This window comes from Neurospora tetraspora (genome assembly GCF_033439725.1).
Source record: "Neurospora tetraspora strain CBS 560.94 chromosome Unknown B0H65scaffold_8, whole genome shotgun sequence".
NCBI classification, from domain to species: Eukaryota; Fungi; Ascomycota; class Sordariomycetes; order Sordariales; family Sordariaceae; genus Neurospora; species Neurospora tetraspora.
The window spans coordinates 2769583-2828573 of record NW_026944390.1 but is presented as its reverse complement, the minus strand read 5'-3'; the positions used below and the strand labels follow the sequence as shown (position 1 = coordinate 2828573).

The 58991-nt window shown below is 47.0% G+C and overlaps 16 protein-coding genes across 16 annotated transcripts; 6 read left to right on the top strand and 10 right to left on the bottom strand.

Annotated features, from left to right (window-relative positions):
• Nucleotides 1-1253: 1253 nt before the first annotated feature.
• Nucleotides 1254-6494, bottom strand: B0H65DRAFT_326297 (sulfite reductase beta subunit). Its single transcript, XM_062823475.1, has 3 exons — nt 6237-6494; nt 1480-6008; nt 1254-1411 (listed from the first exon to the last, which is right to left on the bottom strand). Exons 1-3 carry the CDS (start codon nt 6271-6273, stop codon nt 1382-1384), a joined length of 4596 nt encoding a protein of 1531 aa, XP_062678008.1. The 5' UTR covers nt 6274-6494; the 3' UTR covers nt 1254-1381.
• A 1357-nt stretch (nt 6495-7851) lies between these two features.
• Nucleotides 7852-8974, bottom strand: B0H65DRAFT_326294 (Inositolphosphorylceramide synthase subunit Kei1-domain-containing protein). Its single transcript, XM_062823474.1, has 2 exons — nt 8919-8974; nt 7852-8846 (listed from the first exon to the last, which is right to left on the bottom strand). Exons 1-2 carry the CDS (start codon nt 8958-8960, stop codon nt 8061-8063), a joined length of 828 nt encoding a protein of 275 aa, XP_062678007.1. The 5' UTR covers nt 8961-8974; the 3' UTR covers nt 7852-8060.
• Nucleotides 8975-12364: 3390 nt separating this feature from the next.
• Nucleotides 12365-13223, bottom strand: B0H65DRAFT_326289 (uncharacterized protein). Its single transcript, XM_062823473.1, has 2 exons — nt 13053-13223; nt 12365-12804 (listed from the first exon to the last, which is right to left on the bottom strand). The coding sequence occupies exon 2, from the start codon at nt 12765-12767 to the stop codon at nt 12423-12425; it is 345 nt and encodes a 114-aa protein (XP_062678006.1). The 5' UTR covers nt 12768-12804; nt 13053-13223; the 3' UTR covers nt 12365-12422.
• Nucleotides 13224-15005: 1782 nt separating this feature from the next.
• On the top strand, nt 15006-15758 carry B0H65DRAFT_512362 (ribosomal protein L24e-domain-containing protein; the record flags this gene model as incomplete). Its single annotated transcript, XM_062828565.1, has 2 exons — nt 15006-15081; nt 15160-15758. The coding sequence occupies 2 exons, from the start codon at nt 15006-15008 to the stop codon at nt 15756-15758; spliced, it is 675 nt and encodes a 224-aa protein (XP_062678005.1).
• A 756-nt stretch (nt 15759-16514) lies between these two features.
• B0H65DRAFT_479382 (ras family-domain-containing protein) lies at nt 16515-18595 on the bottom strand. Its single transcript, XM_062827528.1, has 5 exons — nt 18053-18595; nt 17921-17946; nt 17765-17853; nt 17532-17661; nt 16515-17343 (listed from the first exon to the last, which is right to left on the bottom strand). Exons 1-5 carry the CDS (start codon nt 18097-18099, stop codon nt 16988-16990), a joined length of 648 nt encoding a protein of 215 aa, XP_062678004.1. The 5' UTR covers nt 18100-18595; the 3' UTR covers nt 16515-16987.
• A 442-nt stretch (nt 18596-19037) lies between these two features.
• On the top strand, nt 19038-20784 carry B0H65DRAFT_592460 (ribosome biogenesis protein Nop53/GLTSCR2). The gene is made up of 2 exons (XM_062831126.1): nt 19038-19236; nt 19299-20784. The coding sequence occupies exons 1-2, from the start codon at nt 19085-19087 to the stop codon at nt 20503-20505; spliced, it is 1359 nt and encodes a 452-aa protein (XP_062678003.1). The 5' UTR covers nt 19038-19084; the 3' UTR covers nt 20506-20784.
• A 276-nt stretch (nt 20785-21060) lies between these two features.
• Nucleotides 21061-23634, bottom strand: B0H65DRAFT_553008 (adaptin N terminal region-domain-containing protein; the record flags this gene model as incomplete). The annotated part of the gene is made up of 4 exons (XM_062829934.1): nt 21061-22606; nt 22656-23020; nt 23074-23334; nt 23590-23634. 4 exons carry the CDS (start codon nt 23632-23634, stop codon nt 21061-21063), a joined length of 2217 nt encoding a protein of 738 aa, XP_062678002.1.
• A 675-nt stretch (nt 23635-24309) lies between these two features.
• Nucleotides 24310-25386, top strand: B0H65DRAFT_326188 (uncharacterized protein). The gene is made up of 2 exons (XM_062823472.1): nt 24310-24710; nt 24772-25386. Exons 1-2 carry the CDS (start codon nt 24570-24572, stop codon nt 25126-25128), a joined length of 498 nt encoding a protein of 165 aa, XP_062678001.1. The 5' UTR covers nt 24310-24569; the 3' UTR covers nt 25129-25386.
• Nucleotides 25387-27088: 1702 nt separating this feature from the next.
• Nucleotides 27089-28817, top strand: B0H65DRAFT_479372 (marvel domain-containing protein). Its single transcript, XM_062827527.1, has 3 exons — nt 27089-27483; nt 27808-28029; nt 28274-28817. The coding sequence occupies exons 1-3, from the start codon at nt 27445-27447 to the stop codon at nt 28580-28582; spliced, it is 570 nt and encodes a 189-aa protein (XP_062678000.1). The 5' UTR covers nt 27089-27444; the 3' UTR covers nt 28583-28817.
• A 667-nt stretch (nt 28818-29484) lies between these two features.
• B0H65DRAFT_326181 (uncharacterized protein) lies at nt 29485-30710 on the bottom strand. Its single transcript, XM_062823471.1, has 3 exons — nt 30655-30710; nt 29601-30537; nt 29485-29549 (listed from the first exon to the last, which is right to left on the bottom strand). Exon 2 carries the CDS (start codon nt 30490-30492, stop codon nt 29662-29664), a length of 831 nt encoding a protein of 276 aa, XP_062677999.1. The 5' UTR covers nt 30493-30537; nt 30655-30710; the 3' UTR covers nt 29485-29549; nt 29601-29661.
• Nucleotides 30711-31624: 914 nt separating this feature from the next.
• Nucleotides 31625-32674, bottom strand: B0H65DRAFT_326121 (uncharacterized protein). Its single transcript, XM_062823470.1, has 2 exons — nt 32496-32674; nt 31625-32422 (listed from the first exon to the last, which is right to left on the bottom strand). Exon 2 carries the CDS (start codon nt 32387-32389, stop codon nt 31790-31792), a length of 600 nt encoding a protein of 199 aa, XP_062677998.1. The 5' UTR covers nt 32390-32422; nt 32496-32674; the 3' UTR covers nt 31625-31789.
• Nucleotides 32675-34084: 1410 nt separating this feature from the next.
• Nucleotides 34085-35647, top strand: B0H65DRAFT_326057 (ubiquitin-related domain-containing protein). The gene is made up of 2 exons (XM_062823469.1): nt 34085-34924; nt 35242-35647. The coding sequence occupies exons 1-2, from the start codon at nt 34330-34332 to the stop codon at nt 35400-35402; spliced, it is 756 nt and encodes a 251-aa protein (XP_062677997.1). The 5' UTR covers nt 34085-34329; the 3' UTR covers nt 35403-35647.
• A 768-nt stretch (nt 35648-36415) lies between these two features.
• Nucleotides 36416-37671, bottom strand: B0H65DRAFT_479359 (proteasome maturation factor UMP1-domain-containing protein). The gene is made up of 2 exons (XM_062827526.1): nt 37389-37671; nt 36416-37233 (listed from the first exon to the last, which is right to left on the bottom strand). The coding sequence occupies exons 1-2, from the start codon at nt 37389-37391 to the stop codon at nt 36736-36738; spliced, it is 501 nt and encodes a 166-aa protein (XP_062677996.1). The 5' UTR covers nt 37392-37671; the 3' UTR covers nt 36416-36735.
• Nucleotides 37672-37873: 202 nt separating this feature from the next.
• B0H65DRAFT_533520 (P-loop containing nucleoside triphosphate hydrolase protein) lies at nt 37874-40071 on the top strand (the record flags this gene model as incomplete). Its single annotated transcript, XM_062828982.1, has 1 exon — nt 37874-40071. Exon 1 carries the CDS (start codon nt 38017-38019, stop codon nt 40069-40071), a length of 2055 nt encoding a protein of 684 aa, XP_062677995.1. The 5' UTR covers nt 37874-38016.
• Nucleotides 40072-40409: 338 nt separating this feature from the next.
• On the bottom strand, nt 40410-43259 carry B0H65DRAFT_479354 (FAD/NAD(P)-binding domain-containing protein). The gene is made up of 3 exons (XM_062827525.1): nt 41496-43259; nt 40828-41438; nt 40410-40752 (listed from the first exon to the last, which is right to left on the bottom strand). Exons 1-3 carry the CDS (start codon nt 42896-42898, stop codon nt 40736-40738), a joined length of 2031 nt encoding a protein of 676 aa, XP_062677994.1. The 5' UTR covers nt 42899-43259; the 3' UTR covers nt 40410-40735.
• Nucleotides 43260-43616: 357 nt separating this feature from the next.
• Nucleotides 43617-45405, bottom strand: B0H65DRAFT_434136 (uridine kinase family-domain-containing protein; the record flags this gene model as incomplete). Its single annotated transcript, XM_062825114.1, has 7 exons — nt 43617-44332; nt 44395-44464; nt 44530-44615; nt 44669-44711; nt 44766-44910; nt 44982-45031; nt 45094-45405. 7 exons carry the CDS (start codon nt 45403-45405, stop codon nt 43617-43619), a joined length of 1422 nt encoding a protein of 473 aa, XP_062677993.1.
• Between the last annotated feature and the right edge of the window lie 13586 nt (nt 45406-58991).

Genomic DNA, 58991 nt, shown 5'->3' with positions numbered 1-58991 from the left:
CTGGTACCTGACTGACAGACAGCAATGCGGTGAAGTGACAGTGAAGTGTCGTTTGGATAGAAAGTCGAATGTCGACAGGAGACTACTGCGCGTCAGTTAGCACTAGATCGATCGCGGCTGTCGGGTCACCACCCTCAGGGCCTCCTCCACTGAGAAATGGAGAAGTGGAAACGGAGGTTCATGTTACCTCTATCGTGGGGCTACTGACCTGCTAACGGGGACACGCGGTGAAGTCAAGGGGGATCAATTCGTTTGTTCGTAAGGAGATGGACCCTTTTTTTTCTTCTTTTAGTTGAAATGCGGTGAAATCGTCTGTCGTACTCCTGTAGTTCCCCGTCGTTCACTGAAAAGACGGCGCGGAGGGAGCACCACAATTCGGTGGCTGGGCTCACTCGTGAAGTGGAAGCTGGAGAAGCGGCGCCAATGGAGGCTTTCGCTTGCCCAGAGCAGAAGGAGGTCGGGTTGCGCAGGCGGATGCTTGTCAATGGCTACTGGTAGGCTGGATAAATGCGACCGCAATTGGCTACCAATGAATTCTGCCAGTGGGGAAGCAGCAGAAGAAGACGGCAGATGCTTGTTGATGCGCAGGGGTAGCAGTTGAAGAGGGGTGTTCAGCTTGTCGTGCTTGTTGTTGTTTTTCGGCATGTGTTTTGAGGATTGAAGATTGAAGATTTGGAGGCTGGTTGACCGTGAACTGAAGATACCATCTGCTTCTTCACTCTCTGTTCAGATAGCCTGTCGATTTCAGGTTCTCGATCCTGTCCCGTACTCCCGTCCTCAACCAGTCGGTCACTGGGCAACCAACCACAACACAACCCTGAACAGGGCGACTGGGCACTGCCCCTCTCTTCCGTGCATCCTATTGGCTATAAGAATGGCTTGCAGGCTTGCTGTTCAGGAACTTCAGGAACGCTTGCTTGGCGTCCAACGTTGTTCGGTGTTTTACAGTTCCTGTTCCTGAAAAAGAGTCCCCGCCGTTCCTGAACAGTTCATCACTTCCTGTGCTTCTGGCGTGTGCTTCATACTGCCGTACTGTTCTCGAAATGCACGCACGTGTACAACGCACCAAGCACGAGCACAAGCAAGCAACTGCCATGTGCCATCGCAACTCTTCGGTCCCTGGCATAACCCCCAAGTAACGCGAGTGACGTCAAAGTAAACATGCAATCCCATCTCACCTCACCTCGAGTAACCGTCAAGTCAAAAAACTTCAAAAAACAATGCATCGAGATATCAAAGAGGTATATACAGAGAGACGTGTAAAAGCAATAAACAAAAACTGCACCAAGTTATTTTCGACGCCAAGGAGAATGCGCTTTGACCGTTGAACCTTCCTCCCCTTGCTCCCTGACCGCCTTACCCACAACCCATTTGAGACAGTTTACTCCTCATCACCCTCTTCCTCAGCAACCTGTAGCAGAAAGCCGGTCAGTAAAATGTTCACAAATTGCATCATCAGGACTCAAAGGATTCACTTACCCCCTCATGGAAGTTAGTTCCATCAGTAGTCGCCTTAATGATGCCCGCCCGGATAGTCCAGTCACCGAACCTCTCGCCCTCCTCTCTCTCCTTGGCGTACCTCCTAAGGAGACCCTTCATGATAGTCAAGATCTCCTCCTCCTTGATGCTAGCCCTGTACAGCTTGTTGAGGCGCTGACCGTGGTAACCACCGCCGAGGTACATGTTGTAAGCACCATAGGCCTTGCCGACGAAAGCGACTTCGGCCAACCAGGGACGAGCGCAACCGTTGGGGCAACCAGTCATGCGCATGACAATGCTGTCCTGCTTGAGGCCAACCTCCTCAAGGACACCCTCGAGCTTGGTGATGAGAACAGGGAGGTAACGCTCCGACTCAGCCATGGCGAGACCGCAAGTGGGGAAGGCAACGCAAGCAGACGAGGAGAGGCGCAGAGCAGAGTAGTGCAAGTTGTCGAGCTTGTACTGGGCAAGGAGCTTCTCAAGCTCGGGCTTGTCCTCATCGGTGACGTTGGAGAGGATGAGATGCTGGTTGGGGGTGAGACGGAACTCGCCCTTGTGGACCTGGGCGATCGCGCGAAGACCAGTCTTCATCTGGAACTCGGCAGTATCCTCGATACGGCCGTTCTCGATGAACATGGTGAAGTGGTTGAGACCGGTCTCGTCCTTGGTCCAGCCGAAGGTGTCGACGTTGGAGTCGAAGTGGAAGGGGCGAGCCTCCTCGAACTTCTGGCCCCAGTACTCCTCGACCTTGGCCTTGAACACCTCGACGCCCATGTCGTCAATGGTGTACTTCAAACGGGCGTGCTTGCGGTTCTTGCGGTCACCGTTGTCGCGCTGGACAAGCATGACCTTCTCGCAGGCAATGTGCACGTCGGCGGCGGTGACGAAGCCGAGCATGCGACCAACCTGGGGATAGGTCTTCTTGTTGTTGTGGGTGGCACCCATACCACCACCGGCGGTCATGTTGAAACCAGCGAGGCTGCCGTCCTCATTCTTGATGGCGATCAGACCGATATCGTGGGCGTAGACATCGACATCGTTGTGGGGAGGGATGGCAATGGAGACCTTGAACTTGCGGGGAAGGTAGGTAGGGCCGTAGAGGGGCTCAAAGTCCTGGACAGCGTTACCGCCAACCTGGGTCTTGGAACCATCATCATCGGTCAACCAGATCTCGTGGTAGGCAGTGGTGTTGGGGATCAAGTGGTCGCTGATGCGCTTGGAGCACTCCCAGACCGCGCGGTGGTACTTGGAGTGAGCGGGGAGAGGGCTGCACATGACGTTACGGTTAACATCACCGCAAGCGGCAATGGTGGTCATGAGAGCGCGGTTGATGGCCTTCATGGCAGGCCTGAGCTTGCTCTTGACGACACCGTGGAACTGGAAGGTCTGACGGGTGGTGAGCTTCATGGTTTCGTTGCCGAGCTCGTTGGCAATGTCGTCCATCTGGACCCACTGCTTGGCAGTAGAGACACCACCGGGCAGTCTGCAACGGATCATGAAGGAGTAGGCGGGCTCGAGACCCTGCGCCTTGCGCTCGTCACGAATATCACGATCATCCTGCATGTAAGTACCGTGGAACTTGGTGAGCTGTCCGTCGTCGGGAGAGATGGCGAGAGTGGAAGTGTCGTTCAAGCCCTGAACGATAGTACCACGGAGGTAGTTGGACTCAAGCTTGATGTCCTCGTTGGTCCTCGGGGCAGGCTCTTCGGGAAGGCCATCGACGTTGGCCACGCCGAGAGCCTCCCAGAGCTTGGGCTCCCACTCGGAGTAACCAGTCTGGAAACCATCGGCGTCCTGGTCATCACCAAGACCAAGGGGAGCCAAAGGCTTAGCGCCAAAGTTGGCAAGAACGCGATCCAAGTCCTTGGCGGGCTTGTTGTAGTAGATCTTGTCCTCCTTGCGGGGCCAGTAGTGGCTGTCACCGAGACCGAAGACGGAGTAGCGGACGTTGGCGAGGTCAAGAGAGGTGTTGTCCTTGACGGCGTGCCAGAAGGAAAGACCGTTCTGGGGGAACTCACCCTGACCGGCGGTGGAGGTGATGAAGACGATGTTCTCCTCAGAGGCAAGGTCCTCGACGGGGTAGTCCTCCATGCACATGACAGTAGTCTTGAGACCACGGGCACGGCCACGGTTACCCAGGCGCTTGGAGAGGGAGATGGCGTTGCTGTTGTCGGAAGCATAGAGGATAGTAAGGGGAGCACCAAACAGGCCTTCCAGCAACTGGTTGTAAGCATCCTTAGCCTTACGCTTCTGCTGAGCACGGATCTCGGTGCCAAAGTCCTCGGAAAGAACAGCACCGAACGAGGGCTCCTTCTTCATGAGCTGAGTCAGGTGGTTGTCGCGGTCGAGGAACTCCTTGAGCTCCTTCTTGATGCGCTCGGAGTCGAGAGAGAAGTTGGACTCGCCCTTCTTCTCGTTCTCGGGGTTCCAGCGGTAAAGGGGCCAGTAGCCGATATCGACAGCCTTCTTGGTCTCCTGGAGGACGGTGAGAGCAGAGTCGTGCTCGCCGAAGTAAGGGAGGTAAGCAAGGACAACGGAAGGACCGTTGAACTTGTCAGCCTCATCCATAGCCTGGAGGACCTGAGTGTAGGAGCTGTAGACAGCGGTAGAGGCAACGTAGGCGTTACCGAAGTTCATGGCATAGAGACCAATGTCCTTCTTGCGGCGGTTGGCATCGGCAGCGGCGCGCTCGGAGTAGGGGGTGGAGTCGATGATAAGCAGGTTGACGTTCTCGCCGGAAGCAAGGACGTGGTGGACACCCGAGTTGCCGAGATCGTAGGACCAGGCATCGGAGCCAACGAGCCAGAGGGACTGCTTGCGGAAGAATTGCTTGTACTCAAGGAGGGACTTGGAGAGGTCAGAGCCATCCTCAGAGAGCTTGGAGACAGCCTCGGAAGCGACCTCCTCGACCTTCTTGGCGTCCTCGGCGTTGGCAACCCACTTGGCAAGAGCCTGCTTGGGAGCATCAGAAGAGAACTGGCCGTTGCTGGCAGCCTCCTTGACCTCGGAGACAAACTTTTGCTTGCGCTCCTTGCGGGCGAGGAGGGCACCGAAACCGTACTCGGGAGTGGCGGAGATGGTGTTGGAAACGCCGGCGTTGTCCTTCTCGATGGAGTTGGCGATGTAGGCGCGCTCACCGAAGAGCTGGTCGAGGATCTTGGTGTAGGCAGTCTCGAGCTTGGGCTTCTCAAGACCGTACTCGGAAGCCTCCTTGGGGGCCTCGCGCTCACCAACCTCGAGGTTCTGAACGGGCTTCTCGGAGGTGAGGTTCTGGAAGATGCCACGGAGGGCCTGGACAACGGTCTCCTGAGAGATGTAGCCAAGCTGGTGGCCAACAATGGTCTCGACACCGCCAGGGCCGCTCTTGACCGAGGTAAGAACATCGATCAGGAGAGGACCCCACTTGGTAGTCTTCCTCGAGACCTGCTCAAGGACAGCTACGCGCTTAACCGACTTGGGAATGGCCTCGAGGAGCTTGGCGCCCAACCAGGGGCGGTAGAGACGGGCAGTCAGAACACCGGCCTTGGCGAAGCTGTCGTCTGACTGAGCCTGGGCAATGGCCTGGGCGAAGAGAGGAGAGCCAGAGCCGAAAACGAAGAGGGCGTTCTCGGCGTTGGAAGGACCGGAGTACTCGAAAGCGCTGTATTGCCTGCCAGCGAGCTCGTTGAGCTTGGCCCAGATCGAAGTGACGTACTTGTAGATGTGCTCGGAGGTGACAACGGGGGCTTGCTCCTCGATGGTGGTGGCGATGGAGGCACTGGGGGTCGCGCTGGCTTCGCTGGCCTCGCTGGCCTCGCTCTGTTGCTGGCTGGTTTGGGCGGACTCATCGGCGCCATCCTGGGCGGGGGCAAGCTCGACTTCCTGGGCATCAAGGACGGTCTGGCTGGCAACAGGCTCGAACTGCTCAGGGGCAACGGCTACGCGGCCGTCGTTGGCGTAGATGGAGGAGCCCGAGATGGAGGCGGACTGGAAGCGGCGGACATTGTCGAGGTTGAGAATCTCCTGAACAAGGCTGATATCCTCAGCGGCAATGGGCTGCTCGGACGCGCTGGAGCTGGGGTCGAAGAAGTGAATAACACCCTTGCCGGAGTGGACGGCGAGAGCATGAGCAGTGAGGGCCAAATCCTGGGCCTCCTGGAGAGAGTTGGACTGCAGGAAAGTCCAGCCGGAATTCCTTATCGAGGTGATGGCGGTGTAGTCTGGGAGGCTCTTGGGGCCCAGAGCAACGTGGAGGACGACTGGTAGCTGGGCGAGCTTGTAGAGGTGGGCGATGCTGGAGAGGAGGATCTCGGAGGTGGTTGTTACCGAGACCAAGCGGCCGGAGCGGATGGGTGTGAATACTGAGAGAAGAGGGTCGTTGTTGTGTCTGACGGGAATGATCTCGGTGACGGCATCGGCGGCCTTGGAGGCGAGGCTTTGTGTCCTGGAAGAGGCGAGGCTCTTGAGAGTGGCCGAGAAGTCGGACTCGGCGGCGAGCGAGGGCTGCACCGAGACGACGACATCGGAGGCCAGGTATGCGATTCTGGCGACTGTGTTTTGCGTCACGTATTAGTCATTTGACCTTAGTACCAGTTTTATTCCCATTGGTTCTGAAATCTCGTGATATCTTTCTTGGTGTTGAGACATTGCACTTGGAAGGCACGGATGTAGCGGGGCAATGGCAGCTGAGACACAGCGCTGGATTGGGTCGGAGCTGTCGCGGGGGACAGGATCTCTGGAGAGGAAGGGAACGGGAGGGACAAGGGAAGCAAACTCACCAGCCTCTTGGGGCGTCTTGATTTGTGTGGAAGCCATCGTGGAGTCTGGTGATGGCTGGAGTCTGGGGGAGGGAGGGAAGGAGGTATCAATGGAGAAAAGAGAAAAAAAAAGAAGAAAGAAGGAAACAAGCAACCACAAGAAAAGGGTTAGGGATGGTTGATATATCGATGATTCACACTTCGACGAGAAGACGAGAAGAGAGAACGCCCAACTTTAAGAACCGGAACAAGTCTCAAAAGATTTTGGATGTCGCAATGCGGGAGCCGGACAACAGGCGTGCAGGGCCCGGACACTTATGTAATGGGCGCTGATGTCTCTATACCTCACTAACAAGTACAGCTAAACAGTCCCCTACCTTACAGTAGATTTCCCTACCTTCATCGGCGCCCGGCCCCGCAGTCCACTTGTGGTGATGCCGGCACATGAATGGCTGTCCGGAGCGATTGCGTGATCGGCCTAGCACCCACTTTGGCCGGCCTTTGTATAAATCTACCCTCACCAAGTTGCCTCTTGCTGACTGCCTCCAGCGAATAGGATGTCTCGAATTTTCAACTCGTGGACAAAGGACACTGTCACCCTCCGGCCTCCGATCCGCATGCCGCCGTATCCAGAGGTACCGCACTAACAATACCTGTCCCGACCACCTCGCCACGGCCCACGGGGACTCGGGAAGGCAGAGACCCAAAAAACCGTTGGGAAGAAAAGAGAGAACAAACTTTCTCCATCCGATGTCTTCGTACGATATCCAGGGGTTCCGGGTAAACAGCTCCCCGTCCCATCTTTGATATCCACATGGTCTCAGGTCTATTTGACAGGCACGTGACAGGATGGATTACATATCAAGAACCCTTTTTGGCTTCCCGAACATCCCCCGAGCCTATTTGTTTAACCCACATTTGGAGCTATCGTCTTCTAAGCAGTATCTTCTAACGCTAGGCTATTAGAGCTACAGTATGTGAATATCCCCCACTATCCTATCAGTGACATGCTTCCTCCATTGTTTCTTGCACCTTGACGACCTCACAGGCAAATTAACCACCCGCGGGGTCAACATGGTGGGATGTGGGCATGTTGAATGGGAGGGTATAAGCGAGACAAGGCATCTCCAAGGCATCTCCAAGGCATCTCCAAGAAGGGGCAGCAGTTACAAGGCTAAGCCCTGCGCATATTCAAAGGGAGACACACAAAGACATGGATATATAGACTTTTGAACTATGGTGTCATTACTGCTTTTCCACTTCTCTGCTTCTGTCGTTGTCAAGTATAGAGTACAATATGTCTTGAGCCTATGTTATGGAGATAACCCTTCCATTATTATCATTACGTCGTCCAATATCTCCCTGCTGGTATTGATGGTCTATAACCAACTTCAAGCCAACCATTCCCTTTGCCCAAATGTCTTTGCGCCGTTAACCCCTTGGTGCCTTTGAAAGGTAGATATATCATGGATATGGTGCCCCAGCCGTCCGTAGTAGGTTGTACAGATGCGATGCAAGTACAAGCAAAATTCAAATGTCTGTCTCAATGTACAGAAAGCCGCTCGGGGGAGATCCCCTTTGAGGAGGCCGTCCGCAGTGTCCTCCTCTTCATCTTTCTAAAGCAACGCGCCGTGAGGGTGGCTCGCTTCGCTGTCGCGGCCAACGCCTCGTCTATGCCGTGCATGCATGCTGTGTCGTATGCCGGATGATTGCTCGCTATGTCGTCGTTCAATAAGGGCTTGAAACGGGAAGCCAACCATGGAGCCTCGAGCTTCTCGAGCTCCTCGATAACTCGGCGTCCTCTAGCAAAGAAGGCTCAAAATGAAACCTTCGCAAGTCTCAGCCTTATACCCTAGAGTATTTCCCACCCCTCGACCGCCCCCCAATCTCCCTCGCCCACTCCTCGTCCTCCTTCCTCCCTCCCAACCAATACCCCCTCCCAAACCCGACCATCATCCGGCCCATCTTGCCCTGCCACCCTTCACCCAGCGGCGCGCCCTCCACAAACGGATCCGCCGCGTGTCCCTCCTCCTTGCCATTATCATCATCAACCTCCCCAGAACCCAGGGGACCACCAGCCCATCCGCTGTTCATGTCCACATATCTCTGCACCGCCGCCCTGGCATACGCGCAGACCACCAGCGCAAAGTAGATCCTGATCAGCGTGAACCCGACAACGAGGCACATGCTAGCCGCGGATTCCTGCACACCCACCGCCTTCTCCAGCTGATTCTTCTGCGCATCATCGTGCTCGTATCCCTCGCCATTCGACGGGCTCGCGCTCTCGGGAATGTCGCCCTTGCTCGCAGGGCCCTGGGGGTCGTGGAACTGGCTCAGATACCAGGTCGTAGCGAAGAAGGTGACGTAGGCAAAGTTGAGGAGGGTGTCGATGCCGTACAGAAAAGCGAGCGCCAGGTTCTGGAAGGGCGATTGTTGTCGGATGTGCGGGATCAGGTACGCCAGCGAGCCGACGACGAGGAGGGAGAGCAGGTAGAGCGAGATCTGCAGGAAGGAGAGCGGGAAGCCGGTGAAGAGGGCCAGGATGCCGTAGATGCCCGTGATGCGGTTGAAGACGAGCGAGAGGGCGATCAGCTCAGTGCCGGTTTGGAGGGACATGAAGCCGAGGAAGGTCTGTTGCGCGTGCTGTTAGCATGGCGTGACGACGGTGACGGTGGCTGGGGATCGAAGATGCGAAAGACTTACCCTCGGCCGGGGAAACCGAAGTCGTAGTAGACCTCGCGACATGATTACTATTGTTGTTTATGTACAGAGAGCGGATGTATAGACTCTAGTTGGGCGTGTATATCGCGAAAACAAAAGCCAAAAGAAAAAGGAAAGAACAATTGAAAATGCGATTGATGATGACGATGATGCCGACAGCAAAAAAGGGGTCTTTTTGCGGCGGCGGCGGCTGGCGGATGTGAGGTTGCAGCAGCTGAAAGAGCGGATCAAATGCAAAGTTCAGTTGTTTGGTTCTGTGCAGCCAACAAAGGTGCAGTTTGCAGGAAGTGGGCAGTTGGACGAGTCCGACGCCAAGCAACCAGAGATTAATCACCAATGACGAGACCCAACGATGCCAAAAACCAAGACTTTTTTTGTGAACACCAGACCGACGGATTGACGGGCTCGCGACGGAGCCCGGAATCCGGATTGTACGCCAGTTGCGACACTTCGCGTGAAACAAAAGAGGCGGCGCCAACTGGATGGAACTCGGATCAATCGGCATACCCATGCGAATTTGCGAGGCGCTCTTGGCATCCTATTGTTATGCCTCACCAGCCTTTTCTTTCCCGGTCCAAAAGGATTGTTTGATACTTTGAACTTAAAGGTGCCGTCGTTCGCAATTACCGTCTTCACTTGGCACTCATATCAAATCCGCGGCTGAGAGTCCATCACCCCGACCATTCTTCAACTTTGATGCCATCCCTCGAAGATTTCCTCGTCGTCGGGCTGCCTCTCGCTTACAACTCCAAGGCAGCGCTTTCTCGCGTGTCCTCCCTGTCCGGCCCAACCGCCTTTCCAGGCTTGCCAGGCTCGACTCGACTCGGTTATTTGATCGCTGGCCTATGACGCAACAGTTTTCGGTGACGAGACGGTGCAGGGCACGCGACACTTTCCAATCAACGGGGGTTGGTGTTTCACGGGGGTTGTTAGGTTGGTGTTAGTGACACCTATGGCGGTTAACACCATCCTGCACACCTCAGCGGCCTAAGTGTTAGGCGGATCGGAACTTGGGTAGCAGAATCCCGGCTCCGATCAGTGCCAACCTGGACATGCCACCGGAACACACCACAAGAGAAATCTCCGCGTACTCCTGGACCCTGGTAAAAAGTGTGTTTGTTATACTCATGTTCACTAAACTGACCATTTTGGGCATCTGAGCATCGTCAATGACTGAAAAGTCTGGTTCTTCCAAGTGGACAAAGACGGCAACACCGTCTTGGCCCTTTGACAATGTGGAGTCGGTTTACCCCTGAATTGGGACCCCGAGGGACCCTTTTGGCCCCAGATATCTTGTCAATGTTGATGCTCTATGTTCAAGATACAAGGGACTTCTCTTGTATCGACGTTGAATGGATATAAACCATCGCCATGCATGAATCCAGTCCTCCTCTTGCGGCATGCCTAGTTCCCAGGTCTTCAACCGTTCAACATCGAGACTGGCTCTCAACACCACAACTCGAAGAAGATACTCAAGTCATCCTGAAATGGATGCAGGAACCTCGAGTACCCCTGGGAAGATGACAGCCACAACCACTGGATCCAACGAGTTCCTCTTCGGGAGCGGGCCGTGGATCATGAGATCTCCAATCTTTCCGAATTCGAACCGACCTTCTTCGCAAGGCTGATCTTCCATGTCATGATATGCACTGTTTTCTCAGAAAGCATGTAAGCGCGGTAGGCGAAGACATCCCGTCAGTGCATCAGACATCATCGTCAAAAAGGTCTCCATTGTTAGCGCTGATAGCGCAGTACAAAATCGGTACAATCCGCCCTAAACCCCGGACTTCTCGGCCGGCTGTCGGCGGCTCTCGGTCTGGCCAAGCTCTCCACTTCTTACCGGCTGGTTCCCGGCTGGGCGGTACACCACCCTATCGGGACCTATCGGTCTGCCCCGGCAGCCTCCGGGAAAGTCCACGACATCCGGGTGTGGTTTTTCTGGGGGACCACCGGAACGCGCGGGGAAGAGGCGGCAATGCGTTTGGCGGCCTACACATGGGAAAGGTGTTTGGTACTACTTGGAAAGGCTCTCGGGATGGCGCAAGAGGAGGTGAACTGACGACAGAGCCCCCTTGTTGATAACACCACTACGGCTATCTATTACCATGATCCGTCCGTCGGAGTTGCCAGATACCTAGCCAAGACCGCAACCTCCTGGTGAAGACACTCGGACAGATAGATCATGTAGGTAGCAGCGCCCTTTCTCTCTTCTGTTTCGGTATTTTCAGGCACTTTTTATCAAACACCGCCGCAAGAATCCGCCTGCCAGATCTACCTATACCCATCCGGCATAAGCTTCTTAAAAGTTAAAACCCCCCTCTGGAGGTCACTGTTTCTGGTGACCGAACCCTCACGGACAACCTTTGTTGATGTCTGGTCCTGCAGGTGTCCATCCATAACCTATTTCTCTCCAGTCCCAATTCCATAGGTAATTTTCATCTCCACCCAACCAACCGGCCATCGGCTCAATTCATGAAGACGCTGGCCCCGTCCACAAGACCTCACAGAGATATCAATGGAGATGGATGCCCAAGGAAGAGAGGTGTCAGCAAAATCCAATCAAATCTACCTAGCTAGAGGTACCTACCCAATGGTCTTTTCCCTATGTACTACAATCACCGAGTACTTATTCTTGTTCAACGGACGGCTATGACTTGCAATTTCTAGCCCATCATCTAGAGGTAACAGTGCTTTAATAGAACAATGTCGTCAGTGTGATGGCACTATTTGATACATATGCAATGCTCGGTCTCTTGCTACTTGCTACTTGCTCGACGGTTGATGTTGAAGGCTAGATAGATACCTCTCGAGATGAGTTGGCTTGATGTGTACTCGGGATGAAGCGTGGTTTTTCTCGGGAGATGTAGTGAGGTGGCAACTTCTCAAGTAAGTCGTATCTGCCATCGGGACACCGGATATCTGGATAGTGTGCAGTCTTCCTATTACCCACATAACAGTTGTTTCTGGCCGCCGGGTAGCTCACCCAGCAGTAACTTGGGTTGTACTCACAAAGTTCCGGCTCTTACCGGTGGTGACTGAGGAGATTCATCCATGGAGACTTGATACTGAGGTATAAGGCATGATCAAAGAAGTGCCTCTATTCAATCAGAGGGACGAAGGTGCACGCAGGATCATGGGAGTGACTCGAGGTATGATGTTTGAATGGACAGGATGTATATGTAGTTTGGGGTAACTCGACGCTCTCCATTGGACTACTACTGCCATCTTCCACACGAGATTGGTGGTCGTCGCCTAGAGCAAAGACATCGTAGGCAAGCCACCAACAGTGGTCCTTATTGTCATTATCCATGCAAGAAAAACCAAGACATCGTTCGCCGTCCCGTCAATCCTATCCCGTTCCCAGTCCGTAACCCATAATTCATAACCTTTCCGTGCAAAACGACCGTCTGTTCCAAACTCCAGCTATGCCGTGTTACAACCATCCTTCCAATTCCAGCCCTTACTCCCCAATTACATCAGGAAAAGTTAATCCATGGTCCAATTGTGCTTAATCTTGTCCAACGGCTTCATGCTCTTTTCCGCGACATGGCTCGTAGCAATAGCCGCTCGTTCAAGGGGCAATTCGTGCTCGATGCGATGGACGGCGCGCTCGACGGGGGGTGTGATACGCTGGACGCCGCGCTCGACGGGGACGTGGTTCGTGAAGAAGTTGATGTTGCGCTCCCATCTGGGCGCCCACTTGGTAGTCTGTCGAGCTACGCGCTCTTCGGCGCCCGGGATGCCCATGGCAAGGGGGGCGAGCGTGCCCACGCCGGCAGCGCCGAAGAAGATGTACTCGGTCATACCGGCGGCGGGGATGCGGACGGGCATTTTGGTGGTTGTTTGGGGGTTTGTTTGAAGGGAGATGCTGTTGTTGAGTTAGTGGGTTATGGTCGAGGGAGGTTGGGATCTGGTGTTGAGGGAAGACGAGGGAGTGATGTTTGAGTGGTGATGAACAGAGAAGATGCAGTTGGTGGAGGAAATGAAGTGATTGTCGAGTGATGGCGAGGGCTGAGGTTTCGACGAGATGACAAGTTCTTGATGACCACACGTGAAGTCTTGTCATCGAGGGATGATATTCAAGGAGTGACTAAACGAAATGAATCACAGACGTACCTCTACTTGTGGTTGAGTGTTCTTTGCTTGATCAGCAGTTGATGCTGCACGCTTCGAGTGTTAATAGGTTGATTTTTGCTCGTGTATCTGGACAAATCTGAGAAACGAGGATGAGTGTTCTCTCCGGGTGCCACAAGAAGAGGAGAAGAGGCAGAGATATATCGAGTGGGAAGGACGGGAGTCCCCTTTATGTGGCAGAAATGGGAACCACGACAGAAAGCAGCAGGTATTGTTACTGCTTGTTAGACCTTCAAGACCCCGGCGGTGGTTTTCTCTCCTTCTCCACGCAGTGTCCTTAACTTGATGCCATCTTTTGGGGGATATGCCCAAGCCTTGACCTCCTGTCGTGTCACTTTTCCTCCCCGGTTTGCCTTGCAGGAAGTGGACGGTCCAGACAGACAGGAAGCCACCGTCCACCTCCGCCTTTCTCGCCTGCATCTCCTCCACTCCTTCCTCAGTTGTGAGCGGTTCCGTCCATGCCTAACGGTATATCGAGACATGGAACCGTCTGGCTGAGGCATGGTGTAACCCAGAATTGAGCGGGGTACAGTGGCAGTCAATATCCAAACACCAATCATCTCGTGTGGCTGGACGTCACTTATGTATCACAGCAGTCCGTCTGTGAGCTCCGTCGTCTGATTTTGCGATATCGAATGGCACCACGGAGCGAGGAGTGGTCTGGTGCACGTGTGCTGTGGCTGGGGGAGGAACCAGTTTACGTTTGAGTTTGGGGATGAAGCGTCGTACGATAAACGGTCTTTCCCGTGGAGGGAATCATGGCGAAATACGAAGATTACCAGATTCAAGGTAATTGAGGAAAGCGATATCGATATCTTCAATTCTCTACTGTTGAAACAGGAAAGAACGATTTCGGGGACCCTTACCGTCGCAGGGCAGCAGCTAGTCTGGTGGAGCCTCAGGGGAATTCGACGCCACTTTTGACGCTTCCCCGGATTCCACCCCCGCGTTTTTGAGTTAGCGCTGTGGATCCGATGGGGCTCTCGGTCAGCACGCTGACCCTCGACTGTGAGTGAGAAGGAAGGAGCAATGTGATTGAGGAAGGATCAATCTGAGAAGACGGGAATTCAGATCAACATGTCAAAGAAAATCTCTCTTTTTGGTGGAGTTGTTGGTTACAGTTTAACGCCCGTTGTTCAAGGTTCATCAACAGACACTGGCTCACAGCAGCCTTCGCCTACAGCCGAGTTTCCATTACAGAAGTTCTTGGTCATTGTGCAACATGACAGACAATTCAACATCCAGATGCGCCATGGCCCTCGAGAAGAAGTTTGCCACTCTCATCAGTTCTTCAGCTATTGTCAAAAATGAAAGTTCAGAGTCACGAGGCTGATGGCAAATTAATAGTGAACATTTTGAGGGGTGTCGACTCTGATTATCGGCAGCAGGGGATGGACCAGGCAAGGTCAAGGTCAGCGGGCATTGTGGCAGATTGATAAAAAATTGGACTGATACTTGGCAAGATTCTGTATGCCCGTTGACTTAAGCATGATGGACTTCGTTTGTCGGGAGCGCATCCAAAACAAGCCACCACAATTGCCAGCCAGCTTGCATCAAGAAACCGATCAACAGGAACCGTCGTTGGCACAACACGAACTGTTTTATACCGGCACCCTTTCAATGGCTTTCGGTTTTCATTTTCTTCTGACCAAGGAAAAGAAGCAAGTTGCCGGCGGGCAGTTGGCTAAACACACGTCCAACCCTAACCCGAACCTCATCGGCCGATAACAGGATAGCGCTAAGATAAGCCAAGCGTCCCCTCCGCCCCACTTCTTTTTCCAACACCGACATCCAGAAATTTTCAGAAGCGGCGCCCTGGACCGTTCGGCTGTTGTTGACTTTGTTGTTTCAGTAAAAGACAACGAGCCCATCCACACCCGGCTCGCTGCTTCTCCTCAACCACCACCACCACAACCACCCACATAACCCGTCAAGATGCGTGTCGATCCCTGTTTCTTTTGCGGCCGTCCGGCCTGGCCCTCCAAGGGCATTACCTTTATGCGTAACGATGGTTCGTCTTGTCCCAATCCCCAGTACTATCGTCAACCACCATCAATGTCCCAATGCTAACATGATACTCCTCCCTCAGGCAAGTCCTTCCGCTTCTGCCGCTCCAAATGCCACAAGAACTTCAAGATGAAGCGCAACCCCCGCAAGCTCAAGTGGACCAAGGCCTACCGCAAGAACGCCGGCAAGGAGATGGTGGTCGACAGCACCCTGCAGTTCGCCGCCCGCCGCAACGTGCCCGTCCGCTACGACCGCGAGCTCTTCGCCAAGACGGTCAAGGCCATGGAGCGCATCTCGGAGATCCGCCAGCGCCGCGAGCGCATCTTCTACAAGCGCCGCATGGCCGGCAAGCGCGCCCGCGAGGTCGCCGCCGCCCGCAAGCTCGTCGCCGAGAACGAGCACCTCCTGCCCCGCCTGCGCGGTTCCGAGAAGAGGAGGCTGGCCGAGCTCGCCCAGGAGACGGGCCAGGACGTCGAGGAGCTCGAGCGCGAGGAGCTGGCCAAGAAGGCGGCCACCAAGAAGACCAAGGCGTTCGGCGGCGAGGTCAAGAGGCTCCGTGTCAGGACAGACGGCGGCGTGGAAGAGATCTCGGAGCGCGTTTTTGGTGGTGTCGATGAGGATGACGGTGACGAGAACGATTTCGAGGACGTTGACGACGATGACGAGATGGATACCGACTGAGCGCACGATATTAGTAACACCACTACCACCACAGCCATCAACGCCACGACGATCACCACCACCAACAGCCGCCTCCTCGTTTCTTGGGATTATTAGTTGTATTATACGAGCCCAATCACAGCGAGTCTGTCGATACGTGTGTGTGGGGAGGGCTTCCTCTTTCTTTGGAGGTGGTCCTCCTCGCTTACTGTCCCGATAAGTTGACGCGAACAAGAGTCAGAGTCGGAAACAAGACGAGGGTCGGTGACGGAAGGAAAACAGAGAGAAGACAGGATCAAACCGACCAACGGCTACAACACTCCAGTTTAGAAGAGCGTTGACCTTGGACATTACCCTGGCATGGCTGCTACGGTTCATATACCCCCCCCTGGTTCTATGGTTGGTCGCCACTGGTTTAAGGAGGGAATCATTTCACACGGCATTTGGGGATTTGGTCTTCTGCAGGACATCTACCTTTAGTAGCAAAGCATATCCGGTATTATTGGAATTGGCGAATTTGGCGTTAATATGATAGACAAACAATGAAGTTATTTATCTTCTGCCAGTACATGTTGACTTTCATGTTTGTGATATCTCGGCCTGCTGTCAATTCGCCCTTTTTGTTCAACCCTTAAGACATCAAATGCCATATCTAATGATCATGTCTCGGTCTTGGTCAATCCAACGCTACCTCAACGATATAGCTTCGACACACGTCCTCCAGATGGTCTTACTTGGAAAGCAGTGGCGTCTTAAGACTGAAGCTGTCCAGATATCATCAAAGATACGCATATCATTCGTCCAACTCAAGTAGATGCAAGTATTATGTCTTTTATCATATTATTATAAGCGTTAAGCCCCAACAAAACCAACCCCCCCTTTGCATGCTATGCTCCGATCGCCTTGCTTAGCCAGCCAGCCAAACCGTAAGCACAAACACAGCCAATTCTCATTATTTCTCCCCGTTGCGTTGTCAGGTTGTCTAGCCCACCTCTATTTCCCCTCATCATCATGTTCCATCTCTCATCATAATATTCCCCATTACATCGTTAACCTCGTTAACATCGTCAACATGGTCATTCATCCCCATTGCTGTCTGTCTCCCCTCGTTCACTTCCCCTCAACTTCACTCAGCCGCTCGTTCCCCACCCAGCACCCCCTTTCCCTAGGAAGAGGTAGTCAGTCTTCCCCCGAGCCTGCCGCACCTGTCCCTGTCCCGATCAGACCAGACCAGACCAGACCAAGACCATCTAACAAGCGCACCCCTCCTGCGCCACCGTCTCCTTACTGCTAACATCAATCCTCGTCGCCGCCCCGCCTCCTTGTCCTCCGGAACCGGCACCGCCTTCCCCACCGGTGCCCTCCATCCCGGGCAAAGCTTGGGCTATCCTCTTGAACAGCGTCTTGACGTTGTGGCCCAGCTTTGCCGACGTCTCGACGAACATGAGGTTGTTGCGCCGGGCTTCTTCCTCGCCCTGCGCCGTAGTCACTTCGCGCTTGTCGTTCAGATCCGTCTTGTTGCCGACCAGCACGATGATCACGTCGTTGCCCCGCTCGGCGCGCACGTCGTCGATCCATTTTCGTGTGTTTTGGAAGGATTTGGCGTCTGTTTTTACAATTGCAAGAAAGTGGTCAGTCAGTCAGTGAGGTGCCATTGGGTGGGGGAGGGAGAGACTGGGGAAGCTGTTGGGAGATATGTATGGCGGGGTGGAAGGCGGTGAGGGAAGTGGGAAGCTAGTTGGGAATTTGAAGACAATGAATGTGTAAGAAAGGTGGGAAGAAAAGGAAACATACTCGAAATGTCGTAAACTACCACAGCCACCGACGAGTCGCGGATGTACGAAGGGATCAGAGAGCGGAAGCGCTCCTGGCCGGCTGTATCCCAGAGCTGTAGGCGGACTGTTCGATCTTCGAGGTACATGGTCTGTTTCCCGTACAGTTAGCCAACATGTTCCCCCATTGTGTCCTTCAGGTACTCGCTGCGGCGGCGCGTGTTGCCTTGAAAGCGGTCAGAGGTGTTGACATGCCTTGGAAAGGAAATCGATACCAATGGTGGCTTGGTACATGTTATCGAACGAGTCGTACATGAAGCGTGTGATGAGCGACGTCTTGCCGACTGTTGCGCGCAATGGTTAGTGAGGATCGGTGTTGGAAGCAAGTGTTGTAGGTAGGTGGTCGCATACCGCTTTGTTCGCCCAAGAAGACCAACCTGGTGAAGAGGAAGAGTAGTTAGCATCTTGTGTTGTCTTTTGTCTTTTGTTTTCTCGAGTGCAATGTCCGGCCATGGAAGCAAAGTGTCGGGTATGCTGTCTTACTTGAACTTCTTCAAGGGGTTGTTGTATGACCCGCCTGCTTGCGCCATTGTGATGGATGTGTTTGCGGATTACGGTATTTGGCGGGGTAGCTGAAGGTATTCGGAATCCAAGGAAACGCGGTCAAGGGAAAGCTTTCGGGCTTTGGAGGAAGTGGTTGTTAAGTGGCAGAAAGTTTAGGCGGTCGGAGTTGGTCTAGAGTTGTCTGGTCGAGGGATATGGATCGAAGTGGAAGTGGACGGCGGAGAGTTGCCGGAGACTGGTGCAGCGTTGAGTGGTCCTCAGTGGTGGTGCGACGGACGGGGCGTGGCCGGGGGTGCAAGCTGGAGACAAGTCGGGTGCTTGGAATCGGGTCGGTGTTTGGATCCAGTCGGGGTCCCGTTGCCGAGTCGATTGTTGCTGGGGTCTTCAGTCTTCTTTACTACACGTGTAAACAGATATCGGATCGAAAGATCTGAAAGAGACTTTAAACTACAAACAGTTGAAAATATTATGAAATTTAATATTGATGCAGATTTGTTCATTGACCGACATTCCATACTACGTGTCTTTTTTCATGATCAAGTCTGAACAACTCTTTTCTCTTTGCGGCTTTCCTCTTCTTCCCCGAAGCGGACTCATGCGAGAGAAAGGGGACCGCGCCAAGCCATCAGTGGGGGGGAGGTGCGCCGCAGTCTGCGCCCAGACCCGACAGTTCGACACTTCACTCGGCCAAAAAGACAGAGACGATCCAAAGGCTTGGCGGCCGTCATGGGCTTGTCCTGACTCCAAAGTGTGATTGGTTGATTGTTGCAATTGCCAGCTGAGCACGGCTGGGGAAGCGCTTCCAGGTTATCTTATCGCAGCCTCCTGTCGCCGCTGAAATTTTGAGTTGCACACCCCACTGGAAAGTCGGATTGATTGCAGAGGAGACCCCAGAATTTCAGGCGGTTTCGAGGTATCGACACTTCCATTTCTTATCTGCACGAACCTCTCTCGACTCATTGCCCAACAACAACAACAACAACAACAACAACACACCACCACATACCCAAAATGCCCGTTCTAAAACCCCTGTCGGGCAATCCCGAAGCCCCCAAGCAATACAACCAACCGTCGAGAAAGGGCAAGAAGGCGTGGAGGAAGAATGTCGACGTTACGGAGGTCGAGCAGGGTCTCGAGGAGTTGAACGCCCAGATCATCAAGGGGTACGGTCCCCTCATATTGTCTTACCCAGCAAACCAATTGGTTAACATGAATCGCATTACAGTGGTGTCATTGCCGAGAAAGCCTCCGAAGAACTCTTCGCCATCGACGTCAAGCCCGACACTGAAATCACGAAGAAGCTCCCCAAGCACCTCAAGAAGCCCTTGAAGGCCGACGAGATCCTCGCCCAGCGCTCTGCCGTCCCCGCCGTCTCCCTCAAGAAGCGCCCGGCTTCTGAAACATCCGGCAAGGTCACCGATGGCGTCCTGCCCTCCAAGCGCCTCCGTGCCACCTACGTCACCCAGAAGGAACTCTCCCGCCTGAAGCGCGTCGCCGATGGCCACCACACCACCACCGTCGAGGTCGTCGACGCCACCTTTGACGCCTGGGCCGACCCGGAGGAAGAGAAGAAGAAGAAGCAGGCCGAGGAAACGTTCAACTTCCTGCCCAAGGCCGAGAAGCCCAAGGCCCCCAAGACTCTCACACAACAACCCATCTCCCTCGCCGCCACCGGCAAGCAGCTCCCTGCCGTTCCCAAGCCCAAGGGCGACAAGTCGTACAACCCCGCCTTCACCGACTACTCTGAGCGCTACCAGGAGGAGCTGCGCAAGGCCGAGGAAGCCGAGAAGAAGCGTCTGGAGGAACTCGAGAAGGAGCGTCTCAAGGCCGAAGCGGCCGCCAAGTCGCGCGCCGAGGCCGAGGCCGCCGAGAAGAGAGCCGAGCTGTCCGAGTGGGAGGATGATTCCGCCTGGGAGGGAGCCGAGAGCGATGCGGAGGGGTTGTCCAAGAAGAAGCAGAAGCGACCGGAGCGCAAGACGCAAGCCCAGCGCAACAAGATCAAGCGCCGCAAGGCCGAGGAGCAGCGTCTGAAGCACGAGGCGGCCATCAAGAAGAGGGAGGCCGAGGCCGCCAGAGTTAAGCAGATTGCCAAGGAACTGGCCGAGAAGGAGAGGCAGCTTGCCCTCCAAAAAGCCGAATCCAACCCCAACGAAGACGACGACGCCAGTGTTGAGGAGGATGACGACGTCGAGCTGCGCCGCAGGCAACTAGGCAAGTTCAAGCTGCCTGAGAAGGATCTGGAGCTGGTCCTGCCGGATGAGCTGCAGGATTCGCTGCGGTTGCTCAAGCCGGAGGGTAACCTGTTGAAAGACAGGTACAGGAATATGTTGCTCAGAGGCAAGGTGGAGGCGAGGAGGCACATTCCGTTCAAGAAGCAGGCCAAGACAAAGGTTACGGAGAAGTGGACTTTCAAGGATTTTACTCTGAATTAAGCGCTCGGCTGCAACGGTTTGGGGGCTGGCATTTTACGGACACATATTCGGATTTGTTTGGTAATTGTACTGTTTTTCCTTTGCAAAATATTCCCTTTCGGTTTTTTTTAGTACGTACACCATGTTTAGATCGGCGTTATTACGGTTCTCTCACTTAATTTTGAGTGCAATAAAAGGTTGGAACATACGAGGTCCTACGCTCGCGTCTTTGTCTTTCGAGTATAGTGACACGAATGTTTCACAAGCCGCTTATTAAAATATACGCCAGAACATACCACCATGCATGCGTAGCTGTGACGGGATATTACTGTTATTCACATTATCTACAACCTAAACCTAAATATGGATATCTTTTCCCACCACCAACCACCCTACCATTCTACCACCCAACAACTCTCCCTTGACACACTTAACACCCTTTACAACTCCCTACCTATTACATTACTACCTCATACAGTACACCTCTTCCCCCTCTTCCCCCCTCTTCTCACTCTTCCACCCCTTTCAACTCCCGCCTATCTCATCTCTCCTCCACCTCACACTAAGTCTAGGTACTCACAGCAACAAATCCCCCTGAGCCCCATTCATCCCCCCCATCCCCGGCTGATACGCCGAGCTCTGACTAACCACATACCCCTGCCCATACCCGTGTCCCGCATCCCCCCCGAAACTGTCGCCAGGCTGCTGTATCTGCATCTGCCTCATCTGCTGCGCAAAATACGCATCCGCGTCGTTGACCGCTGCTTGCTGGCTAGCTTGCTGCGTGAAGTAAGCGTCTGCGTCGTGGACTGCTTGGGCTAGGTTCCCTCCTCCTTGACTCTGAGTGTTAGAAGAAGGAGGGGCAGGTCGGGACCCAGGGACGCGCGGGTCGAAATCGGAGGGTTGGTGACCTTGTCCGAATTGGGAGAGGGATTTGGGGTTGGGGAGTTGGGCTGCTGCGTATTCGGGGTAGTCGGGGCGTTGGAGGCAAGGTGAGTCTTGGAGTTTGCGGGGGCGGGCGTTGCGGAAGACGGTTTGCACCGGTTTGAGGTAGACTGTTGCTAGGGTGCCGACGTTGAGACACATCTCTTCGAGGGTGACGGGGTCGAGACGCTCGGATTCGGCGGTGATGGCGGGTTTCTCGCCCATGACGATGCGCTTGGCTGATTCCATGTCTGTCGAGAGGAGGCGCCAGTACATGTACGCTCTATCGCGGAGGTCAGGATTGTCGGTTTCTTCGGTGGCCCATTTGAGCACGCGGGGGACGAGGTCCTGGCCCTTGGTGGGACGTTGGATGAAGAGCTTGACGGTTGCTGTGAGCAGGGCGAGCTGGACTTCGACGGGCTCTTCAGCGAAGGAATACAAAAAGTCTTCGAGGAGGGCGTCCGAGTTCTCGATGCGCGAGGCGTATTGGCCGATGACCCATACCATGGCTGCTTTGGCTTCTGGTTCGTCGAGGGAGTCCAGGTGCTCGCAGAGGGTGCCGATGATAGACTCGTACTGGTTAGGATACTTGCGGAAGATGTTGCGGATTACTACCGTCGCTTCTTGCACGATGTAGGTGACCTTAGTCGACACCAGTTCGAGCAGCAGGTTGATGCACCGCTTGGCCGCTGGCTCAATCTTAATGGCCAGCTTGCCGATGGCGCGGACAGCCTTGCGGACGAAGTGAACGTCGATTTCCGTGGCGTACTCGCGGAGTTCCGTCAAGACTTCGTCGATGTTCTTCTCGTTGGCGAGCATGAAGATGAGCTCGAGTTTGGTCACCTTGACGTAGATGGGATCGTTGTACTTGCAAAAGAAGACGCGGATGTCGTTGCGGAGGACTTCGGGGCGGCGTTGGAGGATGAGGAGGGCGTTGCGCAGGGCAAGGTATTGAACTTCGGGGCCCTTGGCGAGGAGGGTGACCAGTGGTGGGGAGAGCTTCCGGCAGAGGGCGGAGATTTGCTTTTGGTCGGAGATGTAGTTCATGAGGTAGAGGATTACGCGGATACAGGTGAGGACTACCGAGGAGTTGGAGTGTGAGAGGCGTGGGGCAATGCGCTCGGCGAGGAGAAGGGCTTCGCCGGATTCTTGGGGGACGTAGGACATGAGGGCTTCGAGGATGTAGGTTTGGCCCCACCTAGTGGTTGTTAGCAGACAATATTTGGGTTGGAAGGGGGATAACCTACTCAGAGCAGTCGGCCAGAATGGCAACCATCTTGGAGGCATTGCTGTAGTCGATAGTGAGTTTGATAGCATCACTTCTCTCCCAGATATCCATCAAGCTCGCCAGAGCGCTGGCCACCACTGTCGGATTGTCATCCCTCAGAAGGTTGTTGAGTCTGTCGATAAGGTCTGAGGCCTCAACCATGTGTCTATCATGATCGTAGAGCTTGGCCACGCAGAAAGCGGCCGTCTTGCGAACGTAGGGGTCGATATCGCGGAGAAGGTGCTTGACTAGTGGTACGGTAGCCTCGACAAACTCTCGCACGTGGATATAAGACATGGTGCGTAGGGCGAGGGCGCGAACAAGGGGGTTTGGGTCTTCCATGTCCTGGTTATTGTTAGTGACTATATGGCAGAACAAGGGCAGATGTGGTGACTTACATGTTCGAGGACCGGAATTGCTTTTACCGCAATGTCTGGCCTCATCCTCGCATAGTTGACCAAGTACAAGAAACACATCTTCTTGATTTCCAGGGACTGAATGGCCATGCAGGCAACAATATCCGGGAACAAGCCAACCATGTCATTGTTGCTCATGGTCATGTTGGCGACAATCTTCTTGAGGGCAATCTTCTTTTGGGTAAAGTTCTTGTCCTTCTTGCTGCCGCTGTTCAGCTCGAGGCGTAGCTCAGCTACTTTGCCCTGTCGAGTTTGAGGTAAGCTGATGTTCGGTGGGGATAGGGTATGCGACAAACATGGTTGCGGTGTTCATGAGGTCAGGGGTAGCTCATGTGCTTCTTGCCATCAAGGTTCGCGATGTCAAAGAGAAACAAACAAGCAAGGGAGGAGATACAGGAGCTGAGCTGGTTTGGATGGGAGGGGTGGTAGACAAAGCAACGGCATATCCCGAAGGTAAAAGGGAAGCCCCGTCTAACAAACATAGTATTTTCATCTTACCCTCGCGAACAGCTTGGAGTCTCCTCCTCCTTGTTGGGTCGACATGTTGGCTGCTTGCAGTGTGTATCGTCCACCTCCTCAACTACTATCCCTATTTTGGTCGAGTCGAACCCGGTGATGCGATTGCGATGCGACGAAAAGGCTCGATATGGATAAAATGGACGAATGGCAAACGAGCTCGGCGCAGGCGCAAGGCGTGGTGGTGTGGTAGACAAGAAAAGCCCCTCTTGCTGGAACACAATGGTAGGTATGTTTGCGATATCGCGAGTCGAGACCAGCCAACCGATGTACAGCAGATGACACCCTCTCTCTTGTCCTCCTCTTCGTTTCAGCCTCGAAGTCGCGTCAAGTAATCCGATGTCCGCCGCGGAGGTCCGGAGTGTCAAAGTCGAGTCGAGGTAGTCGTCGATAATGGATCGCGATGCTCGTCGTCGTCGGTATGCTCGGTGTAGGTCTTGTCCGGGGCAAACTACCCTCCACTTGCTGTACGTAGTTGAATCGGATGAAACAGCCTCCTAGTCGCAAAACTCCAAGCCAAATAAAAAGATGATGTTTAGTTCAAATTGCGGACTCGCCGGGGGTGTTCGATGGAAATAATGTTCGCTTCTGTTCACCGGTTCCCGTCCTGGGGCGTCCCCTGAACCGTCGATTCGTTAATTACGGCACCTCCTGGTCAGCGATCGCGAACCCTGCGACTTGCACTGAACGCCCACTGGACCACGCCTTCTGCCAGTGAACGGCTGGCACGCTTCAGTGGAGCTCCGTAGCATCATCAACAGCGCACGGTCCCCACCACTCAGCGTCCAGGGTGGGGAAGCGGCTCAAATAGTGGGGCGCTCTTTCAGGGACAGCTACAGAAGCACGGACTCCATCACGTACACGTTGTGTCTCCTCCCGGCGTCATCGCATTGCATCTGATCCGGCTTCTACCTCCATCACCAACTCTACCGACATCTTTAAGCGCATCCATAACGCCCGCCATGACAGACCTAAAACCCGTTGCCGACCCCTCCCCGAGATGGGTAACCGACCTTACCAACCCACCGCCTCACAAGTCCAAGCCGGCCAGCATCCCCGATCCCCCAGGGTACTCGTCGCAAGCCGTGTCCGGCCCTTCCAAGGTACGATAACCCCCGAGTACAACCATCACCTTGTACAGAGCTAACACAATTGCACCAACAGAAGAAGGATGCCTCCCGCCCTCCCCCGCGCGAACCCCCTTCCCCCGAACAGATGGATCAGCTCAAGCTCAAAAAGGCCTGGGAAGTCGCCCTCGCGCCCGCCAAGAACCTGCCCATGACGCTCATCATGATGTACATGTCCGGCAACTCGCTCCAGATCTTCAGTATCATGATGGTGTTTATGGCGTTCAAGAACCCCATCATGGGTCTGTTGAGCACCAACCAGGCTTTCGAGAGATTCGAGACGGATAGCAACAGGGGGTCTATCTTGCAGGTGAAGGCGGCGTATGTGCTTATGCAGGTGTTGGCGTTGGCGGTGGGAGTTTGGAAGATCAATAGTATGGGACTACTACCGTGAGTTATCCTGGGGAGAATGTGAAGGGAAGGACTGTGGAATGAATGCTAACGTGGTGATACAGGACAACGAGATCCGACTGGCTTGCTTGGGAAGTGCGCAGAGAACCGCTGGAACATGCTATTCCAGCATTGTCGTTATAGGTACCTCGAGGTTAGACGACAATGTTTGAGGGTGGGACTACGTCTCAACCTCGCTGTTACTATACACACCCGAAATATGCATATCACAGCGATTGGTGCGGTTCAAGAACGAAAACAATGATGATACATTATGCGACCCTGTTTCTGTCTTAACGGAGAAAATAACCTTGAACTCGGAAGAACTGGCCGTATGAAGAGACAAAGTAACGGTACCAACACATCGACACACCGATAGCCCCGAGATGGTACCCGACGAGGACCCCCAGGCGGAATCACCCGAAAGACGAACCCCGGAAAGAGAAGGAGGGGCAAAGACTGCTGGACTTTATACGGTACGCCTGGCATTTCCTGCTCAGTGACCCCGTACGACACCAGGATGGGGAAGGACCTCACTCGACAAGGTCCCCTGGAGATGTGTACGATGGGCAAGGGAAGACGGGAGACCGCTTGGAACCCGGGTTAAGGTTCTGACAGCTTCGCAGCACCTCGGAGTACAAGCCTGGCAGTTTGGCTAGCTCGGTACAGTCAGTCTCTCTGAGCAATACCCTCTTGGAGCAAGAATCTCTCTTGTAACCGCTTGCTATAGCGTCCACATGGGTAGGGAATAAGCTGTTCACAGACACAAGACGGTCTGAAAATGCAACATCCGTCTAAGAGCAACTCCTCGAGACCTCTGGCGGGGATCATTTGCGGGCTCACTTACACGTGGAATCTGATGTACATGCGAAAGTCTTCGTTTTGAAGCCATTGAATACATATCAAGCTCAGAACCTTTCCGTAAAGTTTGCACCTACACGGAAGAGTCATAGTTTCGGGGAGACGGCCCCGAATGATATCTGGATCCTTGGCACCTGGACTTTATCTTCCCCAAACCAGCCAATCTAACCAATCACACACAAGCTGTCAAGCTCAGGGGTAACATGAACAAGTCAACAACAGCCCTCGCTAGTACTACCTCGCTACACTTCATACTTTGCACTAACAACACTAACTCTAGGCAACAGCGAGCTACCAGTGACACTCAGGCGGTTCGTGAGATTGGGGTTGCATTGAACCTTGGGACCAGTTAGGCTTTGCCCCTTGAGGTTCAAGTTCTGTTTGTTATTTCCCAAATGAGTACCACCATTTGCGATTTGCCAGCAAAAGTCCTTTGTTGTTCCAGGGCTTTATTTTTGGATTCGGGATGTGGCTGGGAGCTAGGAGCTGGGAGGGGATATGTTACGATATGACGGCATTTCTCTCAGCCTGTCTTTACACTACTGTACTGTGATGCCTGTCAGTGCTTGTCTGTTAGACTTAATGTACGGTTCTTGTGGGGTTTTGTTCTGGCTGTGTCTTTGGTTCTGGCTGACTTTCTGCCCTGCCTCTCCTGCCAAATGCGAGCTCGCATTTATTTTGTTCGCAAACTCTGATTGAATAGTCACAAAAGGCTATGTAACTGTGTGGATATAGGGCGGGCGGGGAAGTGAAGATCACTACTACTGTATGAACGGAGCCACGGAGCTCAGCCTTCTGAGTTGTTACCGAACGAACAACGGAAGATGTGAATACAGACAGACTATTGACGGCAGTCAAAACCCGGTAAAGAGGTATAGCAATATTGACTCGGCTGTGTGAGGACTGGACTGGGGGTAGGGACAAGAGGATGTCATTATCTTTGGAGTCACAATGTACACACGACGATATCTTTCCACTTTTAAGTTCGCAAAGACAAAAAAAAAAAAAAAAAAAAAAAAAAAAAAAAAAAAAGGTTTCAGGAACTAGGAGTACAGACAAAAAGACCATAAGGATCGTTTAGGCAACATCCGATCCGCGATTCGCGAATTTCGGGAGAGGAGGGTGACAATGGTCACCAACATGCATATCACTGGCCATCACTGGCAGACTTAGACCACATTATGGGCGAACCATGGGTGGGCGAGTAGTCTACTGCCTAGACTACCTAGTCTCGATTTTAGTTTAGTTTGTTACCATGATATCCGATGCCATGGGGGTGGTGTGAGGTAGCCTCGGCCGTTTGATACCACCTCGCCATGTCATGAGGTGAGAGGAGTTTAGATACAAAAGTTGGTGGTCTCGCTCGCTTTTCAAGTGCCGGAAAGATTTCCTTTTGGTTTTGAACTTTCCCATCATCAAGAATTTAGTTGTTGAAGTGAAACAGAAAAAACAAGACAAGATGCTCGCCGGTTTGTGTCTCGGCCTTCGTGGCCTTCAGGTATGTTTACTTCCTCCTACCACCGACACTCATATCATAAAATCACTTCATGTTGTATCACTCACACCCTTCACGTACTTCCTATAACCCGTTACCCCTACCTACCTCTAACTCTCCTACCTATTTTCCCAATATCACAATTACAACCCACCCCATTTGTTTACAATTCCTTCCATCTCCGTGATTTCGGACACCACATCTCCTTTCCCTGTGCCAACCCATCTCATCTTCCATTCAACCCCCCCTGTCTTCACCTTCATCCCCAAGATCACTTCCCAGCTACCTTACCTACCTCTACTAACACCCCCTTCCTCTCCTCATCAGATCGTCTTCGGCGCCGTAATCATCGGTCTCTCCGCCTCCTTCATCACAGCCCAAAAAGTCGGTTCCGCAGCCACCACAACGCAATACTCCGTTTTCACGGGCGCCTACGGCATTCTCGAAGGCTTTCTAGGCATCGCCGCCCTGTTTCTCAGTTTCATCCCAGACATCGTGGTACTAGGCGCCGATGCCATCGGTGCTTTGGTGTTGTTAGCTGGTGGTATTGTACGTCTTTTTCTTTCATTTGTATTTTGTCCTCCTTCAGTGCCTCTTGTCCCTCACATTTCCCCTTTCCTCCTGCCTTCAGTGCTTCCAGTCCCTCCATTTCCCCTTTCATCCTCCTTCAGTGCCTCCCGTCCCTCACACTTCCCCTTTCATCCTCCTCCAACCCCCTTTCATCCATCCTCCAACCTGTCTCTCTGTACGACATCACAACATCCACTGACACAAAACACCAAAACACACACAGGCCTGGGCAATCGGCACCCGCGGTGTCTCCTGCACCGACCCCACCAAGGTTATGAAGATCCTCGACAACAACCTCTTGAACCAGGGCAAGCGCAAGTACAAGGGCGACTGGTACTACGGCATTTTGTACGGGGACCCGAACGAGAAGACGGCTTGGAGCAGGCTGCAGTCGAGCTGCAAGAAGGGACTGGCGGACGAGATCTTCCAGTTCTTGGCTTTTGCGGTTTTGGTGGTGTTGGTGGTGGTGGGGTGGATCAGGTGGAGGAAGGGGAAGGGGGGTGGAGGTATGGGGTCGAGGACGTATGTTTAAAGACGGGAGGCCTGAGGGGTAGTGTTGAGGATTTGGAAAGAGGGAACGGAGGTGTCATAAAAGGGTGAAGAGAAAAGAGGAAGAGGTGGATGAGGAAGAGGTAATGATAATGGGATTATTGATGAAAAACAAAAGGGACATGGGTAATGAAGTGGGAGGAGACTCAAGGATAATGTAATGACTGAAGTTGAGATACCCGTATATTATGATAAAGAAAATATGAAGCATTTCAATACGTCCCCGTTCAAGAACTTTGAAGACTTGAAGGTGATATCGGCTGACAGGTGCGAAGTGGTCCTAAAAATAAACCGAACACGGACAGTCCAATACGGCTCGCTTTGGCTAGGAAAGGCCATTACAAAACTGTGATAGGGATCACAATAATTTGGAAGCACATCGGCCAGAGTCACCTAGGGATTCTCCCATTCAGGAACTGCCCGGAAGTTAGTTTCAAAGGTATATCAAAGACGCTTGGATGCGTGATAACAGTATACCCAAGGTGTAATGTACTGACCGTAACGTGTTCGGTTTATTCTTACCACCATTCGTAGGTGGAAAGTCTCATGAGACATTGGACAGAATGGAAATCATATCGTCGAGTTACTGCTTTTACTCGACATATCAGGGCTTATTGTACATGCAGTACCCTTTTATCCACTCATCATCAGCCTGCCCAAGGACCTCCGAGATCATTTGTCTACGGCATCTCATGCGTACCATCTTGCAGAGAAACCATAAGTCATTACCGATTATACTCTGATGCATCCACATCATAACAGTCATGAAAATCTTTTGGAAAATTGAAGCAGGAGTGAAAGAAGAGAAAAACTATCCGACCATGTCACTAACATGGCTTCCAAATGGAATCATAGCAGTCATGCCAACCAGATCACCAAACCCCATACGGCAATACCAACACCCGCGGAGTGAGCCAAGATTGATCATAAGATATGGAATATGTCATAATCTAGGACACCGGTCAGCTCATGCTTCTAGGACCGTAAAGAAGAGATCTTACCCTTGTCATACTATCCATGGCTTCCCTAAAGGAATGTCCAAGAGGCAGGAAAGACGCAACTCTATGCCAACAGAGCCATCAGGAAACCGAAGAGACCGAGTAGACTGCTGGCCTTCATGCCGGCAGCTCCAGCAGTGACGGTGGCAGACGCATAAGGGCTGCCGTAGCCGGTAGTGGTAACCCCGATCGAGGCAGGAGTGCTGGAGGAAAGATAGGTGTAAGATGACAAGAAGCTGGTGGCAGGTCCAACGGTGGTCGTGTTGGTGTACGTGGTTCTGGCCACAGTTGTAGCCGTGGAGTTGTAGCTCGGCAGGGGGAAGCCACTGCTGGGGATGGTGACGCTGATGGTCTCGGAAGCAGTAGCCCAGATGGTGGAAGTGAGGGTACCGCTCTTGACGGTGACGGTAACGTGAGAGGTGATCAAGTCAGTGGTAGTGTTGGCAATAACAGTCGAAGCCGGGACGACAATAGTGACGTCGGTGGTTGTGGAAGCTTCGCTGGTGGAGGTCTCACTGCTGGACGTGTCGACGGTGGAGGTCTCGGTGGCGTAAGCCACGCTAGTAGACGTCTCGGTGGTGGTACTCTCAGGACTGGCAACGGATGAGTACGTGCCTTCAACGGGGGAACCAGTCTCGGTCTCGACAGGGCTGAGAGTAGTCTCATAGGTGATGGTCTCGCAGGAGGTGCTCGTCACCTCGGCGGCAGTCAACTGGACGGTCTGGGTAGTGGTACCGTAGACGGTAGTGGTGAGAGACACGGTGGTCCAGATTCCATCATCGCGCTCACGGAGAGCGTTGACTTGCTTCTCAGCGCAGGCACCTCCGTCAATGAGGGCGACGACAACTCCAGCAAAAGCAGCCGCGGCCGCAGCGGTGGACTTCTTGAAGAACATGTTGGCTGTTGATACCAAAAGGTTGTAGAGTCAAGAAAATGTTCTCTAATGCTGGTGAAACGAGTGTCAGCTTGGAGTGCCGTAAGAAGAGAAGGTAGAAAGAAGGAAAGTGAGGTGAGAGGCGTAGTCTCAGAAGGGAAGAAAAGAAGGACTTGACGCGACCATATGGAATCGTGGACCCATGACGGAACAGGAAATTGCAAAGTGAAATTCAGGAACACGGCAACGGGTGGCAGCATGGCAGGGAACAGCCGGAGTGCTACAGCATCGCTCCCTTGGACGTGCTGGTACACGTCTAATATCAAAGGACTGCTCTGTGTCACTGCGGTGTTTGGGTGGTCCGGTGGGGGGTTTGTTTGCATGGTGAAACGACAAGGTGAGGGGAGCTTGATGTCGCCGCCAAGATTGACGAGAATTTGGGTATTGAAGGGTACTCGTCAGGGGGGGAAGCGAGCTGGAGAAAAAACAATAATAGCAACTTACAGGGAAGCTGTACTCCAAAGTAGACTGCGCCAGTAAGAATGCTCGTGACGGTTTTGGAGGATTCGAGGTGTTTGGGTTTTGGATTTGGTTTCGGAATTTTTGCGTGTTTGTGGAGGGGCGGGAAGAAGGGCAAGGTCGAGGAAGGTCGAGGGCGGGAAGGAAAAGTCGAAGCAGAAATTTCGAAGGGAACCTTGAGGACTGGGCTGCACCTCAACCTGGAGTGGTGGGAGTTTTCAAGTTGAAAAGGAAGGAGCGCTCGAAGGTCCAGGTCGCTCCAGGCTTGTTTGTATGACTGGAACGGCAGGTACGACAAGATATACGCCATTCAACATCGCCTGCCGCAACCTCGACCTTGACCTGAGTTAGCACATGGTGATAACCTGTTCACAACTAGTGGCTCTGTGCAATCTTTCATCGGATGTCTGGGAAGATTGAGATGTTGTCGGTCAAACTGGCGAACGATCTGGAGCACAAGAGTGGCCATGGTCACAATTCCCGACCTCGGTGGTGTGCAATCGTGGAATCCGATGGTGCACACGGAAGCTCGTGGACAATGGCCATCTTCGTGCCTTCCGTCTCAACGTCACTGGCATGATTTGTTCCCGGAATGACGCTTCATGAGCCGTCTGTTCACAACACGATATGACGTGACCTGGAGGGGTCGATTCTGCAGGAGACCAACTTTTGCAAGCAGGCATCAACCAGATGGAAGGTCGAAACACCAGCCTCCAAGCTCGAGTTTTCTAGCTCCTCATCAGTGTGACCTCAAGCCCACTCAACCTGAGGTACAGACACACTTTCGCGAGTGACTGTGTTACCGGTTCCTTGAAGCTCCCCTCTTGAGGCAGCTGGAAGATTCTGTGGCTTTGGAGGCCAGAACATAAAGACCGCCTGTGTGATAGTATTTCTCACAAGACAGAGGTGTGTCTATCCGCTGTTGGCATCGTATGCTAGAGGTAGTCGTCAGTCGGACATTGAAATCCCCATGGAGTAGGAGGCATGGTGATGTTTCAAGACAATACTGCCCAAACTCAGTCCAACAACAACCACGATGTTGGGTTAACCCCAGGAACGCGGTCGGGTTCCAAGACGCGTTTCGGAAGGGTTGTCCCCTGGTCTTATAAGTAAATTGCCGAGTGTCTTGAGCCCAAACTGTCGGTAGAAGAAGACTTCCTTCAAAGGTTTGAGAAAGAAATACATCGAGTTCGCGGCGAGTCAACCATATTTTTCCGACTTCCCTTACTTGGTCCTCAAGGGGCCATATATCAATCCATGCTTGTTCCCGCGACTGTCCGGTAACTGTGTCGTCCATGGTTCGTTGCTTCCCCATAAAATCGCAGTTCTGGTCATTTGAGAAAACGAACACAACAGGGACTGTCTTCCCTGGATCTCGATCATCACCGGAAGTTACCATTGAACATCGGTGTCAGAGAAGCAATGGGCTTGTCTTCGATTCCTCGAGTGCAGTTAGCTTTCCCAGCTTCCCGCATCCTGATAGCGAAAAACAGCCATAGACGTGCTTGATTGAATGATGAATGCTCAGAGCGATAGCCTCCAGGATGGAGTGATAAACACAGCTCAGAACGTCGGCTTGCGGTTTGGGAATGATGAATCATGGCCATGGCAGATTCCCAGTGTGGTTTGTGGGAGAGGAACTGTGACGGGCACTCGGTTGAAATTGAGATGGTGAGCCACTGCAGCAAGACAGTGCCGATATTCTGCCAGGCGTGACGATAACTTTGAAGAATGTTTGTTCTGGACATGCATCCATGAAACTCCGACGGGATTGAAATCGATTTGCCAACTGCGAACCACCATCCTCTCTTCTCTGCAACTTTGACGAGGGAGTGTCTTTCGTGAGAAGAAGGATGATCTCGTGATTTGTGAAGGATAAAAGTCGAGCTTGGCACGATGCATCATGAACTCCACAATCATAATAGTCTGTGCGGGGTCTGCCGATCAAGTGTGGACCTTGCAGTAGCATCATCAACCAATGAAGACTCTCGTTTCAGCTGCAATGGGTGCCGTTATATCCATCAAGGTTGTCCCCCATCGTCACAAAGGAAAAGAAAAACACCAGACCTTCCTAACCTCCAAAATCCCACGCCGCAGCGGATAGACCGGACGCTAGGTACGGACTCGGGCCGCATGATTTTATCATTTGCCATTCGGTTCTCGGATTCATTCCGATCTCGGGACTTTGATATTGGGTCTTGGATAGTCGTGAATTCGTTGACGTCTTGGAACCGAACGCATCAGCTCATTCAGAATCGGGGTAGACATAAGATAGGTAGCTTTCGCCTCAACCGTCCTGTTCTGGTTCATTACACCGGAAACACTCGGGTAGCGGGAGTGCCGTCCTTAATGCCCCGTTTTATACACTGCGGAAATAAACAAAAGAGAGACGTCGTCACCATCCCAGGATTGTTCATGATCCCGACATTACCTCTAACTATCTACATGCCCAAATCTCCAAAGCAACCTCACCGGTAATCGATATCCACCTCCACACTGCACTCCAGTCCACACTACACAAACCGAACCTCCCGCCCGCCCGCCCGCCCGCCCTCTTTCGACTCTCGTACCCGCTCGGACATCTCTCACCCGCACCGCATCCGCAGCCCGCACGCAGCCCGCACCAACACTTGGCCGCATCGCATTTGCATTCGCCCGGTCAAGTACTCTTTTGACTTGCATCTACATAGCTACGGGCATTAAGGGTCCAAACCACGGACGACCCATTACACCACACCAACCTTTTTGGTCTTGTAACGAACCCGGCCCATAGCCCGTTGATCCAACCACTCACGAAGCGGTCACCGCTCATCGCATTACCTAGTCGGTCCCCAAATCGCACGCCCATCGCTTTTTTACTTCTTCTTTCTCCAATCCATCTTTGCTTTTCCTTCTTCGATTCATTACACAGAGAGAAGAAACGAGCGACAAAGTGTCTGTCACCTCACAGTTCCACTCAATCTGGTGTGCACAATCAACCACCACCCACTTCAATCCAGCCATCACTTTCCACTCCACACAGGGAACTCGAAGACCTACGGAGTTACTTAGTTACCAAGGCAGCCGTTTCCGGACATCCAACAACCACAACAGTTCCCTTTGCCCTGACTTCCCGCAATACATCGCATTTGCAATTTACCCACAACAGTACATCTATCAGCACTAGCACAACGCTCCTTTGGACGGACCCGCGCCGACGCTGCATCGCAAGCAAGCCACCCTTCAGTTTAATTTCGATTGAGTTTCCGGAGAACACCTAGGGGGGTGCCAGCCGTCGTGCCGTCTCTCCTGCTCCAAACCACCTTTCGGTATACGATTGCATCGACATCGAACATCAATATGGCCGACGCAACCGATTCAAAACACCTCGGCAAACGCCCCGAGACCGACGATGCGCTTCAACAACACCAACATTCAGCGACAGGCGACGTAGCCCAGATGGAACATATCAACAACCAACCAGCCACCACCCAGTCCCAAACCCAGAACAACAAGGAAGGCGAACCATCAATACCCACAGCCACCGGCGCCATGCCCGTCTCATTACAAGATGTCAAGGACGAAACCGACCCAGCAGCTTCCTCCCCAGCATCTCAATCCCAACAACCCGATCCCGACTCGATATCCCAAGCATCCCAGTCTGCATCAGCACCCAGTACCGAAGCCCCAGTCTGCAACATCACCCTGCTCCTGCCGACGGGAGCCCGACACCCGTACAAGATCGATGAGAAGTACTTGTCCAAACGGGGCGTCGACATCCCCGAGACCGTGGCGGAGACGGGCCAGCCGGATCCATTTAGTATCTCGGTGTATAAGCTCAAGGAACTGATTCTGAGGGAGTGGAGGGAGGAGTGGGAGGGGAAGCCGGCGAGTCCGACGAGTATTCGGCTGATTCATTTTGGGAAGTTGTTGGATGATAAGGAGAGTTTGAAGAGTGAGTACTTTTTGTCCGATTTCCTTCTTTTGGCCCTTGGAGAAGAGGATTGTCGTGGTGGTGGTGATGGAGAGTGGATGTTGGAAGGTCGGGGGGGGGGAGAGAGAGGATGCGGAGGGCGGATGTTGTGAGGTGATAAGGGGGGGATGGGGAGATATGGGGAGAGGGGGTCAGCTGGGAAGGGGAAATATGGATAGAAAGTGATATTGGGGATGGATGATCGTTGAGAATGATGCCAAGATCGGGGAGATGATGATGATGATGGCTGGAGAGATGATGATTTCAAAGGACGAGTGCTAACAATACTCTAAAAACAGAATACAGATTCTCCCCCGACACCCCCAACGTCGTCCACATGTCAGTTCGACCAGCCGAGATGATGGAAGAAGACGGCGAAGGCGCAAAAGGCGGCAAGAGCGCAAGCGGGCGAGAAGGATCGAGGAGAGAAGGAGGAAGTGCGTGTTGTGTTATTCTATGAGCGATCATCATGCACACAGCACAGCACAACGTGCACTTCCATTACATACCCTCCGTCTCCTCGTTTTAACCCTAACCGCTTCGCTGCTTCGGAACACCTTTTTAAAAAATACCACCGGTAATGATATCGGATCGGAGTCCGAGTTGATACCGACCCAATACGGACAAAATCGGCCAGAACAGCAAGCAGCGAGCGGATCCAGCTTCAACTCGGTTAACAACAACGAGTCTTCGGTCCCTTTCTTCCCCTCCGTCACAAGCGACGGGCCTCTAGCTGGCTAATGCTGATTCCCGCTGGATCTGTATTCACTACCCACCCAGCCAGCGTATGTATGCACAGATGAGATGGGGACGAATCATCCCTCCCACATCCTGCACAGCGAAACCTTTGTTGTTTTTGCATTTCAGGAAAGAGGCCGGTCGGTGGCCGTTATTGTTTAAGGCTTAAGCTATTTTGGCCATTCCATTCCATTATTCCATCCATGTATTTATGTTGGAAGACTTGGCTCTATTTTCCGTTCTTGTCTGTCTTTCTCTTCTTCCCTCCTCTACTGGATATACCGTTGTTGTTGTTGTTCGTCGGACATGTTTTTCCTCCACTGTGCTTACGTACGGGCTGTACTGGGAAACTGAGTGGCGTCTTGTCTTTTTTTGCTTAAGTTGTATGCAACGCTCCTTTCGTGTTTTTGTTTACGTGTGTGGGGGGAGCAGTTATTGCCTGCCTATTACAGCGGGAGTTGCTGTTTGTTTGTTGCTTGGATAGCGTAGTGGTTGGTGGGAAGAGTTGGAGGTAGCTTATTTGGAAGAATGGGACTGACGGAGGGTGATGAATGGTCGCTGGTGTGAATACTTAGTCTACGGGGGGGTCCTCCCGAACCAGCGAGATGAGATGGATGAGGGAGCTCCCGCCTTGGGCAGAGCGTGTGGATACGATGATCCTCCGAGCGAGAAGATGAGTATGGTCATGTACATATTACGAGTTTACCAGGCGTTGGGAAATATTGAATCATGAGAATCTCCTTTTGACGTTCGCTCTATTGGTCCATGATGGACTGCTCCATGTGGCTACAAACCTGCCTGCAAACCTCTGCTTGGGATGTGCAACCGACAGAGCCAGTATCAATGTCCATCCATCTTTCATGAACCGATCGGCACCCATCGCCCAGAACCGTCCATGGCATAATAAACCTGCAAAACGTGGAACGTGTGGGGAGCTGATGTCTAATCGCAGTCGTATTCCGTTGTCGAGTTCTTGTGTGTTCCAGCTCTAGCATGCCGTGGCCATAACCCATTCAACCTATCCATCAACGTGCCTTGTTCAGCCCCAACCAAGCCTAAGCCGAAATCCTCAACTTCCTCTCCATCTCCTCCTGCACGCTCACCTCCGCCCTCCCCTCCTCGCCCGTAAACACATCCTCCCACGTGATATCCCCATCCCGTCCCATCAGAATCTCCTCATGCACATTTCCCATTCCACCGAGCGTTCCCACACTTCCGCCAAGAGCAAGCGGCTTCCACTCCCCATCCCGAACAATCTTCAACTCCATCTGTCTGCGGATAGGCTCCGCCATGCCAAAGGTGCGGCGAAGAGTCTCCATGCGCAAGGCTTCGCGCGTGGCTTCCCATTGCTTGAGGCGCGATTCGAGGGGGTGCGAGGAGATGGGGACTGCTGAGGCGGTGGAGGCGCCAGAAGAGGAGGAGACGGAGTCGAGCGGGTTCGGGGCGAGGCCGGAGCGGAGGGTGTCGTGGAGCCCCGGGGCGGAGGGGGCGGCGATGGAGCGCAGGTGGGTGAAGGTTGTGGTGTGGGAGTCGGCGGGGACGATGCGGAGGGACTGGTAACTGGGCGTTAGTATGACCGTTTAGAAGGGGTAGAGGGGGGAACGGTGGGCGTGGAAGCTGGGAATGGAACAGAAGGCACTCTTAGAAGAGGAGGCGACTGGTGATGTTGCGTTGATGGTGTGCTGTTGATGGAGGGGTGATAGCTTACCATCTTGACGGTTTGCTCTTAAGCTAGGCGGCGGTGTTGATTACGTATTGTTTGTTTAGGTTGGAGAGGATTAAACTTGTTTGGTTGTGCGACTGGGATGGTATCTCTAGCGCTGGATTTGCTATTGGGTATCGCAAGAAATGAAGTCGTGGTTCGTTGTTCGAGGTTGGTGTTGAGGCTGGAATGAGGAATGGAAGATGGAAGTGGAAGGCTGTCAACGTCAAGGCTCCAAGCAGCTTCCGCGTTCACCTGCCCGCTGTTGTCGCAGGCGGCGGCAGGGCTGTTGTCACTGGGCGGCGGCGGCAGGTGGGTGCAGCGGGCTGGGCGGTACGTACCCCAGACGCTAGCGGGGTGGGTGGGTGTCTCCGGGCTGCCAGGCTCCCCGGTGTCACTTGTCATTGTCATTACAGGGCAATACCGTATTAATAATGTAATTAACTCCGACGTCGCTTCTTATTCCCGACCTCTACGTATCAACATCTCCAACTACTCGTCCGCTAGTCAGATGGTCGGCTATGAAGTCCTGATGAGTAATGTCACAGTCACTCTTCACTTATATATTCCCGACTTCATCTGAGATGGTCACTTGAGATGTCCGGCACATCCAAGTTCTAAATCTCAACACAAAATGCGCTTCCCACCACCAGGGATCACCGTCCGTCCCCCCATAATACGCATCACCAACGGCACCTTCTACCGCCACCAACCCTCCTCCCATCCTTCTCACAGCCACCCCAACCCACCCCTCTTCAGCAACCTCACCCTCGACCTGCCCTCCCACCCCTCCTCCCCGCACAACTGGGCCATCCTCGGCCCCTCCCAATCCGGCAAGACCACGCTTCTCCAGCTCCTCCGCGGCCAATACCTCTGCTTCCCGCCCACCGCTCGCTCCTTTCCCTATCTTTCAACGGAAGACGTGCCCTCCCGCTTGCGAGGAAACCCAGCCAAGGCGATTCAGTATGTCGGGTTCGACGCCACCTCCACGTCCGGGGGCTTAGGGGCAGCGGCGTCGACGTACATCTCCGCTAGATATGAAAGTCACAGGGAACAGACGGATTTTTCGGTGAGGGATTGGTTGTTGGGGAACACGGAACTAAACCCGACTTCGATGCCGGGGGAGTATCGCGTTGATCCGGAGCTCTTTGAGCGGGTGGTGGTTGATCTCAGGTTGGATACCTTGCTGGATCTTCCCGTGTCTTTCCTTTCCAACGGGCAAGGCCGGAGGGCTCGGATTGCCAGGGCGTTGTTCACGGACCCGGAGGTGTTATTGCTAGATGAACCGTTCATGGGGCTAGATCCGGCTACGGTAGCGGGCTTGAGCCCCTTACTGGAAAGTCTAGCGGAGAAGAAGAGTCCGAGACTAGTACTGGCCGCGAGACCGCAGGACCCCTTACCGGAGTGGATCACGCACTTGGTGTATCTGCGGACAGACAGCCAGGTGGGCGCGATGGGCGAGAGGGGGACGGTGTTGGATGGGTTGAGGGCTTACGTGCGCGGGGTGTGGAAGGGCGGGTTATCTGAAGACGAGACGATGCCTGTTCATGCTCTTATCGACATCGGCCGTACCTTGACGAAGGATGGTATCAAGGGCGAGGGACTAGCCGAGGAACTTACCCACTCCCCGACTAACCAAGCACCCATCATCGACTCCCCTGTCCCCTCTCCCGAAAAAGAAGAAGAAAAAGAACCCCTAGTCCAAATGTCCGGCGTCACCGTCCGCTACGGCACCAAAACCGTTCTCGGCAACTGGCCTTTAGGTCTGCACTGGACCGTCCGCCGCGGTTCCCGCTGGGGCGTCTTCGGTCCCAATGGCTCCGGAAAAACCACCATCGTCTCTTTACTCTGCTCCGACCACCCACAGACTTACTCCCTCCCCATCAAACTCTTCGGGCGGTCCCGGCTGCCCGAGCCTGGCTCCGGCCAGAGGCCTCTAACCTTCTGGGACATCCAATCCCGCGTCGGCCATTCCTCGCCCGAAATCCATCAGTATATGCCTCGCCGGTTGACGGTCCGGTCTGTTCTCGAGTCCGCATGGGCCGACACTTTCTCTTCTGTCCCCAAACTCACGCCCGAGGCTACCGAAAAAGTGGACGCTACGCTGTCGTGGTTCGCGCACGAACTTAACCCTTCTTTCGCGAAACGTTCGCAGCATACACCCGTCGAACTTGCACAGGTGGAGGCCGATGAAGCAAGCCTAAAATGGGCAAAAGATTACCAATTCGGCGAGATACCCTTCTCCTCCCAACGCCTTCTCCTCTTTTTGAGAGCTATCGTCAAAAACCCCGACATCGTCGTTCTAGACGAGGCTTTCAGCGGGATGGACGACGCGGTGAGGGATAAATGTATGCTCTTTTTGATCCACGGCGAGAGCAAGACATTTGCGTCATCCACTGTTTCTACCCCTACTCCCTCTCCCTCTCCCAATGCCAAGGGTATTTCGGTAGCCCCTCTAGAGGTGGTAGACAGCGAGCAAGCTGTGCAAGGCAAGGTGAAGGTGCATGGATTGACGGATCAGCAAGCGTTGATTTGTATCAGCCATATCAAGGAGGAGGTTCCCGATTGCGTGAGGGAGTGGGTGTGTTTGCCCGAGGCGAGTAGTGGGGAGGAGGCGAGGTTTGGGAGGTTGGATGGCCCGTTGAGGGTTAGTAGTAGGCGGTGGGGGGAGGTTTGGGGGGTTAATTGATGGGAATTAAGTCTAGACCTGGGGATATGGTTGTCACAGGTAGAGATAGAGGAAACTATATACATTAGACTTCGCTCTCGAGGGCGGATGTGATTGTAACTTGGTTGTGTGTGGGCTTATTGTTGATAAGGGGTGATATGATAAGAGTTACGAAATAGAACTAGGGCGTATTTTCGCCAGGTATCCAGCTTGCTATTTCCAGGCACCACTGCATCACTCCTATCTAGAACTAGTCTGCTACCGCTTGGGAGACAGACATTGCTCCTGTTGAATGAAGATTCTGACCAGACAATCGACATATCAAACGACACGGCATTGAACATTAAGTTGCCATGAAACAACATAGCATTAAGGTTTATTTATAATCTAGTTTTAGTCTTTGGCTCTTGCTTTTAGTAAGATAACTGCTGCTGCCTCTCAACTCCACGTCTAGGAGAGTGCAAACGTAATGAATAGCAAAAAGGATCATGCATGACTTTGTAAAAGGTCGAGGTGAAGGTATAATGTAACAGAGAAACGACAACAGCCGCCAAGTAGCTCAAGTCAAGACGAAAAAAGGTAACTCGTCCGCTCGCTTTCCCGCTCAGCTCCCTCCCTGCCTGCCTTCTTATAATGTCGAAGACCGTTTTACGTCATCGAAAGAAAGGATCGGTAGTTAGTCGGTTTAGAAGCTCATCAAGTCTGCATTTCAAACCTCGTTAGCAACACGATTCACACTCATCATCACACACCTTTCTTTCCTCGGGTTGAACTTACCGCGTCCAAACAAGGCTCTCTTGGCCCAGTCCATTGCCATAAGTACTCTCGTCCTCAAACTCACACTCTGCGTAAAATAAATGCTCCTCCACGCATAAACCGCCCACAGCCCGCCGGAGAAATTCCACCCATCTCCCCAATCAAACACGGCCGAGTTCCCAATATACGCCAAACTGCCCAAATGCCTATACTCAAACGCCTTGTACACCGCCGCATCCAGGTCCCCCTCTGAGATCTCATTTGCCTTGAGCCCTGGCGCCGCGCGCGCAAGCTTGTTGAACTTGTGCGCTAGGTACTGTCCCTGTTGATGGGCGCGCTGCGCGGTGGCGGGGAGGGAGGTGAGTTTGTTATCTATTTGCTTCAGCAGCTCGCGCAGCTCGCCAAAGTCTAGAGTACCGTTTTGGTCCTTGTCGTATTCCTCGAAGAGCTTGTCGAGTCGCTTCAAGTGGGCGGCAGCTTGGGGGAACCGTTTCTTGACCTGCTGCGCGACGGTGCGCCAGTCGGAGAAGTGCAGCTCGAGCTTTTCGGGGTCCTGACCGTGCTTCCAGGCGAGGTTGCGGACAAAGGTGATGATGTGGTCGGCCACGTTATTCTGGACGGTGGCACAGTCGCTATATAAGAATTAGTAATAAACTTCTATTTATTGGACGATAGAAAAGAGCCCTTACCCGATGGCGTATACGTCGCTTAGGGGGGTGCCGTTGAGGCGGAGGTGCGTGTCGGTCTCGAGGGCGTGGTGGTTTGTTTGGGCGGGACCGAGTTGGCGGGAGATACGCTTGCAGAACTCGGCTTGCGCGACGCCCGTCGACCAGAGGCAGAAACCCATGGGGAGCTCCTTGGTCACGGTTGTCTTTCCATCAGGGCCCGTCTGCGTGAAGAGGATGGACTCGGGACGGACTTCGGCTACGCGCGAGTTGACTAGCACGTCGACTTGGTCGCGCGAGAAGCGGTCTTCGGCGTACTTGGATACGGCTTCATCGTAGGTGTTGAGGATGTGGTCGCGGGATTGGATGAGGTGGACGGAGATCTCGTTGCGGAGGAGACGAGGGAAGTGCAAAGTCAAGTCCTCGTTGAGAAGGTCGAAGAGCTCGGCGGCGAACTCGACACCGGTGGGACCGCCGCCGCAGACGACAAAGGACAACAAACGCTTGCGCTCCTCGTCGGAGGTGGTGGGTAGGCAGGAGAGTTCGAGGTTTTGGATGATCTTGTTGCGGATCTGGCGGGCGTCGTTGATGTCTTTGAGGAAGTGGCAGTTCTCAAGACCCTTGACACCGTGAGGGTTGGTAGTCGAGCCGACGGCAATGACGAGCTTGTCGTAGGGAACGTAGAAGCGCACTTCGTTGCCACGGGGGTCCTTTTGAGATACCTCGACCAGGCGGGAGGAGAAGTCAACGTCTTCGGCGGTGGCACGGACGTAGTGGCCCTTGACTCGGTTGATGATGTTGCGGATGGGCTCAACCAAGGACTTGAGCTCGAGTGTTCCCACGGTTGCGGAGGGCAGCATGGGCGTGAAGAGGAAGTAGTTGGCCGGGGAGATGACGGTGACATGGTAGTTATCTGGGTTGAGCTCCTTGAGGAGAGCAACACTGCCCCAGCCTCCACCCAGGATGACCAGCCTAGGCTTGTCCTTGTGTTTCTTCTTCTCTTCATCATCGTCGTCGTCGAGGAATATTTCGAGGATCGGTAGGTTCTTGGGGCCTCCTCGGCGAGGGTTTAGGGCGAGCTTGGAGATAGCAATATCGCCCTGGTTTGTCGCGTGGGAGCTGTAGGTCGAGGCATCGTAGAGGAAGAAGGCGACGAAGCCGAGGCCGACGAACGCGATGGAGCTTCCGAACCAAGCAGCGGTGCGGTACCCAAAGTTGAGGAGTGTCGACTGGGTTCGTGGTAGTGGTTTCCCCGATAATTGGCGAACTTGGTCAGGCCGGCGTAGTTCGAGGCTCTTTGTTTTGGGCTTCGCGGGGTGTTGTGGTGGTTTGGTGAACAACTGTCGCGTTCCTCGAGGAGCTGTAGGAATACCTCCTCGCAGACCTGAAAGCCCGGAAGCCCGCGCAACTCGATATGTGCGCAGCATTGTTTCGCAATGTCGACGTCGCCTGCGGTCTTGCTGTCCGTCGTCTTTTTACTTCTGCTGCTGCTTTGGTATGACGTCAATGCCCAATCTGCGATAACGCGCTTGGAGTGGATATCGCGATTGTTGGTGTTGGTGTTGCAGTCAGTGCAGTGTTAAATGTTAGTGCCGACAACAGAGAAGGAAGGCTTTGAGGAAGAAAAGTCGAGACAAGAAGAAGTGATTCTCATACAAGTCGGCCCGCTGACGTCTTCTGTTGTCGCACACTTTCCATTGCTGTCTTTGATCATGGTTGGCGGCTTGATTGTCCCTTTCGAGTACAGCGAGATGGCCTGTCACCCTGTCACTGCCCTCAGCTGAAAAGTGCACCCTGCATACGCCCCGCACTTGGGTGGATTCTCCCGAACGGTCCCCAACCTGCTTTCGAGTTCATCCAATGTCAGATGGGGTTAGGGTTGGATTAGTTAGAATATTCCAGATATCAATTAGGGGTGACCACCACAACACCTGGTCCGTCTCACCATCACGTACGTGTAAATCATCCGCATACTCGGCACGGTTGCCGGCTGGACATCCAAATTCAGACATCAACTCCTTCGAGTACATTGCTAGACTCCATTCCGTATACGCCAGGCCCATGCTACAACACCAACACCTAGTAAACCACACAAAAGAACTATGCAAACAACTTGACAAAATACTTCCAATCCAATGTCACCATCTAACAGCGGAAATACCTCTTCTCAACCCACCTCTCCTCAACATCCTGAATCACATTCCCCACCACCACCGTAACCTCCGGAAACACCGTCGTCAGCCGATGCAGTCCCAACCTCCCCGCGCTGTACGTCGCCAGCACAATCCGATCCATCTTGACCCCATGATCAACCAGGACCTGCACCGCCATAAGGGCCGATCCGCCACTGCTCATCTGCGCATCCAGCAACAACACCGCCTCGTGCTCCGCAATGTCCTTCGGCAGCGCCAGGTAATGCAATTCCGGCTCGCCGGTGCGCATGTTACTCTGGATCAGGACGCGGCCGGTCTTGCAGTCCGGTAGCACGCGCTTGAGACCGGCTTCCAAAGCGGCGCCGCCGCGCAGGACAACGACGGCTGAGACTTCGCCCCGCGGTTTGAGGCCGGCGTATTCCCTGTTCAAGGGAGTCGTGATGGTTGTGGATGCAAAGGGGATGTTATCCATGGCCTTTTCGATGAGCAGGGTGGTGAAGCGGTTGAAGTAGAAGATAAAGTCCTCCTTGGAGGTGTCGATGTCGTGGATGAGGGTGTTCATGCCGCGCAGCTGCGGGGTCTGGTCGAGGAAGACGACTTTGTTGGAGAGCGGCTGGTGGCGGGCTTGAGACTCGAGACGGGTCAGGGCGGCCCGGTGGCGTTTGGACTTTTCGACGAGTTTTTGTTGGATGAATTGGGTTACCATGGCTGTTGAAAATGTTAGGTTCGTGTTGTCAGGGAGATGGATGGGGTTTGAAAGGTAGACTTACTCATAGCCACGTGGTTTTCGACACCGCGGGGGACAATGATGTCGGCGACCTTTCGTTGGGGGTCGACGAACTGGCATGTGTTAGTGAGGTTCTTGGTAAAGGGGTAAAGGGGGATTACATGGGAGTCTCTCTCACCTTTTCAAAGTTGGGCTTGACATAGTTAAACCATTGCTTGATGATGCCGTCAACGTCGCGACCACGATCCTTCACATCACGCAAAACTGTGGTACTTGGTTAGAACATGAACGGCCACCAAGATCAACGGGAAACCCACTTCTTCGCGAGAGACAAGTGTCGGCATCAGCCTCACAGAAGATCTGACTTGAGGTTAGCATGTGTTGACTCCAACTGTCTTGCGTGGAGTTGCATACCTTCATATCCAGTAGTTCAAGAACTCTAGGATCATAGAGAGCAAAGATACCCTCGAGAATGAGGACGTGTGGCGAGTAAATGGCGGTAGTACGGTCGAGACGAGCATGTTTCTCAAACGAGTAAACAGGAATCTCTGCACGCTTGCTACACAGATAATGAATGAGCATCTCGTACGTCCACTTGCACCACCTTGATTCCTCAACTGTGAAACTTACCCAGCCTTGAGATCCTGCAACCGTTCTACCAGGACATCAAAGTCCAATGCCTAGACACACATGTCAACATCTGTTTCCCAACCTATGAGTTTTACACCAGACTTAAACCTACCTCGGGCGAATCAAAATCATACTCATTCCTAAACGCCCTCCTGCTCGCCTCCGGATCCAAGCTCTTGTAAAAAGAGTCGATGGACAAAATGACCACCCACGGCAGGTTCAACTTCTTAACAATGGCCTGAGACAGCGTCGACTTGCCAGACCCCGAACTACCAGCGATGCCGATGATGCTGACATCTGCCCAAGGTGGGGCGTAGTGAGCCCGCTTGGCAATGGTGCTGTCTGGGTTCTCGACAACGCGGACGTCGAGGCCCTTGATGCCGTCCGTTAGGGTGTCGACGAGGTCGCGGGTGTCGCCGCGCATGGTGAATATGATTGGTTAAAGATGTAGAGTAGGGATGCGACAGGCAGGTACGGGAGACGGGATACCCAAGATTCGGGAACGGGAGGACGGGTATGTTGTGTTTCCCTCAGGGGGGTTGGGTTGGTTGCAGATTGGCTGGTCGTTGCTCGATGCAGTACAGGAATATTGATGTTTCGGTGCGAGACGTAGGATGTATAGATTGTATAGATAAGGTAGGAGTGTAGCAACCGAATGTATAGGTTTTATATCTCTGTGTCCAAGGGGTTAGATCGATGTGTTGTGTTATCGTTTAGTGTCACCGCATCAACATTATTGGTTGCCTTTCGCTTGGGAGTTCAGGGTCCTTGAGAGAAAGAGTTCCACTCCGACTGATGCAAGGCGGAAAAGGAGGCGGTTGTTGATAAAGCGTACTAGCTAGTACACTCCAAAAGGGTAGAAGAATGATGATGACTGGGGGAGAAGTGACCGAGTCAAATGCAGACCTCGGACTGGAGGATAGCTGACGAAGGGGGCGTTTCTAAACCTTTTGAGAACAGGATGCAGTGCACACTCTAAGAGTCGAGTCCGGACGAAAACCAAACGCAGGCAAAACGAAGCACGCGACCACTGCTGCTTTCACTCGAAAACCCTCACACGACACACACCACGGCATCCAAAATGCAAATGTTTTTCCGACCAACGTTCTGGACTGCAACCGTGACCCCTGTTACCCCAAGACAAGGCTGTCCCCTCTTGTCCAGCTGCTGCTTATCGAGCCAATCACCCTCGTGCAGCATGCAACCTTGCTGTGGCTTGAAATTTGGAGGAGGCGGCTGATGAGCACGTGACCTACATGGGTACCTTGTAGGTATGTGGCTCGTGCCACCCCGCACTTGTCTCTGGATTCTCTCCAGAACACCACACACACAGATTATTAGATTGATCAATACTATCACCACCCTTCTTGATACTTTTGGAGCCATCTGCATAAGTGATACGGATTATCGTTACCTGACACCTTTCTACCTGTCTTTTTCTGCGGCATTGATTCGTCAAGATGCGCCACACAGCAGTGGACATTCCCGGAAGAAAGAAGGGAAGCTCGGACACAATTGCGCATTTGCTTCGGGGTTAGGGTTAGGATATCTGGTGATACCGCTTTTACCCAGTCGTAAGAGATTTACTTCCCCAGCTATACTAATCTCAATACAGTATGGCCGGGCCGGCAAGCCCCCTTTTACCTACTTTTCAACCCTGACAACCCCGCTAACTGATTGCAAGTGACCTATACTAGCCGTATGTCCTGTACTAGTAATCTTTAAAAATCTCGCCCAATCTCCCTATCCTTACTCTTTTACTAAATAACCTTCTTAAAATCTAACTTGTACACTCTAACCGCTATTATCGCTAGAATTAATTAAACAATACTATAATATTAGACTATCGTATCGCGATGCAATCTTTTATTAAAGAAGTAAGTATTAAAAGTCTAGCAACTCGAGCGATGTATTCGAACTTACCGCTATTAATATCGTAGGGTTTATTATTATTATCAAAAACCTGACCGATCTTAAAGTGAGTTTCATTTTAAATCTCTTATATTATTACTACCCCACTTTATTTATTTATTTAACTATAACTTCTTATTATATAATTCCCCTCTTTACCCCTCTAAAAACCTAGGTTTTATAAATTAATGAAATATTATTGAATTTATTCTACAATACCTCTTTTTCTTTAATAATAATATCGACTTTATTATTTTACCTTTTTTATAATATTATTATTAAGTGGAAGAAATTTAGTAAGAAAGTTAAACCCCTCTATAAACGATATTAAGCCCGACTATACGTTTATTCCTCTTCGGCCGAAATTATTAAACCCTATTGCAAATATTCCCGTCGTATTAAGTTTAAAATTCTAAATTACCTTTTCTTCAATTTTATTCCTATCGATAATATTAGCTGCTATAATCGTAAATTTAAAACCCTAGAAACCAATCTTATAATTAATAGTTATAATTATACCTTACCTATTAGTTTCCGCCGCCCGATATATTTTTAAGCCTCGAAATACTTCGGTATACCTTGTTCTATTTTAATATATTAGTAGTTATAAAGAAATAAAGTTATTTATAGTACTAAATTTCCCTTCCGACCTAAATAGTTAGAATTAGAAAAATAATTATTCGATTATTTTATTTCGAAATGTAAAGTAGACGATCCGGTACGTATCGGCTAGTTTAAAATAAAGTTAAAGTATGTCTTTTACTAATTAACTGACCAATTTTATTCAGACTTTCTATTTTCGATTAGTTAGGTTAGAAATTTTATACGGCGGTATAATATTATCCTTCGTTATATTATATAGTAATTTTCTAAATTGCTAGAACATTACTTTCGTTTTACAACTAATTTTCTAAAATTTATTAAAAGAAATACGGCTATCCCTATAATATAAAATATTAACTGTTTAATCTATAGTCCGCTTACCCCCTGTAAAATAAATATGTTATATCTTTCTTACCCCTTTATCTAATTTATAGTTAATTAACTTCCCTTGTTTTAATATTAATAGGTAAATAAGTGGTTCATTATTATTTTCGACCGAAACCCCCATACCTTTCGAGTTCCTTAATAACGCTATATATAATATTAGAGGTAACGATACTATTATAAGTAGAACCGACCGAAGTAGATAGAGTAAGCGGCAAACTACCCTCATTTTATATATTTTTATAAATAGGGTATAACAGTTACTACCTAAATTTATTTTTAAAGCTATATTTAATACCACTAAACGAAAAATTCCAAATAGCAAGTTTAATTCCTTTATTTTCATTATTATCTTTCTTGTTACGCGAAGCGATGCTTCACAAGTAATGCTAATACAGAATGATAGAGTAAGCAACTAGTAACTAGACAGAGTAATAGTACGTAACAATTAATAATAGTCTTATTAAAGGAAGCTAAAAATAAGCATTATCGAGAGCTTTAACCAATGACCTCGCATACGACTTTATAAAGTGTGAGCAAAATAAATATTAAATTGATATAATATAAATTAATAATCTAATTAACTTTAATGGAGGTTAATAGAGAGAGTACCTTTATATAATATATCCTATTAAATAGAGTAGTCCTACGCTTAATACAGTATATATTAAGATAGAGTAGGATATTTAAATACTTACCTAAAATATTTTATAATATCTCCTCCTTAACGAAAAAAGAAGAATATTTACTATTTACTAAGACTATTATTAAGTATAAAATAGAAAATAAAAATTATCGCTTTCCTTACTATTAATAAACTATCCTTTTTATATTTTATATAACTCTTGACCACCGAAAACCATTTCCGATAATTTAAAGATTCTAATATAAAAACCGAATAATAATAAGTAATTAATATAAATAGCGAAGACGGAAGAGATCCTTAATAATAATTATAACGAAATGAATAAGTATTAAAATTATTATTATCCTCGTAATTATTCTTATTAAACCTAAGAAGATCCTAATACGTACGTTTATAACTAAGCGGAGAATTATCCTACTTCTAATCTTCTATAATACTATTAGGACGTAAAGAGCGAATAGTTAATATAGTATCGAAGTAATTAATAGAATAGGTAATTAATATATTAAATTTATCTAATATATTAATAAAGTTAAATGTATAACGAATTAATATATTGTTAAAATAAATATTTTAAAGAAGAGTAATACTAATTATATTATTAATATAATACGTACGTATAGTAAACGCTAATAAAAGAATGTAGCGGGTATAAAACTTTTAGAACTTAATAAACTTTTAATATATATCCGATAATTTTACTTTTAATTACTCTATAATTTTTCCCTAATAAAGGTTAGAGTTCTCTAAGAGACGTTTATACTTTTCGAAAGCGGTAGCAACGATATTAAGAATAGTATTTAGATTATTTATTCTAATAGTAACTGGGACTTCTTTAACGATTTCTATTTTATAAATAATTTCGACTTTGTATATAGGAAATTTATTTATAATAAATTTGGTTAGGGCTACCTAGATATAATATAAGTAACCTAAACGACTGAATAAACTACTTATTTATTCGGATAAATTAATATTATAATTAAAGTATTAAATAATTAATAAAATAACTTTTAATAGGATTTTATTAATAAAGGCAGGGTCGTTATTATTACGCTTTTTTAAAGCGCTATCGAAAGCGCTTTTAATACTACGTACTAATTTATTCTATAGAAAATTATATATATTTGTAAATTCCCTTCTATAATTATCGATATTTATTATATATTTTTTAATAATCTTTTCGATATCCGTACGTAAATTATAATTAATTTGGATTTCTAAATCTTAATAATCCATATCGAATATATTAATTATATTTTCGAAGGAGGAATAGGACTTACCCTTACCGTTAGCCTCGTTATAAATATTAATATTACTATATAATTAAATCATATATAAAGTAATTTTGTACGCTTTTTTAACCGTCGCTTTAAATATTGGATATATTAAATAAGACGGTCGGAATAATTATAATAGAAATTGGACGTAAAATAGCGATAGCGTTATCAATAAAAAATTTAATGTGTATTATTTTTAAATATTTAAAAAGTTATAATTGTTAAAAATAATAAGGTGGTTAATAAAGTTAATAAGTTTCAAAATAATACTATTAAAATTAGTATAATATTAAATTATATATTAGGCGTAGCGGATTTCCTCTATTTAATTATAATAAAAATTAGCGTTACTATAAGCGACGGGAATAGTCGGAATAAATTCGAAAATTTTCTCTAAATATAAAAACTATATACGAATATTAAAATAACCGAATCGGGTAGTAATTTAATCCTACTAATCGTTAAATCTATTGCTAAAAATAAAGTCTTCGAGGATTGGCGCTAATAAGATAATTAATATAAAATAATATGAATTACTATTCAAGGCTTATAAAATTACTTAATCGAGGTTAATTTAAACGCTGGTATAATCGACTATACTATAGAGGATTAATAGTAATTAATTATTGTAAAATGTAAAAAGGTAATTACCTATTATAAAGGGTATATAATAGCAGCCGTCGTTAGCCTTTTTACTGTTAACGATTAAAATACTATTTAATATATAAAATTCAATGCTAAGGCAATAGTCGGATAGGTTATAGGGGCCGTTAAAATTATATAATCTAGTAAAATAATTAATAATATACTAAAAGCGAGTATATTAAAAGAAATTACGTAAATATTCGGTATTTATACTAATAATATATTTAAAAATAAAATTGGGGACTATAATATATAAATTATTAATACTAAAATTAATAATCTTAGAAGCGCTATTAGCTATAGTATAACGATTAAAGTACTTTACTATAATTGTTAACGCTAAGAAACGCTAATCTAATTTTAAATTAAACGGAGTTAATAGGCGGTTTTGCGATAAATTATAAAGGCTACTATTAGGGGCGATATAATTATTAATATATTTATTAAAACTATTTATAAGTTCGTTATTAGGAGGCGCTAAAAGTATTTCGACGTTCTCTATAATAATAGATAATATAATAATTAATAAATAGAAGGACAAATTTAACGAATAAGGGGGATTATAAAAATAAAGTAAATTATAATAAAATTAATAGAATAAAAAAAAAGTTTTTGAAGGAAAGAAGGATTTTAGACTATATAAACAGGTTATATATATATTAAAACCTTTCGATTCCACTCGAAATTATACCCCTAATTACCTATTAAGAAAATTATTTACCCTATACGATTATACCTACCTAAATTTTAATAATCTTACGGACTATTATTATTCTATTAGAATAAAATAGAAAGGAAAGCGATAGGACTGTAGGAATAATATAATATACTATAAACCGGCAATATTGATTAATAATTTTATTAAAACCGGGAATTCAATTGAGTGATGTTTTAGAAATTTTAATAAATTAAAAGCGAAAACTAAAGAAAATAAAAACGGAGAAAATTTAATAAAACAAATATTTACTACCTCTCCCTTGTACTAATAAAAAAAACTTCAAATATTTCTACTAAACTTAATTTAAAGTCGCTTATTTTAACGACTAATATACTAAATTACTTTTTTACGCATACCCTGGAATAAAAATTCTAATAGGTATTCTATATCGAACTCCTTCACCTTCTTCTTCTAATTCTTTATAAATTTAGTACATAAGTCCTATATATTATCCTTATTTTAATATCCAATCTATTTAATAAAATACTTAACATTTAACGAATTTTAACTTCTACCTACTAAATTTTCGACTTCCTATTCCTCTTAATTATTAATTTTTATAGGCTTAGGAAGCGGTACTTTACAATTAAGGGAATCCGGACTTTAGGTGGGCTTATAAAGGTAAACCACCGAAATAACTAGATACGTACGCTAATCGCTAAAGAAATTAAATTTATAAATTAGAGGGTTAACCTTTTTAAAATTTTTATAAGGGCTTATATATTCTATAGACTATTTTTCTTTAAGTTACCGAATAGATAATAACCTTTACCTAATCGTAAATAAATTTCATTTTCAATTTCAAACGTAATTAAAAAGTATTTAGTATTATAAAGTTCTTTAGCGGCTATATTAACCCTATTAATAAATTCGACTATTTTAAATTAATATTTTTAATATAGTAAAGTTAATAATTCTATAATTAACGCCTCTTCTATATCCAGGACGAAAAAATTAAATATAGCCCAAAGCTTGAACCTATATATTAATTCGTTAAGTAATAATTTAAAAATAGATTAAATAGTATCATTTAAATTATATTATAAGGTTATTAATATTAATATTCAAAGAAGAATACTAATAATATATTATATACGGATTACTATTTCTACCGTTTAATTAATATATTCCGAATATCCGTTAATTTAAGTATAATAAACTATAGAAAAAAGTAAATTAATAGTTAAAATTTCGAAAATACTATATTAAATACCGGAAACGAATTGAAAATTATAATTATTAATAATAATAATTAATAAACCTTAATCATAATAATGTAAAATTTAGATAAAACTTTAACCTATTTACGCGCACTATAGGTTAAGTGACCTACTAATAATAATACTTTTTTACTAAATTTGCAAGTAATATTGTATATTATATTAAATTTATTAAAGTTAAAGATAAATTATGTAGTATTAGCGGATTCGACGGTTGGTATATCAGTAACGAAATTTATAATAATTATACAAAATGGGCGCGGGAATATTCGAATAAGTAGAAGTTTACCAGGAATCGGTTACTGATTATATTAATTTTAATAATATATTTCGTAATATTTAACATACTCCTAAACTAACTATATATTATATCGTATATGAAATTAAAATAAATTGTCTATTATCCTATTAATACTAAAATAATACTTCTTATCGTATACTAATTCTAGTATCGTCTATATATATAAGCAAGGGATATAAAGACGTTGCTCGTTTTAATAATCGACGTAATAAAAAAGACTATTTTTTAAATAAGTAAGGATTAACAGGCAAATTAGGGCGCTTATTAGAACGGCGTATATAAATATAGCTTAGAGTATTAGCCTTTTTTATTAATCGAAGAATTTTACCGTATTGAAAATCAAAAGGGTATACTTTGATTAATTATTTCTAAAAAATAGGAATAATAACCGGTAAAACGGTCCGAATATTTAGAGAAACATTTGTGTATAAGAAGGAAAAGGCGATAAAACTTTCTAAATAACTAAAATAGGATTAAATATCGGCAAATTCGTTGGAAGTATTATTATCGTTAGTTAATTCGGTAGTAAGCAACCTTAATACGGTATCGAGAATAATATTTAAAGGACCTAAAACATGGAAAATATTTAAATTTAATTATAATACCTAATTAATAACGTTAGTAAATTTAGGGTTAATTTTAATTAAATTTATAGTTTGTAAAGAGGTATATTTAATAATACTAACGGCAGAGGCGTAATCGGTAATAATATTCATACGCTATTTATTAAATTGTATTATCTTTTTAAATTTCTGGAGGACCTGAATAATAATTACGATTTTTATTTCCGTAAAGCCGTATTTCTTTTTAGCTGGGGTCGTTAATTTTAATAGGAAATAAATTAATTTAATTATAGTTAAGAGAATTTTACTTATATCGAGGATAAATTTACTATCTTATAAATATTTGAGTTAAAAAATTTAAATTTTATATATTATACTATTAGCGTTAATTTTAATAAATAAAGCCTCGCTTTTAATATAATAGAATATATATATTCAATTATATAAATTTTCTTATATAATATAAAAAGCTTCAATTTCCTCCTTAGTCGGTACAAATTTAACTTTCGACGTATAAGCCTTTTTCGCCTACTTTATTACTCCTAGCTATAAATCTCCTAATTCGCGTATTCGCCTAGATAATTCTGTTTTCTTGTAATTAAATAATTCTTCTTTAATAACGAACTAAAGTATTCCTTATCTTAATTAACCAACCATCCCGAAATAAATTTCAAGAGTATTTAAACTATTAGGAAAATTAAATTTCTAAAAGGCTTTAATACAATTTTTAATATATTTATAACCTTCGCCGTCGATAATATTACCGAATAATTATATAGAGAGGTAAGCTACAAAAGATTTATTAACGCTAATATAGATGCGGTATTTATTAAGGAGGTTTATTATAATACTAATATATTTTAAATATTCTTCCTTAGTATTATTGAAAATAATGATATTATTAATGTAAGTACGAACGAAGGAATGGTAATCGAAGAAAAATTAATTTATAAACTATTATATAAAGGCGGGCGAATTCTTAAAACCTATAAATACGATATTAAATTACTTAAAATTATGCGGGCTATTTACTATTATTTTATTATAATATTTTCTTAAAATAAATAATTAATAGAAAAAACCAGCGGTATTAAAAATTAAGAAAAACTTCTTACTAATTATAGTATTAATAATATCTTCTTAGTCGGGTAGTGGGTAAATGTCCGGAATAATAATATTATTTAGTAATTATAAATTAATAATTATATGATCTTTATCGACGCTATTAACTTTCTATTATATAATAAATATAAGGTATGTAATAAATATAAAATATAATACAAACGCTATTTTACTTTAAATATATATTTTATTATACTCTTTATTAAGAAATTCGTAGTTTTTAGCTCTACGTAAGTAAACCCTAACGATTCTCCGCTAATTCTATTATCCTTCGACGAAATTAGTATATATTTTATCCTTCTCTTTTGTTAGAACGATCCCTCTATTTCTAAAAACGTTAATATATTTATTTAGGAAACTCTTTAATTATTAGGCAAAATCGAGATTAATATTATAAATCTTAATACCTACTTCGGAGGGGATAATATCGATATTATTAAACTTATTCAATTTATAAAATAGAACGCTAAAAACTTCTTTTCGAATAGTAATTTCCTTATCCTCCTTAGTAATTTTATTAATATATATAGTATATTATTTAAAAGAGAAGTTAATTCAAATCTTAGCAGCTAAATAAATTACATTTAATACGTTGAAAAGTATAATTTTCTCATTAACTTTAGACGAAAGACGTATAATTATATTAATTCAAATACTTATAGGAATAAAATGATTATTATTAATGTAATTAAAATAAAGAATTACTTTATATATTTTACTATTTATTATAATATCTAATAAATTAAAGAATTTGGTATAAAAATTATAAATAGGACGTTTACTTTAATAAAAATATTAATTATTGAATTAAGGGCTATAACGTACTTAGAAAGTACTTAATTAATAAATTATAAGAATAGTATTTTTTTAACAAATATTTCAGTAATTAACGTATCTTCTCCGGCTTCTTCTCTTTTAGAAAAGACCTCTCCCTATATTTTTATACCAAAAATAGATTTAAAAGAGTAAAGAGCGGTATTGAAATCTATTTTTACGCTATAGTGGCGAAGAAAGTCGGTTCCTAATAATATATTTAGGTTAAATTCTTTAATAATTAAAGCAGATATTTAGAAATAATTATTAATTATAATGCTATTTACCTTTCCTTCTATATAGAAATTAAATTCGGCACTAATATTAATAATTATTTTTAAATTCATTCCCTTTATAATATTCAGTAAAATTAATAAATACCGAATATTAAGTAAAACCTTTTTAATAAACGTACGGCTTACTATAATCGATAAATAACCGGAATTAAAATATATAATAACTATAGGAATATTAGAGCTCGATTAAATATTTATTTGTAAATAGAAAATAATTTTCCTCGAATTTAATTCCCTATTTCGTAAAGCGATATCCGGGATAATTTCAATTATTTACCCTTTTATAAAAATAATAAATAATATTAACTTTTATACTATATTTCTAATAATTTAAACTTTTATCCCTTAATTAATATTAGTAATTTTAATATAATATCCGCTTCCTTTACTTTACCGACCCGATTTAACATAGCTTGAAAACTCTCGGTAATCATTATTGAATTTTTAAACGAAGGATTAAATAATTTTTTAAATACTTAGATTAACTCTAAAAGTTTAAGAATTACTATAAAATTAGAATCGGATAGTAAATTTAATAATAAGGGTATAACATAGTCGTCGAAGTCGGTACTTTTGATAGGAATTATATTAATAATAACGGCGAGAATTAATAAAAACGAAATCAGTAAAACGGAAGATTATAGAATATTAGAAAATATAATATTAAAAGAAATTAAAGAATTAGTAAAATAAATAAACGATTTGTTATTATACTTAATAACGGAAATATTTATATTAAATTTAATTACCTCTTCCTCGAAATTACTTATAAAATAGTAACTTTCGTTCTATAAGTAGTAAATTTTATTATCGGCGTCAGAATTATCTATAAAAACGATCGCAAAATTAATATAAATATAACGACCATCCTTAGAAAAACGATGCTTTTCGAACTTTTTACCCTAACGACGATTACGATTATTATTATTACCCGAATAATTATTATCGTATTTATTAAACTTATTATTAAATTTCCTAAATCTTCTACTATTAAAATAAAAATTTGTATTACCCTTCTTAGTAAAATTATTACTATTAGGCTAAAAGTTTTTTTTAAAAAAAAAGTTTATTACTATCCCTATTTCCCTAAAAACCAGAATAAACGGCTATTATGGTATTATTTTCTATTATATTATTAATATTATTAACAGTGAAATAAATTAAACGTAAACTTTTAAAAAGATTTAAAAATTTGTTATAAATAAATAAAACATTTTCTTTAATATTATTAATATATTAACCGATAGAATAATTAAAATTAGGTTTAATATGGTAAAACTTTAATTTATAATATAAGTTATTCTAAAGATAAGTATAAAGTTAAAAATCGGTATTATTACCCTATAAATAAATGTATTTAAATAATTCTATAAAGAAATTGTATAAAGTATAATTGCTTTTCTTATATATTTCGATAATAAACCTATTTATATTACATTATTTCTACGCTTTATTCAGTTTAATATTGAAAACCTAATATAAAGTGTTGGTAATATAGCCAGATTTGCTGTAAAAACTATTATATTTAATATAAGATAGGGTATTAATCTATTAAAAAATTGTAATACTTCGTAATAATTATTGAAAATTATTAATTATAATTTCATAACATTCAGTATGAACGAGCCAGGCGTTATTAATTATATTAGTAAATAGGTGACAATCGGTATAAATATTAATTTTGCTATTAATACAGATTTTTTACTTTTTTTATCGTTAAGAATATTAAAGAAAAATACGCTAATATTAAGGAATTTCTACTAAATAAATTTATTATTAAAATTATTAATTAGTACAGTAAATCTTTTATTAAAAATAACATGATTACGAAAGTTAAATTCCTTAAAACGATTATATAAATTTTTAAATATTTTATAAAAAATAATATTATTTATTATAGTACTATTATTATTAGTTTTAACTAACTATTAAGAAATATTAGAAGAAATATTAATAAAGCGTATTAAAGGTTACTAAATATTCATAAATTAATTACCCTAATAAAAGGCTAAATATAATAAAGTAATTTAAATAGGAGGAATTTAAATAGGAGGAGTTTAAATAAGAATTAATTAAACCGAAGCAAGTATACCCTATTCCTAAATTTAATACATTTAATAAGCTTATTTAATTAAATAAATTCACTATTCGGTTTAATGGAATTAATATTTAACTTCGTTCTTATTAGCGGAGGATCTTTCCCATTCGGTAAATTCTTCGGGAATTATCTTTATAATATAAATAAAAATATAATAGCCGGTTAATAAAACTAATATATTATAAAGGAAATAAATAGGTTACTAATAAACGTCATTAAACAAGGGTAAACGGTTAATATAATTAATCCAAAGGTTTTTTATATAATTAATAAAGTTAATAATATTATACGGATCTTTAACGCTAATTATAATAGTATTACTAATAATATTAATATAATTTACGGTACGTTAAGGCCAATTAATAATAAAATTATCGCTCTATTAAATAGGATTACGCCGAATAGCAGCCAGGGCGGGTAAACCAAAACCGGGCTTTATATTATTTTAAATAAAGGATAAGGTATTTTAGACTAGATTAATAAAATAAATCGGGAATTTATCAGCTATAGTCGGTTCTAAATATATAAGAGCTCGCTCTTATTACTACTTTTAAATAAATTTGATTAGAGCTTCCGCTTATACTATATTAATAAAATATTTAATAATAGGATTGGCTATAAACTACTAAATAAAATTAATAGCGACTTTAATGATTAAATTAGCGTAGGAAATAATAGATTTAATAGGTGAGAGCGGACGAAAGAATTAATTGGGGTAAGAAAATTATTCTATTAGAATTAGTGGTAAAAAAAAAAAAGATTTAAATAAAATCTACAAAAGGCAGCGCGTTAACTAATTTGATAATATTAGAAAAATTATTAAGCGAAAATTAAAAATTAGAAGTAACGGAACCATTAATTTTAAGGGGAATTAATATATTAACGGCTATTTTAATAATATTATCGTTAATTTTATATTAAATGGTTTTATGATTATTAACTTTCAATTTAATTATATACTATTATTAATTTTTTTTCCTAAATTAAATAAAAACGCCGTCTCTTTCCTTAGAGAAAGGCCAAATATAATATCATTTAAAAGGGTATTTAGTAATAAAATTACAATATTTACGCAAAATTTATCAAATTTCTCTATTAGCTATATTAATATCGATAATCTAACCTTTATTATAAATATTATTATTTATTTTATTAGCCTAATCTTTTTAAATTTCGATTTAGCCGATTTCTATACTAAGGCGAAGTTTAGCGGCTTTAATAAAAAGCTCGGCGGCCGGAGGGGTAAAATATTCCTCGTAATAAAATTAGGATTAGATTATTATAAATTTAAAAATGTACTATACTTTACGTATTAAATTATTATCCTAGAGGTTAAAAACTATTTAAGGAATAACGTTACTATTTAATATCGTAAAGGTTAGTTTTAAAATTTGAAAAGATAATAAAAGA

What these genes read in the sequence shown, in the direction of transcription:
- B0H65DRAFT_326297 (XM_062823475.1), bottom strand. Translation starts at nt 6,273, where the DNA reads ATGGCTTCCACACAAATCAAGACGCCCCAAGAGGCTG. An exon ending in CAAGACGCCCCAAGAGGCTG is followed by an intron (nt 6,009 to 6,236) that starts GTGAGTTTGCTT and finishes CGCAAAACACAG; the next exon opens with TCGCCAGAATCGCATACCTG. An exon ending in GAACTAACTTCCATGAGGGG is followed by an intron (nt 1,412 to 1,479) that starts GTAAGTGAATCC and finishes TTTCTGCTACAG; the next exon opens with GTTGCTGAGGAAGAGGGTGA.
- B0H65DRAFT_326294 (XM_062823474.1), bottom strand. Translation starts at nt 8,960, where the DNA reads ATGTCGCGAGGTCTACTACGACTTCGGTTTCCCCGGCCGAGG. An exon ending in TTCGGTTTCCCCGGCCGAGG is followed by an intron (nt 8,847 to 8,918) that starts GTAAGTCTTTCG and finishes CACGCGCAACAG; the next exon opens with ACCTTCCTCGGCTTCATGTC.
- B0H65DRAFT_326289 (XM_062823473.1), bottom strand. Translation starts at nt 12,767, where the DNA reads ATGCCCGTCCGCATCCCCGCCGCCGGTATGACCGAGTACATCTTCTTC.
- B0H65DRAFT_479382 (XM_062827528.1), bottom strand. Translation starts at nt 18,099, where the DNA reads ATGGCGCAAGCAGGCGGGTCATACAACAACCCCTTGAAGAAGTTCAA. An exon ending in AACCCCTTGAAGAAGTTCAA is followed by an intron (nt 17,947 to 18,052) that starts GTAAGACAGCAT and finishes CCTCTTCACCAG; the next exon opens with GTTGGTCTTCTTGGGCGAAC. An exon ending in GGTAGTTTACGACATTTCGA is followed by an intron (nt 17,344 to 17,531) that starts GTATGTTTCCTT and finishes TTGTAAAAACAG; the next exon opens with ACGCCAAATCCTTCCAAAAC.
- B0H65DRAFT_592460 (XM_062831126.1), top strand. Translation starts at nt 19,085, where the DNA reads ATGCCCGTTCTAAAACCCCTGTCGGGCAATCCCGAAGCCCCCAAGCAA. An exon ending in AACGCCCAGATCATCAAGGG is followed by an intron (nt 19,237 to 19,298) that starts GTACGGTCCCCT and finishes ATCGCATTACAG; the next exon opens with TGGTGTCATTGCCGAGAAAG.
- B0H65DRAFT_326188 (XM_062823472.1), top strand. Translation starts at nt 24,570, where the DNA reads ATGACAGACCTAAAACCCGTTGCCGACCCCTCCCCGAGATGGGTAACC. An exon ending in CCGTGTCCGGCCCTTCCAAG is followed by an intron (nt 24,711 to 24,771) that starts GTACGATAACCC and finishes TTGCACCAACAG; the next exon opens with AAGAAGGATGCCTCCCGCCC.
- B0H65DRAFT_479372 (XM_062827527.1), top strand. Translation starts at nt 27,445, where the DNA reads ATGCTCGCCGGTTTGTGTCTCGGCCTTCGTGGCCTTCAG. An exon ending in TCGGCCTTCGTGGCCTTCAG is followed by an intron (nt 27,484 to 27,807) that starts GTATGTTTACTT and finishes TCTCCTCATCAG; the next exon opens with ATCGTCTTCGGCGCCGTAAT. An exon ending in TGTTGTTAGCTGGTGGTATT is followed by an intron (nt 28,030 to 28,273) that starts GTACGTCTTTTT and finishes AAACACACACAG; the next exon opens with GCCTGGGCAATCGGCACCCG.
- B0H65DRAFT_326181 (XM_062823471.1), bottom strand. Translation starts at nt 30,492, where the DNA reads ATGTTCTTCAAGAAGTCCACCGCTGCGGCCGCGGCTGCTTTTGCTGGA.
- B0H65DRAFT_326121 (XM_062823470.1), bottom strand. Translation starts at nt 32,389, where the DNA reads ATGGTAACTTCCGGTGATGATCGAGATCCAGGGAAGACAGTCCCTGTT.
- B0H65DRAFT_326057 (XM_062823469.1), top strand. Translation starts at nt 34,330, where the DNA reads ATGGCCGACGCAACCGATTCAAAACACCTCGGCAAACGCCCCGAGACC. An exon ending in TGATAAGGAGAGTTTGAAGA is followed by an intron (nt 34,925 to 35,241) that starts GTGAGTACTTTT and finishes CTCTAAAAACAG; the next exon opens with AATACAGATTCTCCCCCGAC.
- B0H65DRAFT_479354 (XM_062827525.1), bottom strand. Translation starts at nt 42,898, where the DNA reads ATGCTGCGCACATATCGAGTTGCGCGGGCTTCCGGGCTTTCAGGTCTG. An exon ending in AGCGACGTATACGCCATCGG is followed by an intron (nt 41,439 to 41,495) that starts GTAAGGGCTCTT and finishes ATTCTTATATAG; the next exon opens with CGACTGTGCCACCGTCCAGA.